The 72,089-nt window shown below is 44.8% G+C and overlaps 1 protein-coding gene and 1 long non-coding RNA gene across 2 annotated transcripts; one reads left to right on the top strand and one right to left on the bottom strand.

Annotated features, from left to right (window-relative positions):
* Nucleotides 1-38,446: 38,446 nt before the first annotated feature.
* On the bottom strand, nucleotides 38,447-43,365 carry GSC (goosecoid homeobox; the record flags this gene model as incomplete). The annotated part of the gene is made up of 3 exons (XM_081915333.1): nucleotides 38,447-38,838; nucleotides 40,741-41,000; nucleotides 42,978-43,365. The coding sequence occupies 3 exons, from the start codon at nucleotides 43,363-43,365 to the stop codon at nucleotides 38,686-38,688; spliced, it is 801 nt and encodes a 266-aa protein (XP_081771459.1). The 3' UTR covers nucleotides 38,447-38,685.
* LOC309373206 lies at nucleotides 42,308-48,776 on the top strand. Its single transcript, XR_014169835.1, has 3 exons — nucleotides 42,308-42,642; nucleotides 45,453-45,567; nucleotides 48,104-48,776. It is a non-coding gene; the product is annotated as an uncharacterized lncRNA (long non-coding RNA).
* The last annotated feature ends 23,313 nt before the right edge of the window (nucleotides 48,777-72,089 follow it).

Raw genomic sequence — 72,089 nt, 5'->3', positions numbered from 1 at the left:
AAGCACTTTTTCTTTGTCAATGTAGCTGAGTCCCGTCTCTGATACTACACACTGACACTAAAGTTATGTTATTTCAAGAACTGCTGTCTGAATTTGCTTGCTCTCCTCTTCCATCTCCATTACTTTGTCCTTTTACATCATCTGTTGAAGACTGCAGGCAAATGGGGCAGGCATTGCCTTTTGATCTCTGTGCAGAGTTTTTACAATGTTTGGCATTTTATATGATGGCAACAACTTGACTCACAAGGTAGTTGTGAAAATGTGAACATATATTGCACACCCAAATTATCATATAAATGAATTTCAGTAGAATGCAATTACTTTGACTCTCAGGTTTTTTGACATGTGTTTCTCAGAGAACGGACAACTATGTGGGTCTCATGATCACATCTGTAAAATTCCTTGATCACGAGAGTTTTGACTGGAAAACCATCCACACTTTATAAACTTCCAGACTTCTGTAGAGTTTCGTTATTCTGAGAATCAAGTCATTTTCTAGTTAACTGGTCACTGTTAATTTTAACTGAACATTAAAATATATTTTACAGCCATATTACTTTTTTAGAACTAACATTGCATCATTAAAAAAAAAACAACTAAAGTCTATATAGTTCCAGATTATAGTCTGGGGGGGCCTGGGAGTTAATATTATTTTAAGTACCAGTAAAAAATCGGCATTAACAGCATAGTTTCTGCTCATCAAAGCTCCATTTTCCATTGGATTCTTGGTTTTCAGCTCCATAAATCCTAAATGTGCCTTTCATTTAATTTTTCCATACTTTAAGTTACAGCTGTTCAACATTTACCTCACTGAATATTAGGAAGCATGTTTGAAGAAATATTCCTTTCACTTGTCAGCCTTAACAAAGGAAAGGAAACAAATTTAAGGTTTGGTAGCTTAGTGTTTACTAGATAAATCTCTCACTTACTAATAGTCCCTATATCCTCTCTTCCCCCACCCTGCCAAAAAGAGAGAATTATGAATGCAGTTCCTATTAGGAAGTGCTTTAAAGTCTATGGGAAACTGCTATTTTCTTAAATATCTCCCTCATGTGTTTCCAATTTATACTTCCTAGTCCTGTGAATGGGAATATGAAACAAGAGAGTGGTTCTAATCTCTTTTATGTCTACCGCAAGTACCTCAGATTATCACTTAAACTGAAGGAATCAGCACAGATAACACTTAAGGCCATCTCATTCAAATAATGTGACATGTTATATCTCCTCCATTGGGAGATATTTTTTGCATTCAGAAAAAGGCATACCGTTGCCAGATCCTATCCTGCTGTGAGTATAGCACTCTGAGCAAACAGGGAGGAGGTGTAGCTCCGTGGTATGGTATCTGCTCTGCATGTTCAATCCTCAGCTTTTCAAGACAGGTTTGGGGGAGAACCCTGCCCAAAATCCTCTCCATAGTTAAAAACATGCTCAAGGCGGCTTACAACATGGCAAGATTTACACATAATCACAAACATAATGAAAGCAGCCTTAAATTAATAAAACACATCAAAAATTGTGCAACCAAACTTAATCATAGTAAGATCTAAAAATAAAGATAATAATAAAGATGATGATAATAAAGATGATGATGATAATAATAACAACAACAACAACAACAACAACAACAGAAGCAGCAGAAGCAACAGCAGCAACAACAACAAAGAAACCCTCAACCCAAATGTCTATTCATCAACCTCAGCTTTTGTAGCTGGAGTCAGTCAGTTGGACTCAGCAAAGGAGGGAACAGGTGTTCCAGGACTTACAGCCAAGATGCCAGTCATCAACTGATAAGATGCAAAATGTGCATTGTAGAACATGTGGGATAATCAGCCTCATATAACCAACATGCTAAAGTCTAGTTAATGCATGAAGGGGTTAAAACCATAGAGTAAGCTGTCCTGCCTATATTTCCATGTTTTTCCTTGCTGAATATTTTGCAATTTTAAATCTCTGCTGGGGTTCTCTCACCAAAGAGTAATTGCCCCAAACTTGAATCTTGACATCCAGGAATTCTACTTTTATACCAATTCCCTTGCAACCAACAGAACATTATTGACTTCTCCACTGTACCATTCGTAGCAAAGGCAAACCACTGTTCTTTCAGATATTTACCCAGCCAATGTACTGAAGGAACAAGGGCCCATCTCACCCTTTTGTCATGCACAGAACAAAATGCATGATGCAGGAACTCTGCAAAAATAAACATGGGCACACAAAGCATGAAATTCTCAAAAAAGGGGAGAAATATTGCACAATTTAGGCTTTTCTTCAGGTGGACCTCCTTGTAGTACTTTACTCCAAATGTTTTTAGACTCCAGCTCCCATCAGCCTCAGCTAGCATGGCCACTGGCCAAGGATGATGGGAGTTGTAGTATAGCAATATCCAGAGGCTCACAGGTTCCCCATCCTGCCTTAGGTGCATTTCTCCATTTGTCACCGAAGTAAGTGACAATAAGGAAAGTGTCTTGATGTCTTTTTGCTATGAGCAGAGTGGTACTGGCGTCACAGCGTGACCCATTCATGGAGCACAACCTAACACTAGAAGATCTCTAAACTGGATTGCCATTTTTAAAAAACTACCAAATCTCATTTCAAACTGATTTTTTTAAAAAAAAAAATGTAGGAATGTAAGCTCACTTCCCATTTCATTTCAATTACATAATTTCAACATTGCAATGCACACAAACGTATTTCAGCTTCCCCCTGCCCTCCATGATGCGCCGGTGTGTGTTGGTGTGCACACATGCACACTACAGCACAGTCTGGTCTGCATGCACACTCCATGCCCTGTTATTTAGAACTGTCTGCTTCTGGTAGCACGTATGAAAAGCAGAAAGTACGAAAGTGAATTTGAATAATTCTTCCTCAGGGATCACTGAGGGTTCCCTTGGATTGTACTAGGTTCAGAGCTTCAAGATTTATTTCCTTCATTGGATTTGGCAACCCTGCACGCTCAGACTGATACTTTTCCTGATCTGCTGTCCCAACTTTTTATTTTCTGGCTTCCCTCGCTCCCTTATTAAAAGCGCTCAAGTTATTTTCTTTTTTTATTAACTTATAAAAACTGGAATTGTTCTTGGAATGAACTGGTAAAAAGGACTGGAAAGTTAGTAATCTGAACTTCCCAGCCGAAACAGCATTTGCAGACAAATACTGTGGCTGTGACAGACACGGCAAAGGGAATTTCAAATATGAGCTTCTGTTCATTAGTTTTTGCATTTGACTACTGGTTCCTATCCCATTTCTGTTTGCATTGCATTCACACGGAGGACCAAAATAGTCCACAAACCAGCTCAGAGTTAGGCATTTTGTTTTGTTTTATTCTGACGTGATTAAGCCCGTAAAAATCAATGAGGCTAATGCACCTATATCTGTCTTGGACTATAGTGCAGATCTCTCAAATGTTTGAATTACCCCCTCATCACACCCAAACCACCTATGTGATGCAACTACTAACTCGCTTTCCCTTCAAATCCTTCCTCAGAATCAATGGGTGGAATTCAACATGGTGCTATCAGGTGAAATGATTCCCTCCTCCTATACCAGGGGTCAGCAACCCGCGGCTCCGGAGCCGTATGTGGCTCTTTTACACTTTTGCCGCGGCTCCGGGACGGATACTAGCGAGGGGAGGAGGCACATTGTGCGCCCCGACACTCCCCACTGTGGCGGGCACTGTACTGGCTGTGACGTCGCATGGGGGCGGTGCGTGCATTGCGTGGACAGGCGGAGTCCCCAGATCCTGCGCGGTCCCCCCGTCATGTGGAATAACGACTCAAGACAACGTGCTATGGGATTAAATTGGCCACAACTTTATTAAATTTCAAATGTGGGTAGACCTTGGCTCAGGCATTGGGCGTTCTCCCTCCCCAGTCCCCAGCCGGGGACCTAGGGAGCATCAGGGTTATCCAGTGTGGGGGGGGGTGGGCCGGCTCTGGAGAACATATGTTCCAACAGAGATAGCCGCCCCCGTAACGCCACCGCCGCAGGGGAGAGCAATGACGACCTTCCGGCGTACGGTCAAAGCCTCCCTTCAGAAACCCCTTTAACAGGGAACCCTGGTATCGCCGCCGCAAAGAGGAAGATGGGCAAAAGGATTCCGCCCAAGGCCTGATACCGCCAAAGTTGTGACATTTTGCTACGGGAAAGGCGAAACCTGCCAATGCAGGGAAATTCCTTTCCGGCCCTTTAACAGCGACCTTAACGTAGCAGCGCCCGCATACCTGTGAAGAAAAATTAACCTGCAAAACCTGTGAGGAAAATTAACCTGCAACATAAGACATTGACTGAGGGTGGGTAGGGTGGGAGAAGCTCTGGAGCCAAGTGAGAATTCCCAGGTAAGATCCTCCCTCCTTTGTGTGGGCAGGTAATCCCTCCCCAACCTGGCCTGGTCTCCTTGGCAACTCTTCCCCCAGGTGGGATTGGACAACTGACTGAGGTAGACGGAGACCTCCAGGTATCCCACCTGAGGGAAGGCAAAGCCTAGCCTATGCTGTTGGAGCCGCTCCAGGTCTAGGGGCTGCACGCGTCCACGCAAAGGGCGCCCCCCGTTTTAAGCGGGGAGTGGTCATTAGTCACGCACCGTCCCAACGTCACCTTCCCGCCCGCCCGCCCACTACATTGTAAGGGGCATGTACGCTGGTCACTGCATTGAAAGGGGGCATGTACGCTGGTCACTGTTTTGAAGGGGAGTGAAGAACACACGCGCACACAAAAAGGTAACTTGTTAATTTAACGTTTATTTCTATGAGGAGGAGTAATTCTGAGGGGTCAAACAAAGAAATAATAAAAAGTGACAAAAAAGTTATTTTTATAATGACGAGTTTTGCGTTTTTTTTTCCTTCGGAAACGGGTCCAAGTGGCTCTTTTTGTCTTAAAGGTTGCAGACCCCTGTCCTATACCATGGTCTGTTCTGGGGGTATTCCAAGCACTCCCACAGAACCAATTTTTTTTGGGGGGGGCATAGGTGATGCACAAGGGATGCAGGTGGCACTGTGATCTAAACCACAGAGCCTAGGGCTAGCTGATCAGAAGGTCGGTGGTTCAAATCCCCACGACGGAGTGAGCTCCCGTTGCTCAGTCCCTGCTGCTGCCCACCTAGCAGTTTGAAAGCATTAAGTGCAAGTAGATAAATAGGTACTGCTCCAGCCGGAAGGTAAACAGTGTTTCCGTGCACTGCTCTTTTTCACCAGAACCGGCTTGGTCATGCTGGCCACATGATCCGGAAGCTGTCTGCGGACAAACACCAGCTGCCTTGGCCTATAGAGTGAGATGAGTGCCATAACCCCAGAGTCGTCCGTGACTGGACTTAACGGTCAGGGGTACCTTTACCTTTACCCCTTTAGGTGATGCACAGGAGGCGGCAGGGGTGCCAACCTGAAAAAATATATTTGGGGCAATAAAGCCTTGCCCAACATAACTGATCACATAACACAGCACACATGCACCATTTGAATGACAATGCCTATCCACTTGGGGGGGGCACCTCCCTCAAATATTTTATTGGGGGGCTGAAGGGACCCTGGTCCCTGGGAATCAGCTCCTATGGAAGGAGGAGAGTGGGGGTAGTTCTGCTGCACTAGTGGAAGCCTTTGCCCAGAGCCAGTCAAGAACATAACAACAGACCTGCTGGATGAAGCCAGTGTCCCATCTAGTCCAGCATCCTGTTCTCCCAGTGGTTGAACAGCTGCCTGTGGGAAGCCAGTGAGCAGGATTCAAGCACAAGAGCCCTCCCCCCTCCTGCGGTTTCCAGCAACTGATATTCAGAAGCATTGTGGCCTCCAGATGTGGAGGCAGAACATAGACATCATGTCTAGTATAGCCATGCTGATACTGATATCAGTTATACTGATAACCTTTTCCTCCATGAATTTGCCGAATTCTCTTTTAAAGCCATCCAGGTTGGTGGCCATCACTGCCTTCTGTGGGAGTGAGTTCCATAGTTTAACTCTGTGTTCATATAGATAATTGTATAATTGTGGATTTGGAAGAGACTCTGAATGTCATCTAGTCCAAATGCAGGACTCTCAAATAAAGCATCTAGGACAGATGTCCACCCAACCTCTGCTTAAAAACCTCTAGTGAAGGAGAGTCCACAACCTCCTGAGGGTGTCTGTTCCACTCTAACAGCTCTTGCTGTCAGAAAGTTCTTCCTGATGTTTAGTTAGAATCTCCTTTCTTGTAACTTGGTTCCATTGCTTCAAGTCCTACCCTCCTGAGCAGAAGAGAACAAGCTTGCTCCATCATCCATAAGACAGTCCCTTAGATATTTGAAGATGCCTATCATAGCTCTTCTCAGTCTTGTCTTTCCTAGGCTAAACATACCCAGCTCCTTCAAGCGCTCCTCATAAGGCTTGGTTTCCAGAAATTGGTTGCACTCATCTGCACATGTTCCAGCTTTTCAATATCCTTCTTAAATTGTGGTGCCCAGAACTGGACACTGTATTACCAAGGCAAAATAGAGTGGTACTATTACTTCCCTTGATCCGAACACTATACTTCTGTCGGTGCAGCCTAGAATAGATAGATCTGTGTCTGTTCATTACACACATCGGTAGCTGGCAAGATGGATTAAACCTGAGAGCAGGCATTCTTCTAGAACCTTTTGTCATCCTTCTGCCAGCTCATCACAGAGGAGGTTTTCACGTGGCATGGCAGTGAGTCTGAATGACACGAGCATTCCACTTTCTTAATCTGGATTTGGAACTGCAACTTGATGAGCAAGCAAAAGAAAAAAGAAAAACTTCATTCACGACCAAGTTGGCATTTCCACCAGCAGGCAATGCTGCAAGACATCTGGGATTGGTTTGGAATGTGAGATGCTTAGTTGGGATAAAACAGGCTGGGCAAGATGGTGCGGCTGTTGAAAAGAAGTGATAAGTGGAAAGGTTCAGCGCCCTCTTTCAGCACGCCACTTCTTTGTGGCCTTTGTACAGCTGGCAAGTTTCTACATACATACATTCCTCCCTGTCCCCTAGTCAGGCAGACCAGATGCATTGAGTTTGAGAACACATCCCAGCCAGGCAAAAGTATTTACGGCTTGAAGCAGGGCCAGTGAGCAGGACCTGGAAAGAGGGTCTATGGCCAGGGGGAAATTCCAAGGGCCAGATAGAGAAGGCTGGAAGACTGAATTTGACCCCAAGGCCTGATATTCCCCACCTCTGCTGCAGTATATTCCTGAAGCTTCCAACACTATTGAGCTTTCTTGAGTTCCCCACTTCCCATCAGAAAATCCATTCCAGTGGTCATGTATACCGGCCTTTCCTAATGGGGGTCCAATGGAGACGGCAAGCTGCAAGTCCATTGGATGGCTATCTGTCATAGATGCTTTAGCCAAGATTCCTGCATTCCAGTGGGTTGGACTAGATGACCTTTGGGTCCCTTCCAGCTCTAAGATTCTATGATTTTACTGAATTTCCAAGCCTCCTCCTCCTCCTCCTCCTCCTCCTCCTCCTCCTTCTTCTTCTTCTTCTTCTTCTTCACAAATTTCTGCCTGGGAAGCCATCCTTTCATAAAATTGTAATACCAGATCATTTTCCTTCCTGGAAAAAAATGGAATGCTGGCTGCATGTATTCATATTCATATATAGTTGTTGTTTTAGCTTCCTTTCCCCTCCCCCCCACCCCACCCTCCACTTCAGCTTCTAATACCAAAGATTTCTGGATTACAAATTGCATGAAAACCGCAAAAAAAAGTTAATGATATTAGGCCTAACGTACTGAGGCCTTTTATTTTGCAAAGCCAAATATAGTAAGAATTCCTTCAAAAACATTTTATTGCCTATTTTATGCTTTGAGAAGCATGGAGAGTGCATGGTTTTCAAGGGGCACACGTGACTCAGAGGAATAAAAACTGCAGCTAGGCTTGTAAAAAACGTATTATTTTTTAAAGCTTTAACCCAAACGAAGCGGAAAAGCCTTGTGTGCCTTTCCCTCTTTTTTATGTAGAGGATATTAAGTGTAATTTCAGCCCCTTGTAACAATGTATCATCTGTATGGCAGTGGGAGGAAATCAGCTTTTTTAATATGGCAAAGCGACATGCAAGTTAATTTTCTAATTGAAACCTGTGATCTAAGAGAGACTGCTGGCGTTTTAGATGGGGGATTAAATAATAGGGCTTCTACATTTGCTATTTCAAGCAAGGGGGGGAGGCGACTCAACACTCACCTACATACCCTTATATTATTGTTAAAGAAAAGGAACTCACAATAGCCAGGAAAGTCTAAATTCTACCATTCACATAAATTGCCATTCAGCAACACTCACTGGTAATAAAACTAGCCTTTAAAAAAACCTACCGTATCCACCTGCAGAGGATATACATGTGTGTGTGTAGACACACACACACACACACACACACACACACACACGGCTGCTGCCCCCTTCTAGCATTGCTCAGCCCCCCCCCCCAATATTCTCACAGCTCCTGTGTTTCTCGATCCCTGCTTTATTGAAACCTCTGCTGTTGCTTAAAACCACCATTTCAAAATCGGCCCCCTCTCTTGCTCCAAACCACAATCCTGGATTTGCATGAAGTCAAATGGGGCTGAACAATGAGAGTCTTGCATTTTTATGTATATAGAAATATAAATATCCAGGACTTTTCAAGTGTTTATAGCTGCAGGAACAGCTAACAACAGAGATTAAAGTTTGCACAAACTCTCTCTCTCTCTCTCTCTCTCTCTCTCTCTATTATAGAGACAAACATTAAAACAAGCAAACTTATATAAAGCAATCAAAACATTTTGAAGATCATTTTTTGGGGTACATAAGTGAACCATGCAGCCTCATTACACACTTTGGAAAGAATATATCTATAAATGCCAAACATATACAGTGGTACCTTGGGTTAAGTACTTAATTCGTTCCAGAGGTCCTTTCTTAACCTGAAACTATTCTTTACCTGAAGCACCACTTTAGCTAATGGGGCCTCCTGCTGCCGCCGCGCCGCCGGAGAGTGATTTCTGTTCTCATCCTGAAGCAAAGTTCTTAACCTGAAGCACTATTTCTGCGTTAGCGGAGTCTGTAACCTGAAGCGTATGTAACCTGAAGTGTATGTAACCCGAGGTACTACTGTATAGGACTGGTTGCAACAATAGACATGCAAAGTTAACAGCAGCCTTCTTTAAACCTGGGGGAGAATCAGTGATGTGATAGTTAAATAAAGAAAATGCAGGATATTGAGATAAATTTCAAGATAACATATCTCTTTAAAAGGTGGTCTAGATCCTTCTGGTGAGAAATTAATGAAATTAATTAATGAACATGAAATTAATGGAAAAAATGAAGGGAGACCAGTTACCATGAAATTTATCTCTGGTAATGTCACCTCTGACTACTCTGCAATGTTGTGTTAGTTTGCCTACAAACCACAAGTTTTATTTTAGACTGGGAAGGTTTCCAACCTTAGTCCAAACCAATTAAGTAGATAACCTGCTGTGTCATTTGCTTCATGATCTGTTGGTTTCGTGGCCCAGTCACATGCTGACTAGGTTGTCCATGTGGCAAGACATAGGAACTCACTCATACAACCTCTGCCACAGACCAGTGTTGTCTGCGATTCATGGGAACTGTAGTCTATTACTGAGCTCAAATTTTTTGGAGTGCAAATCTGCATGCGTTGAGTCAATATGACCGCGTGGTTTCCCACCACAGGGTTTCTCTGTTGTGAAGGAGAAAGAGTCACGTAGCTTCTCCACAAAACTATTGAAAGACTTTCTGGTCTTATAGGTATGAGAAACAGGGTAGACTCAAATATCTTTCCTGTGAGCTAATAAAAAGAGAGGCTCTGAGTGACTCGAGAATCCCAATATGCCCTGATAAGGCTCAAGAATATGCCCTGATAAGGCTCATCAATTAAAGATAATAAACCCCTTCTTAACAGGAGTCTACGCCTGATGTCATTTACTAATACATAACTGAACTTTAGTGAGAAACGGCAGGGTGAGAGAAAAGATTGACTGAGAAAACACGGAGATTTGGAGGAGCAGAGGGATCTAAAACAGATTACACTCATAGCTAGAGGTGTCTTCTTCTACTATTTTTAATTTTGTATTTTGCTTGGCTCCAAGTAATGTTTATTCTGAGATCTTTGGAGCCCAGTTTGCCCTCTTGCCTTCTGGTTGAGAGGAGAAGGGGTTCATTGCTTTGAGCATATCCGTCTTTCAGTTTTTTTATCTTGCTCGTGGCCATTTTCTCTAAACTAACCTTTTTGGGTCTGGATGTTTGGCTCATGGACTGCTTTGAATAGACACAGGTTTTTTGCTTTTTTACCCCTGAAATCTTTTTTACTTTCCATTTATTCTAGGGTTGCCATACGTCTGGATTTTCCAGGACATAGCTGGGATTCAGACATCTGTAACAGCACCCAGGCAGAAATCACTTAAATGTCCGGGGAAATTCGGACGTACGGCAACCCATGTCGGAAGTGTAGATTTTGGTGAATTTCCTTTAAAATAGCTTTTTGAAACAACCCTAGTTTGTTCCCTTGTGGGGCTAAAAGTTCACTAGTCCAAAGATTTCACCTCCATTTTATCTGAAATTATTTCCCACTTGGACCATTCAGGATCCAAACACTGGATCTTGAGTTCATCTTTTTCAACTTTGCCCCTGAGGCCACAGAAGCCAGATTCATGGAATCTTTCTTGGATTGGTAGCTACAATCGTCACCTCTTTAATATTTAGCTTAAATCGCTGTAAGGATGTTTCAGTAGAGTGCAATTTGATATCTGTTGTGTTAATTATTTTATTTGCCAGTATAATAGTTTTTTTCCCCTTTCATAAACTGATTCATACATCCTTTTTATTATTGTATTTGAGTTACTGCTGAGTTTGTATACATATATCTAATCATTTCTCTGCTTTAATTTAAATAAACTTTACTATTTTCTTTCTATATTTATTGTTCTGATTCTGATCCTTTCTTGATTATCATCACTAGCTCACTGGAGCAAATTTTGACCCAGGCACCATTGGCACCATACATTTATAGCACTATTGTACTACAGTGGTACCTTGGGTTACAGACGCTTCAGGTTACAGACGCTTCAGGTTACAGACTCCGCTAACCCAGAAATAGTACCTCAGGTTAAGAACTTTACTTCAGGATAAGAACAGAAATTGCGGCAGCAGGAGGCCCCATTAGCTAAAGTGGTGCTTCAGGTTAAGAACGGACCTCCGGAACAAATTATGTTCTTAACCCGAGGTACCACTGTATTCCAAACAATCATGGTTTCCCCCAAAGATTCCTGGGAGCTGTAGTTTGTTGAGGGTGCTGAGAATTGTTAGGAGGCCTCTGTCCCCCTTACAGAGCTACAATTCTCAGAGTTATCTGAAGAAGTGTGCATGCGCACAAAAGCTTATGCCAAGAACAAACTTAGTTGGTCAGTTTACCTTCCTGCCGGAATGGTACCTATTTATCTACTTGCACTTTGACGTGCTTTCGAACTGCTAGGTTGGCAGGAGCAGGGACCGAGCAACGGGAGCTCACCCCGTCGCAGGGATTCGAACCGCCGACCTTCTGATTGGCAAGTCCTAGGCTCTGTGGTTTAACCCACAGCACCACCCGTGTCCCTATGAGGGGAATAGGAGCTCCCAAAAGCACCCTTAACAAACTATAGCTCCCAGGAATCTTTGTGGGAAGCCATAACTGTTTAAAGTTGTACACTAGTTATTTAAATGCCTTGTTTTCTCCAGCAACATCTGGAGAAGAGCCACAGGTTCTCCACCCTTACTTTAATTTACTCTCTGTTTAACAGAGCTGGGGCAAGTTTTTGGCCCTTGGTACTGCTTCTCTTTTGTCCTCAGTGAATTAAAAGCAGGCGATGGGGTCTGGTGCCAGCTACACTTAAAATACCATTATTTGTGAATAATCATCTCACAAAGCAGTCCACCGCTCCAATGCTACTTGCTCTGGAGAACTGACCAAACATTTCTGAGAAGCCTTACTCACAGGGAGAAACTGTGTGGCCTGGGCTGAGCAGCGCAATTGAGAAAAAGAAAAGAAATCGAAGCCAGCAAGCATTTTTTCCAGATCAGGAAACATAGTTTATGGTGCGGGAGGAGGGGGGGAAATAACAGCCATTCTGGAAGAGGCACATTCCTCATTATTAACCAGTTCAGAATGAAAGATCTTTAAATGAGAAGAATGAGCTGTAAAGCTACTAGAGAAAGCCTTGTAGTCTGGAGACAAGACTTGCCATTTCTCTGCAACCCTGGCAGAGCCCAGCTAGTGCCCACCTCTGGGTGTGATTGTTTATCTGTGGCTGCAGGCTGTGGGGACATTCAAGTCTGTATTTAGCTTCCAGTGTGGTATGCCACAGAACTTCAGATTTGAGGCATCTGCCTGTGTGGTGAAGTTTTCTGAGGTTTTGAACTGGCCCCTCCCATCTACACTGACCACTGGGCCGTCCTAGACAGGAAGGGCTATAAAAGGTTTTGTGTCTGCAATGGAACCTTGCAGCAAAGTCTTCCTGGTTCTAGAGTGGTTCTATTTGTTCCTTCAGTTGTGACTCCCCAGCTTTCTCCCTGCCTTAGCCCTAACATAAGTGGTATGCTAGCCTCATCTTTCCTTTTTTAAATTTAAGCTCATTGATATACTGCTCCAAACAATTTGTAATTGGTCTAGAGCACCTGTTCAGAGAAGCTCCTCAGACTGTGGCCATCTAGGAATATAAGATTAAAGGTAAATGATCCCTGGACAGTTAAGTCCAGTCAAAGGCAACTATGGGGTGCGGTGCTCATCTCGCTTCAGGCTGAGGGAGACGGTGTTTGTCCACAGACAGCTTTCCGGGTCATGTGGCCAGCATGACTAAACAGCTTCTGGTGCAATGGGACACCATGATGGAAACCAGAGGGCATAGAAACGCTGTTTACCTTCCTGCTAGAGCGGTACCTATTTATCTACTTGCACTGGTGTGCTTTCGAACTGCTAGGTTGGCAGAAGTTGGGACAGAGTAATGGGAGCTCACCCCATTGCATGGATTTGAACTGCCAACCTTCCGATCAGCAAGCCTAAGAGGCTCAGTGCTTTAGACCACAGCGCCACTCGCATCCCTAGGAATATATGGATCCCCTTTGTCCTGGGAGATAAAGGGATGCCACTTACATTTTTCCTTTTTTCCAGAACAATTGCTTTCAGCTTCAACCATTTGATTTTTTTCTTCCAGTTTTAATATAATTAGTATTTTCTTTCAATGTCTTGGAGCATTTCATAGAATTGAAAAGTTGGAAGGGATTCCATCTGTGTTATTTAAGTGACTTTGCTGACAGTTCCTAAACTACCTTAAGTACAGATTTTCAACCAATTAAAAATCAAATTAAATTAACCTTAGAAAATAGTTCCGTTAGCAGCTGAATTGAGGTGACAGCACAACTGTAGAATATACCACCTGATTATCAAATACAAAACCAGAGAGGTTTCCTTACTCTAACAAATGATAAGGGCATTGTTCCAAAGTGCTGTCAACTGTAGCTACTCTTTCATAGGGCTTAGGTATGAACTAAAAGGACAACCAAATGATCAAGGGAGTGGAGTGACTCCCCAAGGTACACAGGTATCTGCCCAACATTGTGGGGTCCGTCAGAGCCCACCGCTAAAGTGGGAGGGCCCAATGGAGCTTGTCACAGCCTCAATATGCCCCTTCAGGACTGTCAGAGGGTTTGATGGGCCCCTCCAGAAAAAACCCCAGCAAAGCGGGTAATTAAAAGTGGTCAAGTATCACACTCACAAACTTGCATTGCACCAGAAAGATGGCAAACAGCACACCTGTATCTGGGTTGACGTAGCATACTGGAAACATCACTTCTGGGAAGTGTTGCTGGGCTCGTCCGACAAAGCCTCACAAACAATCGAGCTCTTTCTAAAATGTTCTCTTTGCATGAGTTGAAACAACTTTTCCAGAGGGAAAGATAATCCCTAAACATGTGAGGCAGGGCTCTTTGACATTTAATGAATCAGACAGGCCATGTTTTAGGTACGTACATCCAGGCCAAACTTATCAGATTGAGAAGGCAGCACACAGAGGAATGATTCCAGCGCTCAGATCCTGGGGGCATGAATGGGGAGGCTCAAATCTCCGTGGGCTCATCTCCCACAACCACATCCGTTGGCCACTGTAACCGACTGCCAAATAATGCTTGGGAAGAAGTTGCCATCCTGCTCCCCCTAGTGGTCCTTTCAGCATATTCTTCTGTGGGCTCCATTCACCCATGGCTAGAATACGACGTGTCACCCACATGGAAGCACTTCATATGTTCTCTGCCTATTTGTATTTCTGGAGAATTTTGGCTGTAAAGCTAAAATTTTACCAATCTATCCAAAGGAGATCCAAGGATTACCAGCCCTAGTTTTCACTGTCCATCAGTGGCAGTATCAGGTATTTCTAATATATGCTTAAGAACATAAGAACCTGTTGCTCCAGGCCAATGGCTCTTCTTGTCTAGAATCCTCTTCTTACAGTGACCAACCACACCCCTGTGGGAAGCATTCAAGAAGCACAACAGCATTCTCATGAATGACTTTCTTTTCTGGTCCAGTAGGGCTCTCCTTAAATTCTCCTATTCTTAAACTACAACTAAAAATGAAGGAAATAACTAGAGCAGGCACTTCCAAATTGAGGGATCTGAACATTTATCAGCACTAGGCTCAAAATTTGTAGGCGAATAAAATGCAGAAATAGTTTCTGCCAAGAATATGCCCATTTTTGACCTCCCAGGTCTCACGTTTCGATTAATTTCTGTGACCTTTCATGGCATAACCTCTTGAACCCCCATCATATAAGACCTGTTTGTTTATTCTGAATGGGCTTCAGTTTTGCTTCACTCCTAACAGACCACAGAAATGTTGCAGCTTCATGCAAGGCTGTGATCCCTGGAAAAGGTTTGTAACAAAGTATAAATATTTCTTGGGATCAACCAAAAGATTCTATCACGAATCTTCATCGTGCTGTTTCAGTTCAAAAAATAATCCCCTGACTGATCACTATGTTACTGTTACCTTTTCAGAAATAAAAAATTAATTATATATATATATATATTTTGGGGGGGGGGACATCTGAAGGCAGTCCTTTATCAGGAAGTTTTTAATGTTTGGTGTTTTAGTATGTTTCTATATGTGCTGTAAGCCACCCAGAGTGGCTGGGGAAACCCAGCCAGATGGGAGAGGTATAAATAATAAATTTATTATTTAAAAAATATTATTACTCTGTTACAAATTTATTTTATAAAGGAAATAAGCAACTATCTGACTTCTAGAAGACATCTGAAGGCGGCCCTGTATGGGGAAGTTTTTAATGTTTGATGTTTTACTGTGGTTTTATAATTTGTTGGAAGCTACCCAGGGTGGCTGGGACAACCAAGTCAGATGGGCAGCATAAAAATTTAGTGTTGTTGTTGCATTGGCAGATATCCTGAGGAGTACATTGCAGCTGCTAAAAAAAACCCCAGTGGGTTGGATCCAGTGGCTGAGCAAGCCGATTGGGCGCCTGGGGCGGCGCGCTTGTCCTGAGCCCAGGGGTGGGGCCAGCCAGGGCAGGACACTCCGCAGGCCCTCTGAGGAGCCTGCCTGCCTCCTCCCACTCAGCTGCCCTACAGCTGAGGATGAGGTGGCAGGCGGACCATTTGGGGCACGTGGAGCCTGCAGGCACCCAAGCCACTGTGTCACTCCCAGGAGAGACGCGTGGCTCGGGCGCACTGCAGGCCCCGCGGTGAATGCTGCCCACCATTTTGTCACCCTCCTTAGTGGTGACACCTGGGGCAGACCGCACCCCCTTCCTCCGCCCCAGTTGGTTGGATCCAAAGAACTATGAGGAGATGGAAGTAGCCCCTTAGTGCTGTTCAGTCAATGAAGGTGCATGAGTGCTATAATAAGCAGAATTTGCAAATGTTCATATGCTTTGGCTTGCACAAGAAGATTGCTTTGAGAGAAGGGTAAGGGCTCAATAACAGAGCATTGAATTGAATTTTATTATTTCAGTCACAGACCAGTTCCAGCCCACATACAATATCAAGGAAGTCGTAAAACACGATAGGGATACATTTGAATTTGCAATTAGGTGTAACAGGGACAATACTGATACATATAGCAACAGTTAAAAATATATATAAATTAAAACTTAGTCACTAACATATAACCTACAATTATCATTCAAAACCTTAATCATTATGATAGCACAGCTTCTTCCCAAGTTTTATGGCAATCGCACAGAATTTGGCTACCCTTAACGTGATCTCGGGATCCTTGTCCTCTACCAGGGATTTTAGACTCAATAACAGAGCACAAGCTTTGCATGCAGAACATCACAGGTTCTCGGAGGGCCAACTTGGCTCCATAGTCATGGGTGTCTGAGGCCGCGGGTGCCATGCAGTGTGCACCAAAATGTGTGGGTGCCTGGCCCCCTCCTGCTCAGCACCCAGGGCCCCAGGGAGCAGGCACCTATGACAGGCTCAATCCTCAGCATCTCCAGATAGGGCAGGGGAAAGACCCCCATGTGAAACCCTGGAGAGCTAGATGTACTAATGGTCTGACTCAGTACAAGGCAGCTCCATACAGTAAAATGCAGTAGACGCCGACTGCACCTCAGAGGGGAGAGCATTCCATAACTGGGGTGCCACCACAGAGAAGGCCCTGTCTCATAGTGTAACATGTCATTCCCTTCAGCAGCACATTGAAAAAGGCTCCAGGGAAACAACAGCGATAGTGAGAGCTTAAGGAAAGCATAGGGAGCTGCCTTACACCAAATCACACCATTGGTCCCTCTAGCTCAGTATTGTCTACACAGGCTGGCAGCAGCTCTCCAGCATTTCAGGCAGACTTCTCATCAGGTTAAGATGCCGGGGATTGAACCTGCAACCAGCACAGAATGCAGGTGGTCTGCCACAGAGCTGTGGCTGGTTCCCTCATGTCCTGTTTGTGGGCTTTCCAGATACATCTGGTTGGCCACTACAGGAAACAGAAGGCTAGGCTAGATAGGCCTCTATTCTGCTCCTGCAGGGTTCTTCTTAACTTCTAATGTATTTGTGCAATGTGACTGGCCCTTCTGGGTTGGATATGTAAGAGGAACACAGGGCCAAGCTACATAATAGCTTACCTATACAAATGGCATTGTTTGCCCTTAAGAGTGGGGGGTCCAGATCAGTGCATCACTGCTTACAATAGTGGAGGGAGGAAATTCTTATGCAGTTCCATGGAAGGTTGTTTCCTAGGGAAATTTCAGCAATTATTTGGATCAGGACCATAGTGAAGTACAAAGCGTTAAATCCCCGTAACCCCCCCCCCCCCGCCGCCGCCATGTTAGGGTCTCAATCTGGATCAGAACCTCACTGTGGCAATTTGTGTGTTGTTGTTGTTGTTGTTGCTTCCAGCCCTCCACTTTACAGATATGTGACAAATGTATCATCTTTCTGAGTCCAGAGCTGCATAACGCTCCTAAAACGAGAGGGGGTGGGGTGTCAGCGTGACAATTCTCTGTAGAAAAGGGGAATTCTAACAAATATTTGCTAATCAGGCCACAAATACGGTTTTTGAGAAAGCTAATCACAAGATTAATAGCCCTGCTTTGACATCCAAGAGGCTTTTGGGAACCCTTGGGGTTACAAACACTTTGTAAATCATTTTCAGGGCAGGGCGGGAAAAGCACTTACCAAGATTTACTTAAATAAATTACAATGGAATCTTGGCAATTTTTCATAAATACCAAAAGTATTTAGAATAACAGTCACTGCTGCACGGCTGCTCAGCTCTGCTTCATTCTTTGCAGCGTTAGAGGGAATGTTTTTACTGAGGCAAGAACCGGGAGGAGATCAAAACAGTCATGGCCTTCAGTTTTTCCTCTGCTAATTCTGACATGTGGCCTCCTGCCGCTGAAGTCAGTGACCAAGCTCTCTCTCAGGGCCAGCCCAAGACATTTTGGCACCTGAGACAGACCAGAAAATGCTCAGGGAAGAAGCGGCAAGTGAAGATCTACATTAGGAATAAGCGAGGAATGAAGATATACACTGGGAACAACAAGGGTGGGAAGAGACCAGCAGCGCCTTCTATGGGCCAAGAGGCCACTATAAAAGGAGCATTGGCAGGGGACTACCAAGGAGGCTTAAGATCCAGCCTCCAGGGACCATTCCACAGCTGCTACTGCTGTCATTGTGGTGGCAGCAGCAGCAGTGGGCAGTGCATTCCTTGGATCTGATGCCCCTGTGGATCCTGCCGCCTGAGGCAGCCACCTCATCTTGCCTCGTGGGTGGACTGGCCCTGCCAGTAGCAGCAGCAGCTGTAAAATGAATTTCTTCAGCCTTGTTCTTTGTCCCTAGCCACTTACTCTCGATATAATGGCAGTTATCTAAGTGGTAAAAAGGTAAAAGTAAAGGGACCCCTGACTGTTAGGTCCAGTCGCGGACGACTCTGGGATTGCGGCGCTCATCTCGCTTTACTGGCCAAGGGAGCCGGCGTACAGCTTCCAGGTCATGTGGCCAGCATGACTAAGCTGCTTCTGGCGAACCAGAGCAACGCACGGAGGTGCTGTTTACCTTCCCGCCAGAGTGGTACCTATTTATCTACTTGCACTTTGTGCTTTCGAACTGCTAGGTTAGCAGGAGCAAGGACTGAGCAATGGGAGCTTACCCTGTCACGGGGATTCGAACTGCTGACCTTCTGATCGGCAAGCCCTAGGCTCTGTGGTTTAACCCACAGCACCACCAGCATCCCATTATCTAAGTGGTAAATCACTTTATAGGTTATGATACTGGGGACAGAAGAAGAGGTTGCTGTGCCAATATATTTTCGATGCAGTGGCGCTGATGAGGAGAAAATGGGGAGGCCAACAGTAGGTGAGGCTAGAGCCAGTGATGGGCTCAACTCTCTGTTCAGTTCTACAAAGACAAGACTGAGCTAAAGAGGTGGAGGAAGGTAACAAGCAGTGCTGCTCCCTGGGCTGACAAGAAGATAAGCAGGGAAGAACTCCTTCATGACTGACAGCCTTACTCGTAATTGAGTTAGTCCTTTGTTACACGACCCAAAATTGTAATGTCTGCCCTTGCAGGAAAACTGGTGCAGCAATCCTCCTGAAATTTGGTGGAATTCATGCCCTCAAAAGGGATGACTTTGCCTGCACATTTCATCCACTTCTGCTCAAAAATAAAAAGTTATAGATGTGGGTTTATTGGTGTGGGTTTTTAATGAGACTTCAAAGGTGTCCAGCAATATACCCCCTGGATCTATTTTTTGCTGTGATTTGGTTGGCTTTTTGCTGTGATTTGGTTGGCCTAGTAAGCAAATTTCATTCGCCTTTGTCAAAAGATGGTTATAGCTGTTCTTTTCTCTCTTAATAGTGAATAAGTAGAAAAACAAAGTTGACTCGGGCAGACTTGCAAAGCACCTAGGACTGAGGTTGGCTGTTTCAGGAAGCACCAAATCAGGGTCTGAACTGAATCTTGTGCATAGCCCTACTTAATACTTCTACCTACTTAAGTGACCACTTCATGCACCAAACTGGGATTTAGCCTACAAAACCATGTCTCAATAAATATGATAGTCCTTAAGACACCACAAGGTTCCTAGTTTTGTTATGAACTAGTTCACACAGCTTCTCTTCTGGAATTTGCCTTTATGAATTTTTGAGCTATTGGCCATATCAGAGGGATTCACAAAGTCATGTGTGTGCATGTGCACTTACAAAGCTGCTGTTGTATGTCAGCTTCAAATACCAGGATTTGAGCCTGTAAATGGATTGGGCTCCCCTCTCCCAAGTTTCTAGGATATAATGTTCATAACTGGGGGAGAGGGGTGGGTTTGCCAATGGAAAAATTCTGGATAGAATTAAAATTCACATGACTTTTGGGTTGAATTCAGGAAGGCCATGCGAGTGAAAGAGTAGATGAAGAGAATAGCCATGTTTTCCTTTTCTACGCTTGTCACAACTGACCTTTTAATGTCCTGACACATTCTTTGCTTTTTTAATATGGAAACATTTTCAGCTCTGAAGTTGTTCTTCCTGAAGTTCAAGGGAGAAATTTCTCATTCGGTGCTGAGAAGATTTTGACATTCATGTCTTCCCACAGATTTAAATAGCTGTCACGAAGTAAATAGCAAACCTCTGTACAAATATTCTGGTTACTAGTGGTGTGCATTGTACCCCACATTTCAAGGTAAATTGACGTAATTTGGGGGAAGATTCTCAAGGATCTTGAACAAAAATGAAATCTGTCAAGGTTCTGGCCAGTCAATGGTCCAATAATCCAAGGAAGTTTTAAGTATAATTTTGCTCTCACTTTTTCACTTATGCTACTGATGTTCTGATCACAATGTTGTTCAGCAACATGCGTCATTTTAGGTTGCATTGCCAATCAAACAGTAATAGCAACTCCCCCTTCTTAGGAGCACATATGGGTTTAGGGCTCCATGTGTCATAGAGGTTTGGGTTTTCTTACTTTTATGGGATTGGACTCATTTTGGGATTACCCAAAAGCTGCAGGAGACTCATGGGCCCAGATGTTTACAGAGGGATCACTGCTGTAGCATATATTCCATTTAAACAAACCCAAGTTGGCAGCTGGCTTCCCCTGTACTCCACATCAGAGAAGGGTGACTTTCTCCACCGCAGGGATTGAATAACTTGTGGGAGTAAAATGAACCTCATTGAAGTGGTGCTTGGAGAGAGAAAATTAAATGATCCAGGCATTGTACCAAATATACCCTTCTTGGCCAAATTAATCCTCCCCTCTACTCCCTCTCCCCCTCTCCCCCTACTCTGTGGCTTTGCTATGTCAAATTGGAAAGATGTGGATTTGGGATAAAATGCATTTCTGAAGTTTTAAGTGTCTCGGAGAGCATCAGTTAAGTATATCAGCCCAAATCCTATCTAGGACTTGCAAGCTTTCTATAGATAGCTTATGGTGATATATGACTGCAGGGTGTTCCCCGAGGAAGTGGGTATGTGTAGCTTTGTCTTCAGTAAACCCTTGAAGTAATAAGTACAGATTCATAGACAGGTCAAATCACTCTTTATTTAGAAGCAGAAAGCTGGAAAGAACTGGGATGCCAGGGAGACTGATCCCAAAGACACAATCCCAGATTGTGGGAGGGGAGGGAACAGGAAAGATTAATTTCACAACGTAACAATGCAAGCCAGCCAACAAGTCCTTCCCTCTAGCAACGTGCTGATCTGCTGAGGGTATTGTGGAGGAACAGCAAAGGGCAACCCAGTGCCTCATGCCTCTCCAGTCAACCTTGACTGAACAGACAGCATGTGGAAGCATTTAACATTCTGTACAGTCAGAGCTGGGCAGCATGCCATGAGGGTAGCATAACTTGTACCCTATCTCTACGGGCTAAAATACACACTATGCATGAGAGCTGTGATCAGATCTCTCCATGTTTCAACTTTTATTTAAAAGCAGCTCCAGAAGGCTCCAGTTTTGATGGGAGCAGCAATGCTAGAGGTAGTGGTGTAGCATGGGGGGGCCACAGGGGCAGTTGCCCCATGCGCAAAATTGTTAGGGAGCAGAAAATTTCAACACCTGGTGCTGCGTCACTACTGCTGTGCGCTTCCGTCACTGGGCTCTGTTGAAAATGGCTTCTCCATGCGAACCAGGAAGTAACCTCTCCAGACAAAGGACCGATTCTTCTCTTCTTATCTCTGTGGCTGCAATCACTTGTTAGGCAAATGAATCTGTGCAGCCCCGGGCACTGGCAACCCATGCCAAGCCACTGGCTAGAGGAGGAGAGATTTTAACCTTTTCTCCCAGTGCCCCCTTTTTCCATTATCTAACCACCACCCCCACCCAAATCTTCTATTAGCTCCACTTGTAATGCATTTTTGTCCTGATTTGAACCTACCTAGATGCTTAGATCTTCATCTGCAGCCCTCCTCTGAGGCAGGCTCAGTGGGAGATGACAAAGGAGAGGGACTTTTCAGCTGTGGCTCCCCCTCCATGGAATGCTCTCTCCAGCCAAATCTCCCTGGCACCTTTATTTTCAGCACCAGATAAAGACTTAGGGTGGGAATTCAACTAATGAGTTTCGTAAGTGGAAGCCATGTGGAAGGACTTCCACTTATGCAGTAGGGATTTCCACCCTTTCCTCTATCTGTGTGCCTCCTTTGCCCCTGAAAATGGCTGTGGGGGAGCAGTATGGGGGGGGGAGGGCATTCATGCCTCCTGTCAAGCTGAAATGTTTGCCCTGAGAATTATCACCTTAGAGCAACATCAAATTCCTCCCTTTCCCTCCATGCCTTTGATGGACTGAGCCAATTCTATTTTATGGTTCATGTGCTGACCAATCTTCCTATGGCTGTTATGGGGGGACCCCTGTTTTTTGTATGTTGTATGTTTTATATTAATGTTCTCTTTCCCCCAATGTTATAATGCCTTTGCATTTATGTTTTTAAATGTAAGTTGCTTGGAGACCTTTTAGGTAACAAGCAGCTAAAAAGTTTCAATAATAATTTTCACCAGCCTGGCTAATAGCCATTTGAGGGTATGTGGTGAGGGATGAGAAAAAGAAAAATCGCAGAACTGTTCTCAGCAAAAAAAAAAAGTGACTTCAGATGAATTTTACATCAGCTCCAGTTTCAACAGAGTTTGCAGTGCAATCTTCTGCATGCTTACTCGAAGTGAGTCCTGCTGAATTTGACATGGCTTACTCCTAAGTAAGTGTATATAGGATTGCAGCCTTTGTCTAAACTAACTTTAGCAAGATCGAGGCCTATGACTGTGAGTGTGAGACTGCCAGATATCCCACTCCACACAAAATAAGCATTTTCAGAATGTTGACGTTGTGAAACCTAGTCCAAACTTGAATTAAGTTTTTCAGTCTTGTAGATGAATCAGAAACCACCAGCAAGGGCAAGACAGTGGCACTTGCCTGACGTGTTCCTGGCATCTCTGTGGCTTACCTGGAAGGTGAAGGGTGAGATAGCAGCAAGATTGACCCAGTGTGATCCAACACTCTGGCCGGTGATAGAAAGTCAGGTAAGCGCTACTGCCCTGCTGATGGCTACTGTAAAGGACAGAAGCGACTTGAGAGGGATTACTGGGTCTTAGGATAAATGTACACAACATAGGCTCTTAACAACCCTCTTTTCATACGATGGAGAGGAACAATAGTTTGGAGTGAGGGCACAATCTCTGGCATCTCAAGAAATGACGCCTCCACTTAAGCCCTTGGAGAGCCACTTCCACTCAGACTAGACCACAGTTCTTCAGCCTTGGGTCCCCATTGGCTGATGGTGGTGGGAGTTGTAATCCAATGACATTGGGGAACCCAAGGTTGAAGAACCCTGGACTTCACACTACTGGGCTACAGCAGCAGCCAGAGAAGTTCATGACATAAATTAGTACAATGTGGTTTTGTATGAACTTAAAATTACATTTACCTTTGGGGCTGCAGTGGCACATTGCTGGCTTATGTTTCATTTGTTTTCTGTTAAAACTTTTTATTTTAAAAAGTTTCAGATGTGCTGATACCTAGCTATTTATCTCTCATCTTGATTGATCTGGCTCTTGGCCCAATCTGCTCTTTTTCAAGTTCTTTTTGATCCTGTTGGTGGAGGGAATCTTTCCTTCTAGCCAACCAAAGAGACAGTGAAGAAGGTCATGGAAGGAATTGAAACCAATTCCTAAATTATTCCTAAATTAAACCCAAAGTTTGTTGTGAGTTGATTGATATTCCAATGTCTGTTTATTTCTTTCTTTTTAAGTTCTGTTGGATAAGGTATTGCAAAAAAAATTTTAAAAAATGATACCATAACTCTCTACTGGGTTATGCACTATTACTGAAGTGATACTTGACTGACTGAAGCCAAATATTGTATTTTGAATTATTTTTTCATCGTAGGAGATGAATATTTCCCCATATCCTGTGCATCTGTTTTGTACTCATATTAAATGCATGCATTTCTTCCATCTGGATATTGGACACAAAGATCCATGTCCTGGCAAAAGTTCTGGGAATTTCTAATATGGTTGTTGGAGTTTACTTATTTATGACTGCGCATTCCATTCCTCACAGCTTATATGAAACTTTGTCCAGTTCAAAAGAGGAACGTTAAGGTAGCAAAATAGGGTTGCCTTTACTGCAACTTTTTGGAAGAAGACATGTGTGAAAAATTATTTAATAATCAGTGCATGTTTGTATCGGGTTGGACAAAGGCACCATAAGCCAAGAGCTCAGAGACATAATAATTTTTGCACCCTTAGCAGAACTAACTTTAGAGCCTAATAATTTTTTTTAGGTAAGTAAGGCAGTAAGTGTTCCAGATCCATTTTACCAGGACTCTGAACATGGCTGAGCGCTGGGTAAAAGTCTGCACTAATCCACAGTTCTGCTGAATCTGTACATAAACAACATGCCTTGCTGATTCCTAGCTCTAAGCTAGCATGTTTTGCTGGTTTGATTAAAGTGAATGATGCTCAGCACATCTGCTTGATTCTGCAAAAGACTTAACCATCCTTTAATGGATATAAATCCCTCTCCAGTCTTTGGAATGTCACACCCTTCAGCTAGTGAACAGGACAGAGGAACAGTTTGTTGCAGTGTGAATCTGGGCAGTCAGGTGGAGAGCAGGGATTTTAGCCAAGGAGGATTACCATTTTACTGTTTTCTATCACACTATGCAAGTAGAAATTATTTTGGGCTCTTAACCGAGATCCAGATCTACAGTTGTAGTGCATTTCTAATATATGTCCCTGAAGAAAGGAGGATAGTAAGAAAAGCGTTCTACAGCAAAACTGTATTAAAACATTCCACAAATGATGCTATGAGGGCAACAGCCCCCAGTGATGTGTGTTGGAACCAAATGACTGAGGCCTGTACCATCTCTAACACTGGAGCCCTACTAAAGTGTTAAAGGAAGATTTGTATAAGCATCCATCTCTAATGTGTTCACACACTCATTTCAGAGAAACAGTGTGGTAGAGTTGTTAGAGTGTTGGGTTAGGACTGGGAAGACTAGGGTCCAAATTGTCACCCAGCAATGAAGTTCATCTTGAGGCACTCACAGTGTTGTTCTGGGAATTAAATAGAAGTGGAGGGGAGGACAAAGTATGCCTCCCAGAGCTCCTTGGACAAAAAGGTGGAATATAAATGCAATACTGTAAATAATATTAATAGTTTTCAAAACAAAACAAAAAAATAGAAGATAGATTTTAACATAATACAAAATGAACATCTAAGGCAAATAACTTTTCAAATGCTTGTTGAAACAAAAATGTCTTCAGTTGTTTCCAGGTAGTGCAAATAGTGGGTGCCTGTCATATATTCTCCTCCTCTACTTAGAATGGGTAAGTCTGACAACTTTGGTCTCCCGCAATTTCTCATTTTTCCAGTTTTAAGTTCCTCTCCCTATATTTACACATCAGTTTGCAATTTTCTTTAAGTCATCACAAAAATTCATCAGCATTCAGTAGACACATTTTTGGTATGCAGTTTTGCCTCATACACACATTTTTGCAAACCAGTTTCCCTAATGTAATGTGTTTTTCTGAGTAAAAACAAAATCAGAGAAAACTGGGTCATTTCAGCTCAACCCTACCCTAAAGTACTCTTGGGAATCAGTCCTCATAATTTGTTCCAATGAATGATACAGCTCAGGGATTGCCGGTGTGGCACCCATAGATGTACAGGAGCCTTTAGGGGTCTTCTCAAGTGCCCCCCTCCCCTCCTCCCCACCACCCCTTCCCCTGCTGAAAAAAAGACTTGAAAGAAGCCTTCCATTGCAGGTGAGATGTGTGCCTGATTGCAAGCATGTGCATTTATCCAAATGGGCCAAAGAAGAGAGCTAGAAATATGTAGGCAAGGGGCAGGCAAGTGATGGGTTCCTGGGTTCCCTTGGGTTCCTGAACTAATTCAACATCATGCTAAGGCAATTGTTCCCTCGGGGCAAGTGTTTTGGCTTGCCTGATGGAACAATGCCCTCTCTCCTCCCCTCACCTGGAAGAAGAAGAAGAAGAAGAAGAAGAAGAAGAAGAAGAAGAAGAAGAAGAAGAAGAAGAAGAAGAAGAAGAAGAAGAAGAATTTATACCCCACCCATCTGGCTGGGCTTCCCCAGCAACTCTGAGCAGCTTCCAACAAAATATTAAAATACAGATGTCTTCTAAAAGTCTGGTAGTTGTAGTTCTCTTTGAGATCTGGTGGGAGGGCATTCCACAGGGCGGGTGCCACCACTGAGAAGGCCCTCTGCCTGGTTCCCTGTAACTTGGCTTCTCACCGTGAGGGAACCGCCAGAAGGCCCTCGGTGCTGGACCTGTGTCCAGGTAGAATGATGGGGTCTTCTGACATACACACACACCCTAGATGCAGGGACAGGAGAGGAGGAAACCTTGTTCACATCCACTGATGTGGCCTATCAGTTGATTCCTGTCCCTTGTGTTTCATGGGGGCCATGTGGTCTTCATAAATGCTAAGGGGATTAAGTTGTGTGTGTGATGGCTATGGAAGGAATGGCTCTGGGTATCCCAAATCCCACTCTAGGGCTGACCCTCTTTCTATTTTTTATACAAACAAAAAAGCACTTAAACACCACAAGTTCCCCTTCCCATTGCAGTTGACCACCCTTCCTTCACTTTCAGCCTAGCAGCCTGGCTCACTTCAGACTGTCCGATCTGATCATGTCCCGCTGCCTACAAATCCTTCTCCTCCATTTGTTGCACCTCCTCCTCCTCCCGACTTTCTTTCTGTGTGGCTCAAAGGCTTTGACATATCCGAGCTCCAGCTTTATGGTTTATGGCAGTTGTAAATGACATCTTGAGCATATGTGGCTTTGATATATGGCGCATTGGCTAACATTACAAGTTTTCAGAAGCCAAATGGTATGTAAATATGATTGCTAATGACAGTTTGGCAGCCGCACCAGGAAGTATACAAATAGAGATTCCAAATCTGGCATAGACAAATGCCAGGAAATATTTGAGCAGCATGATGCTGATGGGTGGGGAGCGAGGAATTGGGTTCTGTCTCTCTCTCCAATGCGGTAAGAGGCTAACTTAGTGTTGGCCCAGTATCCCCCCTATGAGTACAGGCTCTAGCTGAAGTGAGCAGGTGTTTTTACAGCAAAGTTATCTGTGGGTCTAAACTACACTGTAATCTCCTGTCTCAAGCTTATTGAATAAACTGGCACATTTGGACATTTTAGTCTGGACTTCTCATAAACGTTAGATCTCAAGAGCCTCCACGATTTCTGGAACATCCTTTCCAGATCAGTTCATAAGCTGTAGTTGTGTTAGGGAATTCACAGGCTATATTGTGATCAGCCTAAGAGGAGACTGAAAAGAAAAGTGGGAGGAACAGAAAATTCTAGTGATTTTGTAGACCCTCCAAGTGTCCCTATTTTCTGGGGACAGTCCCGGATTTACAGACACCATCCTGGTTTCTAATTTGATCCTGTAATGTCCTACTTTTCCTTAGGATGTCCCCATTTTCATCAGAGAAATGGTGGAGGTTATGGAGTGATGCAACCCCTGAGTCAAGGAGGTACAACCTTTAGAAGACATCTGAAGGCAGCCGTATAGGGAAGCTTTTTAAATGTGTAATATTTATTATGTTTTTATACATGTTGGAAGCTGCCCTGAGTCGCCAGATGGGTGTTGGTGTTGGGGTTGTTGGGGTTGTTGAATAGGATGTCCCTATTTTCATTGGAGCAATGTTGGAGGCACTGATTTCGAGATCAACCAAAGAGGAGACTGAAAACAAAAGCAGGAGGAACAAAAAATACTAGCGAAGCCAGTAAACCAGCCTCCATCAACCTATTGCCCTTTCTCTGATGAGAGTTGTAGCCCAAAACCATAGAGCTTTTCTCTGCCTTCAAAATTCTGTCAGTTCTGCTAAAACTGGATGAAATGTTCATTTCTAGCCAAACAGACAATATATACACCAGTGAGAGCCTGGTCTCCACTCATCCATGAGGCTTCCTGCATTGGCAGGGAGTGGACTATATGTCCATTAAGGTCCCAGGCAATCCTCTGATTTGATTATACTTATTGATTACAGTGGTACCTCGGGTTACAGACGCTTCAGGTTACATACGCTTCAGGTTACAGACTCCGCTAACCCAGAAATAGTGTTTCAGGTTAAGAATTTTGCTTCAGGATAAGAACAGAAATTGGGCTCCGGCGGCGCGGCAACAGCAGGAGGCCCCATTAGCTAAAGTGGTGCTTCAGGTTAAGAACAGTTTCAGGTTAAGAACGAACCTCTGGAACGAATTAAGTACTTAACCCAAGGTACCACTGTAGTTCTGTATAACAAAAGGAAGCACCAAGTTTGATTTTTTCCCCCTCTCTCTCAACAATTGCTTTACACACAGATGCACTCACAATAAAACATTTAGCATCAAACTGCAGTATTTGCTTTAAGTAAATGTACATTGATAACAATAGCCGTAGTTTATTTGATATTGTTAATCAAAGCTCTAGCACTTACAAGCCCTTTGTGGAAACTATACATTAAGAACAGAAAGGGCTACATGTTCAAGCATAAACCCTCAATATATACATACTGTAAACTTCAGCTATGTGTTTCATTATAGTGGTGCCTTGTAGCTTTTAAGGGGTTTACAGCTTGGCCGTAATTATTCACCACGGGGTACCATTTGGCACCAGATTGATACTTTCCAATTCTCTGCTCTTCTTAATGAAGAGTTATTCACTCTGGGCCCTGTTCGGCTCTCCTTGCTATCAATATATTCACCGAGTTTATTTGAGGAGGTTTGCAAGCGATTATGTACAAGGTTTCATGAAATGATTTCCGTGATGTATTCTTGAATTTTAAAATCGCATTTCATTAAGCCAGGCTCCCTCCTGGACTAAGTGTCTGATGGGCAAATGGCTGTGATTTATGCATGGACCAAAATATTTTATGCCGCACCAGCGGCTCCGCATACAAAAAGGTTTGTGTGTTCGCTGCGCAGAAACCCAAAGCTCTCTTGCAGACATATAAAACATTTCCCGTTAAGAAAAGAAAAGACACTCCATGCAAATATTTAGGTACTGCTTAGCAGCCAATCCCATGAACATTTACTCAGAGGTAAGCCCCACTGATGGGACTTACTCTCCCTTAAGTGTTTGTGGGGCAGCACTAAGGTGTTCAGAAAGCAATCCTATGGTGGGGTATGTTAGGGGGAAACAGAAGTCCTCAACTGAAGCCCTGTTGTCTAGTTATGGCCAAGGCAGGTAGTGGAGCCCAGTCTGCTGTCTTTTCCCCCCTTCCATTTTTATTTTTCCTCTTCCTGCTGACTCCATTGCAAGGAAAATTACCATGCCAGCTCTCATGGATTGATACCCATCTGTGGAGCATGTCAAAGGAAAATGAGGTCCTGCAGATCCACAGCTTCCCTTTCCATACTACAACACTGACCTGAAATATGTCATTTCCTGCACACGGCTGCTTGACTCCCACTTTCAGGACATCAGTATCCACAGAGCTTTCTGTGGGCCAGTTGTAGCTAATGAGGAGTCTCCAGGCATTGTTGGACTACAACTGCCATCATCCCTGACCATTGGTCCTTCTGTCTGGGGCTGATGGGAGCTGGAATCTAACAGCTTCTGGAGGGCATTGGGAACAAGGACATCTAGTAGCATGAGCACTGTCTGTTCATTGGGTATTTACACATTTGGTAAACTATTTGGGACATTTTTCTTTAATGGAAAAGTCAGGTGGAAAAGCTCAGATATAAATACACAAAATCTGTGAAATGAATATATGTATGTACACACACAAAGAAAGAGAGCGATCTTTGCAATATGGTGGTTACTGTGATTGAGTCCGGTGATTTATAACATGGGTTATTTCATAAAGGAAATTAATTCTGAGCCAGCTTGCTTAAAGCGGGTCTCTTAGGCCAGCTCATGTACATATCAGCATATTGCATCATTATGAAATACATAATAACAAATATAATATCAGCAGCTGATATCTGTAAGTCACACTTTAAGCAAATTGGCCCCCAATTAATATTTGTTAAAGAAAGAAAGCTAACATCCTTTGCTTAAAGCTGACACTGCAACCCTGTGCATGTCTACTGAGAAATACGGTAATCACCATTGGGTGTAATGAGACCTACCTCCAGGAAGTGTGTGTAGAATTTCAGCCTATATTTCATAATTATGAAATCCAATTGCATGGTACAGTCATACACCTTATTTTGTAATTCACAAACACTTTTTTTCTGTGCACTCTTTATGTATTGGTTCATAACTTAGTCATACCCTGTAAGAATTAAATTAATTTCCAGCATCTGCCCTGCTTTCCCCGCCTTCCATGGATATTAGAAGTTTGGAAGTGACCATATTTTACATGATATTAAGTCCCGAAAATGTGCACTTCCAGCCCAACAAACTGCAGCTACAATTGTTGTCCTATTGCAGCCTTAACGTCAGGCCTGGGTAAGTGGGAACCCTGGAGACTGAAACTAAATTGATTAACACTCTTAGTTGCATTCATTCAAGACTTCCAGCGTCTGCAAAGTAAGAAAACACATGGCATAAATGGAATATAGACATTTGAAGTGTAATGCACTTCAAATCTCCTAGGGGTTTTGTTCACTTATACTATCTTGCAGATAAAACCCAGAAGACCTATAAAAATGCACATTGCGATGCAGAAATATTACAGACTCTCTTTGGCATGGGCGAGTTTTCCACCTTTTCCAGTGATTCCACTAATCCTAATACCATTTGCTTCTTTGTTTGGTGTATTTAAAAGATTGACATTCTCTTAACCAAAAGCTGATCCAGTGCTAGGTCCTTGCCTATTTTGTTCCTGCTGAAATTTATACAGTCGTACCTCGGGTTACAGATGCTTTAGGTTGCATTTTTTTGGGTTATGGAACCCGAAACAGGTTACTTCCAGGTTTCGGCAGTCGCGCATGCGCAGAAGTGCTAAATCGCGCAGAAGCGCCGAATCGCAACCCACGCATGCACACACTTGGTGCTGCAGGTTGCGAACGCTGTGGGTTGCGAACATGCTTCCAGCACAGATCACGTTTGCAACCCAAGCATCCACAGTATATACTTACCAAGCCCTATTGACCCCAGAGGACATTACATCTGAGTAGTAAGGTAAAAGGTAAAGGACCCCTGGTTAAGTCCTGTCAAAGGTGACTATGAGGTGCGGCACTCATCTTGCTTCAGGACGAGGGAGCCAGCGTTTGTCCACAGACAGCTTTCCAGATTATGTAGCCAACATGACTGAACCGCTTCTGGTGCACTGGAACATGGTGACGGAAGCCAGAGCGCACAGAAACACCTGAGTAGTAATAGAGAAGAGAGCACAACAAACAACTTTAGTCCTTTCTCTTCCTCTGCAGCCCCCTGTGCCCAAAAAAGTTTCTCCAGAGGTTTGTGGGTGGGGGGCTCCCAAACAGTGTGGGCGGTGGTGCTGGTAGCTCCAGGAACAGAGGGGCATCGGCAAGAATTGTGTCTCTCCCCCCCCCCACCAGCAGATCCAGAAATGTATCGTTCACAGCGCAGGAGATTCCACTGGATCTGACTCACTTCTGTGCATGGAAGGAGCCCTTCTGTTCGTGGAACAGCTGGTCTGGATCCAGCCCCTACTACTGTATGCAGTTGACTGGACTTAATCGTCCAGGGGTCGATTGACCTTTCTACCTTTACTTCCAAATGTTTAGAAACCAGTGTGTATGGATAGCTTCAACCCCTCATCATCCCGTTCCATACTAACACAAACTTATGTCTCAAGTTATCAGAGGGGAAATGCTGGCTGCATTTTTCTCCTTCCTCCAAGGTATCAACGATGGCTATAGGACAGGGGTCAGCAAACGTACCACGCCTTGGGCCAGTGTCTCCAGCACTGATTGTGCAGCGGGCTGGAGGTCGCATGCCCATACACGTGCACACACACTATTTCTGGGGCACTTCCAGGTTGGAGGAGCACCGGAAATAGCTTGTATGCATGTGCACGGGCCTCCTCTGACCCAGATGTGCACAAGAAATAGTGCATGTGCATGCACAAATAACGCTTGCGCATGCGCACAAGCTATTTCCAGTGCTCCTTCGACCCAGAAGTGGGCGGCCGTGCAGCGCAGCACCGGTAAGAGCAGGTGGCAGCAGCGGGCGGCGGGGGTCACTGCGGGCCGGATAAACGAGTCCCTCGGGCCTTATCCAGCTCATGGACCTTAGTTTGGGGACCCCTGCTATAGGATGACTCTGGTGCAGATATCACTTAATGGCAGTAGCTTTTTTTTGTTTTAAAAAAATGTTATTAAACAAGTCTGAGGAAATTTTTCATTATGGCTAGAAGAGAAATAAGGATTAAGAGACACTGGAGGGCTTACATTCTACCACTGTGTTCTCAAAAACCCTTAGTTTGCTATTTTTGTATTTAAAAAATCAAGCTTTTTCCAGTTGCGAAATCTACCTTCCTTGCCAATACTATGAAAGAAGTTAATGAGCTCAAAACCTTTGTCAAATTTTGAATTCTTGCCATCGTACATGTGCCAAACAGTGTTATTTCATGAAAATATTTCACTAAAATGAGGCAGGGCAGATAACAGAGTTTTATAATTTTGAAGAAAATATGGAAGTAATATAACTGACCCTGCCCTTTGCATTTCCAAGGCTATGGTACAGGCCACAATTCTTTATGGTATGGATCACTGGGGAGTTCACAAAAACAGAAAGAAAGAAATAGTTCCAAAGAATTCAGTTTGGATTGCCTTAAATCTTTTCGTGAGTAGTGCAGCTGCACCACTAAGAGTTAGATCTGGACAATATTCCTTACGGTCCAGGTTTATCAGTGTTTATACCTTAGCCTATGATATCTTATTCAGCATGACCCCCTTGCAAACAAATCCCTCCTTAAACTTTGATTGCAAGATATTTGAGAACCACTAACAGTATCTGGTGGTTGGCATGCAATAATATTTAATATTCAACACTATTTGGCAGTGGTATATAATGGTATGGGGTTGTTTGTTTGTTTTAATAATAAAAAAGCATTTGATAGATACAGTGGGAATTGCTTGAAGGCATGAAGTGACAAATTTGCTGGAGCTAAGTAGGTTTGATCTCATTCTGAATCTGATCAAAGTATGGAGGCCATCTAGTAAGGAACCTGATGTACACCACCTAGAGCTTTGTGAAGGAAAGGCAGGATATAAAGTAAGTGCATAAGAAGCAAAGAGCCCTGCTGGATCAGGCCAAAGGCCAGATGCTTCTGGGAATCCCATAAGCAGGCTATGATTGCAGTGAGATGCTCCCACTGTTGTTCGATTGTTCTAGTGCTCAGTTATTTAGAAAGTTTGCTTCTTAGCCATGACTGGAACATGCATCTATGCAGGGACAGCGTGTCTCATTTTACTCCACTCTGCCACCATTTCTGTGCCATGCAGTCCACCCTACTGCGACCTGCAGAAATGTAGGTCCTGCATCAGCACTGATTTCTGGAGAGATCTCATGAGATCTCACTAAAATCTTATGAGATCTGACACACTCCACAAGATCTTACTGGAAATTGGCACCAATGGCGGCACCAATTCTCTGCCAGTGGTGGAGGTGGTGTTTAGTGTTTTGGGGTTCTTTTTACTATTATTGCCATGATCTAAGACTGTGTGCAGCATAAATAAATTTGCATTTCCATGCGTCTTTGCACTGAGTAATTAATTGCCCTACACATACATATCGCAAGGCAATGTACAAAAACATAACAAAAATAACTTCTTGCCGATCGGAAGGTCGGTGGTTTGAATCCCTGCAATGGGGTAAGCTCCCGTCCCAGCTCCTGCCCACCTAGCAGTTTGAAAGCACATCAAAGTGCAAGTAGATAAATAGGTACCACTCTGGCGGGAAGGTAAATGGCATTTCCATGCACTGCTCTGGTTTTGCCAGAAGCGGCTTAGTCATATTGGCCACATGACCCAAAAAAACTGTCTGCGGACAAACGTCGGCTGCCTCGGCCAGTAAAACAAGATGAGTGCCACAACCCCAGAGTTGTTCACGACTGGACTTAACTGTCAGGGATCCTTTACCTTTATTTATTTATTTTTAAGCCAACAGAATACGAGTTTTAAAACAATGCAAAAATAAACACCTATCCTTCCAGCTGTGAAAGCTTGTCAGAAAAAAACTGACTTCACCTGTTTCTGAAAAGTAGTGATAGTAGTTTCCTGTCCTATCTCAGCAGGAATCCTCTTCACAGAAAAGGGACAGGCGCACAGAAAGTCCTGCTCAGCATTACTATGGAACAAGTAGATATGCAGAATTTGGGATTTCCAATTACACCATATTTCACAACAATTATTACTGCTACATGAGGGTGGTTTGTTTTCACGAACTTTGAGCTCCTGATATTGTTTGCATTTTAAGAATGGGAGTAGGTGGTGTATGCAAAATACTGAGCTAGAATAATATTTCCTATGCTTCCCCCCCCCCCCTTCCTTCAGGTGTTGCTGGATTCCATCACCCATCAGCTCCACCCAGCACAGCCAATAGTCATGGGTCAGGAGGTCCACATTCCCATCATAATTGTGCTAGAGAATAGTACAGAAAGGTATATAGGCCACTTCACATTGCCATTTCTCAATCCAGAGGCTTTCCAAGGTGCATTTTGCATCCCATTATTTACCTTATGATGCTCAATGGAGGCCAGAAGACTTATTTGGGATCAAGCTCCATTGGATGCCATTGGACTTACTTCTGAGTAAACATGTATAGGATGACGTCAGGTATAAGTCCAGATAATATGCTGGAAGGAGAACTGAGAATATTCCACAACCTGAATATGAGCATTATGGTCCAGGTATCACTGTGACTTCTTCCTGGGAGCCTGGCCTGAAGAAGAGATCAAATATCCTGCAATGGGGTCAAATATTTTAGGGTGCTAATTTAAAAGCTCTTTAAGGTGCAACATATACAGTGGTACCTCGGGTTAAGAACTTAATTCGTTCTGGAGGTCCGTTCTTAACCTGAAACTGTTCTTAACCTGAAGCACCACTTTAGCTAATAGGGCCTCCCGCTGCCGACGCACAATTTCTGTTCTCGTCCTGAAACAAAGTTCTTAACCCTAGGTACTATTTCTGGGTTAGCGGAGTCTGTAACCTGAAGCGTCTGTAACCTGAAGCGTCTGTAACCCATGTTACCACTGTAGTATGGAAGTGTTCTGGTCACTCCTTAATTTGGATTTATTTGGTTGATTAGTTGTTTCTCCCCAGGCCCTTATGAAACAGGAACACAAAAAAGTTGCACATTTTATTGTAGCCTTTCCCGTCTCTTTTAAAGCCCATCTCGCCATGGGTCAGGGAAGCTGCCTGACAAACTCTTGGCTCTAATGCACATCAAACTTGCTGAGGGAGAAGGCTCTGGGCTGCTGTTCTGGAGGTGTGAATCCTGAGGAGCCAGGTTTCAAGTAGAATAGTGTAAGAAAGTGTGGGGAGTAGACTTGCGTACAATAAAACCAATCAATAGAAACATAGATTTCATGTAATGACACTGAAGGGAAGAGCCATAGCTCAGTGAAAGAGAGCAAGCCTTGTGCGCACAAGACTGCAGGTTTGATTCCCCACATCTCCAGTTAGGGTGGGGAATATGATGAGAACATTTTATGCAATGTGTCTTTTGTTTAGACTTTTTATTGTAGCAGTTTTCTTTCTGCAGATATAAGGGTGGGAAAGTGTAGATATCTTATTGTAATGATCTGTTTGTTTTGTGTGTGTGCATATTTTATTAATGTTTAATTGTTTTTTAATGATTGCTTTTTCCTATGTTTTTAGCTGTTTCTGTTTTAGCTGTAAGCCTGTAGCTGTAAGCCCTTAGCTGTAAACCTTTACTTGAGTTCCTGTCAAGTAAAAAGGTGGAATAATAATAATAATAATAATAATAATATCCTCTGTCTGAATAATATCCCCTGAACCAACGATCTGAGTGGGTGTAACTTAAGGCAACAGCCTCTGTTCCTAACAGGGGGACTTTCACTCTCCTTCAATTTGATTTGTGGTGTGTTTGTTTGTTTGTTTGTTTGTTTGTTTGTTTAAAGGAGGAAGCTGTTCCAGAATTGTGGGTTGGGTAAGAAGCAAGATTTGGGAAGGTGATTAATGACACATCATGGCATTGGTCACATGACTTATTGGGCAAGTTCTTTCCAAGCAGTTTAAAGGAGAGGAGGGCTTACGGATTGCTCTCCACCATTGCCTATCAGTGTTGAGTCTTCATTGTGCACGCTAGCCAATGCTCAGAGCATGGAAATGTGCATTCCATGGCTGCTGTTTCCATGATTCTAACGCACATATTGACAACACTGGATCCGGTGGGGCTCTAGCTGAGCGGACCCATCGCCAGCTATCACCCCTCTTGCCCTGGGGCTAATGAAGAGGGACCAGAGGACTGACTCTGACGCTCTGATCGTTTGAATGGTAGGATCTTTTTCGGGGTGCAAAAAGAGAAAAGCACCTACACAAGCAACCACGCCCCCCGCAATCTTGCACGCTTTACAAGGCTCTTGTTAACTGGGAAGAAGGGGCCCAGGTAACATTACACACTTACCTGAGAGTAGGCTCCATTGAACCCAGTGGTGCTTATTTTTGTGGATAAATGGATACAATTGCAGTGTGCTTTTTGGAAGCATGTTTGTGGTCTTTGTCCCTTCAGGAAACAGGTAATCGACGATACTTAAAGCGCGATCCTATGTCTACTCAGAGGTATATCCCACTGAACGCAGTGGGGCTTACTCGCAGGTAAGTGGGTATAGGCTTGTAGCCGTTTCGGGTCAAGAGAAAAGTTAAGAGGGGACAAAATTATTGAGTCTTCACGTGGCCCTTCACAGATGACTTGCGTCACTCGTGGCAGGTGCTCAATAATTTGGTGGGTGGGGGGTTGAAAGGTATGTGCCTGGGCAGATTCAAGCTTGAATCTCTGAGTGGCAGTCAACTAAATTTTACTCAGAGTAGACCTATTGAAATTAACGGACCTCGCTCAGTCATGTTCATTCATTTCAATGGGTCTGTCTGACTATGCTCAGCAAGCTTAATAAACCTGAGAGGTGGCGTTCACAGCGCAAAATGTTGACGGAACATTAACACTGGCTATCAGCTAAGATCGCAATCGGGATTCCGGATTCAAGGAGGCAAATAATTCATCCCTTTTGTAAATAGGCTGATTTCGTCCGCTAAGGAACAGTGCAGACATGTGGGGGGAAATACAAAACCAAATGCGATAAGCAGCTGATTGCTATTGCTCGCGGTCGCACAACCCTCTCCAACGAGTCTTGGTTTGGCCTCAACAACGATACCTTTTCCGATATTATCATTCGTGAGGAAATAGGGAGAGAGATGCTGCGGTTTTCGGATTGCTCGGCAATTCCTTCGGGTGCTAAACTATGGAATAAGTGGCGTTCAGCAATCTCTGCGCTTCCCACCATCGTTTCCCTAGCAGCGTTAAATGAAGCTGGTTACTAGGAAAGGGGAAAAGTGCAGTAAAACGTTCAGCTGCTTTTGTGGGTTTCCCCCGCACCCCTCCAGATCAGATACTGCCAAAGGGAATAAACAAACGTTAAAGCCTTTGGGGAAACGACCGTGGTTCAGCGGCAGAGCGGACATCTGCCTTGCGCGCTGGAAGGCCCAGGTTAAATCCCTGGTAAAATCCCGGTCTCAATAAAAAGTCTTACCAGAAGCCCAGGAAAGTTCTGCGTCTCCCCACCATTTCAAGATCAGGTTTAAAGAAGCCAGCAGCTCCTTTATCCCTTCTGCTCTCCTCCTTTCCCGTTTTAATTGAAGGCAGAGATCCTAAGTAAACTTCCTTGGAAATACAGTAAGTCCCATTGCAATCGACGGGACGCACTCCCGCGGACAGAAAAAAGAGAGGTGCGGTTTCGGGGTTTTGCCACTTCCTATCGTTAATCGGAGGCGGAGCAAGCAAGCCCAGATCTCTTTTCAGTTTTACAGCCCGGTCAAGTTAAAGGCCACTATTGTGTTCCACTGAAAGGGTAAAATGTTTAAACTCGGACAACTTTCGCTGAACTTGACTGCCGTTTGCCTGGGATTAATGTCCTCTGCGAGCCTGGATTATTTTGAGAAAGCGGCCTTCCTAGGCACGTTTAAGGAAATAAATCCTAATGGACTGAGTGTGGTTTTCGTTTGGGGAGCCCTGCTGAAGATCCCAGCCCGCACCTTTGCTCGGGAGTTAAGTCCCAGAAGTTCGAGGGGGCTTACTGGCAAGGAAGTGTGTGCTGTTCTGTACGCGTTTGCAGCTTTGCAACCTCTCTCTTCTAAGCGCATAAAGCCAGCATCCCTTTCCCAGAGTTGGGAATCAATAACCAATAGCGCAGCTTATGCCTCCGGCTCTCCGTTCTCCCCACCCCGCCTTCTTCCTAACCCAGCCAGCCAAAACAATGGAAACCAAACCAAACAAAAAAAGAGCAGCAGACTAAACAAGGCTGTGGGCCCCACCCAGGCCTGTGATTCTTCGGAGCCGGGTCTGTCAGAGAAACCCAAACAAAGCAAGCGACCCCAAACACCCACCTGTGCAACACCTCCGCAACACGCTTTATTTAAAAGGGATCGCTCCCAGGGTCGTCATGTGTACATTATATACAGATAGATATATTTATATATTTATACGGCCCTCCTTTCCCTCCTCCTGCATAGGCAGAGTCTGTGCAAGAATTCTTAAGCATCTTCCTTCTCGGTGCAAGTTGTGCAGGCAAGCTATGTCCATTCCGCCGGCCCAGCAAATTTATCCTCCAGGTGGGGGGAAAGGTATCAGCTGTCGGAGTCCAAATCGCTTTTGCTTTCTTCTTGTCTCTTCTCTGGCGATGTTTTGGAAGCTTTATTCCATTTCTGGGCATTTTCTGACTCCTCGGAAGAAGACCTCTTTTGCCTTCTCCATTTAGCCCGGCGGTTCTTGAACCAAACCTGCCATTCGAGGAAGTGAAGGAGGGGAGGGGAAGGTGTCAATACTTGCAACAACACTGTTTGCACCGCGTCTTTCAGTTTTGCACGGCTGCTGCAGCAGCATAGAGCTCTGACGCTGCACGTGCGAACCAGCCGTTACGGATCTAACGCCACGAAAGCGGCAATGCTATACCTACTTCCCTGGGAACTCAATGGGACTTTTGAGTAGGCATGTATAGGATTGCACTGGGATCGAGTTCTCCTATCACTAGATGCCACGCCATCTCAAACGTAATGCTTCCTCTGGTGGAATCGGTTCACACACCCCGATGACGTAAACATGCATGTGTGAACAGATTACCGTCTGAACAAGATGCTATGCAGCCTAGAGCTTCAACACAGAGCCGCGAACTAAAAGACGGGTCTTGCATTTTGCTGCGCGTATGCGCAAAAGGTAGAATCTAACATCATTCCCCCGCGCAACCTCAACTCCCGGTTGAGCTACTTCGACAGCAGCTGCAGTTGCTTCCGCGCACCTGGGAAGTGTTATACCTTACAGGATCGCAGTGCAACCGGGGTTATTTTCAAGCCAACACTGCAGGACTGACAGCGGAAGGATGGGAAGTGTTACCATTAGTTTATCCAAATAGCGCTGCTGGTTATCCTACTGTTCCCAGGATTTTAGGGCCAAGGGTGTGTCAGAAGTTGTGCAAAATACAGGTTTGATATGTTCTGCCTAAAGTGCTTAGCTCCTGCAAAAAAATACATTTGACCAGCAGAGCGAGTTGCATCTTAAAACCTGGGAAGCGAACGCTTAAGAAGCGAGGCATTTTGCATCGCAGCTACAGAGGCAAGTTGGATGGCGTAGTCTAGCTCTGCACCCCACCCCCTTCTCTCTCCGTTACCTGGCACAGGATGTCCCGGGCCAAGATCGGACGCAGTTGCCCGTCTCCCCGCATTCAAAGGGACTTGCTTCCACCAAATGCGTGTAGGATCGGCGTGCCGACGCCTCCCAGGACCGCCTAGTACTGTTTTACTCTGGGCCTAGTACACTGCCGGGCTCTATAAATAAGTGCAGTTGTTGTGAGCAAGTGCTTCGGTTGTCTTTAGACAGGCAAGCCTAGTCTACAATCCAGTAAACACAGAAGTCACCGTCCAAACCGAAGTCCCAAAGTATTAAGAGGGGGACTCGGTGCCTCTTAAAACTAAATCTGAAGTGGAGGGAAGCTGCAAATCCTACCACAATCATCAAGGAATAAGTTCCATTAAACTTACTGCTTTAGGGTTAAGCTCTCAAAGTTGTGGGTCGCGCCACGCGAATAGGACTGAGCACGCTGAGTATGCAAAGTGCCCGTCCAAGTTGGGAATCTGCGGAAATGAAGCTGCGATCCAGGGACCCGCTGAATTGTTGATCCCATTGCCTAAAACGCGTCCTCAACACACATACTTAAAATTACGTTTCATTTAAATCGGTTGCGTTCACTTGAGGTTAAACAGTGCAGGATTGGGGCCGAATGACAATGGTAAGAATTACGGAGTAATCCTATGCATGTCTACTCAGAAGTAAGCATCACAGAGCTCAACGGAACTTACTCCCAGGTAAACTAGGTACAAAATTGCTGCACTACTCAGTCTTCTGAGTAACTGCTACTACTGAGTACTAAGTACTACTGCTACTACTGAGTAAGCCTTACATATTATTCCTCACCAAGGACGTGCCAGGCGCTGCATAAAATACAGAAGCGAGTTTGCAGTCGGTTTAAGACGCAAACTTTCCCCCTCCTTTGGAAATCTACGGCTTGCTTCTCTCCCTCCCACCCCCACCATCACTCGCCCTCCCCTTGGATGGCATAAGGAAGAAACGGGCTTTGGTCTCCCTCCGCCTGCATTTTGCAATGAAGCCCAGAAGCCCATTCCAATTACCTCCACTTTCTCCTCCCGCAAATGGACCCTCCTGGCCAGCTGTTCCCTAGTGCCCACATCTGGGTATTTGGTTTCCTGGAAGAGGTTTTCCAGAGCCTCCAGCTGTTCGTCCGTGAAGATGGTGCGGTGCCTCCTTTTCCGACGGCAATGCAGCTGGTTCAGCAGCTGCAACTCAGTCCGGGACAAGGTGCCCACGTTCATGTAGGGCAGCATCTGATGGGGCACCGGAGACATCAGGACGGACCCGGTCCCTTCGTAGCCTAGAGAGAAAGGGAGAGGGGCGAAAGGAGGTGATATGGTACCGTTTGAGCTGGATTCGGAGCCCACGAAAAAGCACGGCCTGCCAACTCCGAGAGTTACCAACCAGTTACAAGCCAGGGGCAAAAGGCCACGAAGAAGCTGATTAAACGCTATGGAGCAAATTTGGAAGTTTCAGTTTGGTGAAAACTCCCACTAACTTTTGCAGGAATGCTGCAGCGCACGCCCATCCCGCTTACTCTAGATTTGCCGTGGAAGACGGAAGCAGGTCTCATTCACACATGGAGAAAATGCTGACTTCCACTCCACACGTGACCCTCTCCAAAATGATAGACACAGATAGACGTGTGAATACGTCCCACTGAGTCCGATGGCGTTTCACTCTCCACTTTAGTTCAGTGGAGTTTACGCATTAGGGGGCATGCATTTAGCTCACCGGCTAGGGCCGCTTAAGCGGGTCAGAATCTAGGGTCCAAGCCTCTCAACGCCGAAGCAATAAATCCCCGCTGAATTCACCCAGGAGCCCCAAAAAACAGCCCACAACTGGGATGACGTTAAAGTGCGGAGATTTTTTACCAGCCCATCAATATATGCCCCCACCTAACTCATTGGAAGGAAGTTGGGGTACAACTGTAATCTCCATTGCCATCCAGACAAAATCAGTTCAAACTTAACAGGATTAATAACCGAACTTGAACTGTGCCCCTGACCCTCACATATTTTTTTGGGGGGGAGTTCAATTAATAAACTAACGTTTCCTTCTATGTATTTTAGAATAATCTCATTGCCTTCAACCAGGTTAGCAACCTAATCAGATGTCAGTGGAAGGAAGCCCCGCTAAATTCAGTGACATTTAACTTTGTCCTAAATAAATGTGTTGAGGATTGTATTTTGAATCAGGTTAACCCCCCCCCCTACATTTTAACTGAGTGTGGATCGGATTTGCCCATTGGTTGACTTCAAAAATCAGGTTTGCCAGATTTGTTTATTTTATTATGGACTGATTTACATCTCGATCTCAGATATATTTTCTTGGAAGCTTTATTTAATTCAGTGGGACTAAAAAAAATACTTATTTTAAAAATAGGACTGGAAAGTTGAAAGTAAATTAAGGAGAGCAGGTCGCCGCCTCTGAAGTTTACACTCCAATCCTAAAGACGTTGGCAGCATTTGTTTACTCAGAAGCAAGTCCCACTTACTTTAATTGTATTGACGGCCACATAAATATGCTTTAGGACAGCAGCTTTACTCAGAAGTCAATCTAAATACTCCCAGGAATGTTGGAAGTTGTAAGGATTCCAAACCTGCGTTTCTGAGCGGGTCGTCAGAGCGGGTATATGTCTTAAGGGTGGGAAGCGAAGGGACGGGGAAACGCCGCTTCAGAGAACTGCACCCAACCAGCTCAACTCTCAACACAAACCGACTTCGATCACAAGCCATCTTGGTTCGAATATGGAACGTCACTTTCAGCCAATGCGAAGGAATGTATCGCGGCTTCGCAGCATTCTGTCACGCCGCGGAGTGACCAGGCAACAGAATCCCGGACGGGACTAGCTGTGCCTTACAGAAGCAGCCTTAATGCACGGGGTTACCAGCAACAAACTGAGCTCCCCGCTTCCCATACCCTTGCAAATTCCCCTCATTGTAAGTGAATGGGCTATTCTTCATTCCCACGAACGAATGTCCACAGGGGACCGTTCTCCCCACCGCGGAGAGGAGAGGAGCGGCGGCGGCGGAGCCTCGTCCTGTAAATGACGGCCATTACTCAATCATTATCCAAGCGCAAAGGAAAGTCTGGAAGCGCTGGGAGGGGCGCGGGTAAACATAAGCGAAATAAGCGAAAAAAGTACGGGGAGTGGTGGTTAAATTTGATTCTCTCTTTTACATCCCCTCCTCATCCCTCTGGGTTGAAAGTGAATAGGGCAGTTAGTACTGGGAGGGTTAATATTATTATATTATTAGCGTTCTTATTGCCTTACCTGTTGCCGGGACGCAGGAGCACTGCTGCGCGCCCAGGGGCTGCATCGCGCCGCAGCAAGGCGGCCCCACGGCGGACGCCTGGACGTGCAGCTGCCCGTAGTAATAGTTGCCATAGCCTCCCAGTCGAGATCCGCCCAGCGCGGGCAAGTTGGAGGCCGGGGCCACCGCCCGCGAGTAATATCCGCCGTAGTCTCCGCCAGCGGCGGCAGCCGAGGCGTACAGCGAGTCCCCGCCGTGCAGGCTGGTCGAGAAAACCACCGACGGCGCGCTCGGCTGAGGCGCCCCTTGCTGCTGCTGCTGCTGCTGCTGCTGCTGGAGCAGCCCCGACTCCTTGCAGCGGGGTCTGGCCGCCAGGATGTTGTCGATGCTGAACATGCCCGCAGGCATAGCCCCCAAAGCGCGCGGCTCGGAGGGAGGGCGGGCGGGCGGGCGGGGGCCGACGGAGCCAAGGAGAAGCTCCGCTCAGCAAGGCGGCGGCGGAGGGGGAGCGGAGCGGAGCGTGCGCGGCGGCGGAGCCGAGGAAAAACGCGGACTGAGGTTTCCCCAGGCTCGGGGCGCCAGGCTTATTTGGGGGAGGGGGAGGGAGAGGGGGGTCTGTCCGCCAGCGCTTTCTTTTTTGAAAGCAAGCGAGCCAGGAGAGGCCCTTCCTGGTCACTTTGCGCGCTTCTCCCCCTCCTCTTTTTCCTCCTCCTCCTCCTCCTCTCCACTCCCCTTTTCCTCCCCTCTGGTCCGTTTCCTCCTCAGATCTCAACTGCATGGGAGTCTCTACTCCACCCCGACCCTCTTTCCTTTTTTATACCCCGGCGACGTCATCCTGGATTTAGTTCCTGGTTATAGATCAGATCACAAATAAAACCAGATTTCTCTCTCTCTTCGCCCCCCCTTTCCATCTTTACCAAAGTAAAGTCAGCAGAGATGGTGGCGGTGGGGAGGAGGGAAAGTGGAGGGGTGGGGCTGGTGGGCGCGTCTGGGGGAGGAGGGAAAGGGAGAGAGACGGGTCTCTGTGCATTAAGAATTAACGAAATTAACGTAATCCTTTCCATTAGCGGATCTCTCTTTCCCCCCCCCCCCCCCCCCGCCTCTCGCCTCTTCCCAGCTCTCGGCGAGCTCCCTCCTCGCACCCCGCACCCCCCCCCTCGCGATCAAGGGTTGATCTCTCGCTGTTTGCTGCCCTCCATCGCTAATTGTTGCCCGGGTTAATCTGGTTAATGTTATTGCGGAGAATCGCCTAACACCAGCTCCCGGCCGGCTCCGAAAGTGCCCCGCTTATTTTTCTGCTGAAGAGGCTGTTTGCTAATTCATCAGCTTCTGTCGCGATCCGAAAGGGCGACTTCCCTGCCGTCCATAAATAAGCTTAGGATCGGGGTTAGACGTTCCCGAGTTCTTGCAAGAAATGCGTGCGGGGGCGGGGGGGGAGGGGAGGAAGAGTGAAAGTGGGGAAACAAGGTTTAGAATATTCATCTTTAGTCCATTACAGCCTCTCCCCGATCGGCTTTGTCTTTACTCGACGGTAAACCCCTTGCTTCAAAGAGCGTAGCGTTTCCTTCCCTTTAGCCATTCCGGTCACTGATACATATGTTGCATAGAGTGTGTTCCTTTATCCCATTTTTCCTGCCCCACCCCCAGCTGAACTCCCCATCCCTCCCCTGAACCCGAACATATATATTCGAAATAATGTTTCGCTGAACTTCCTACCTAGCAAAACTCTTATTTCGTGAACGATTTGGTGCTCAGTCTGTTGCCGTCTATGGCGACATGGTTATAGGCGTGAAGGATGCCGCGGACGGAACGAAAGGCCCATAAGGCCATCCCCTGCAGGTTTACTCAGAAGTAAGCCCCGATGAGTCCGGTGATCCTTAGCCCCGAGCCGGCCAGTGTCCATAGGACTGCGGTCGGAAATGGACCTCTCCGAAGCACATTTCGCTTGGAAATAGAAGCCCGCTGCGATCAGGTTAAGTCAAGACCCGGCCACTGCGCATTAGTCGCTCGGGTTTCCGCGGGGCGCGTTTGAGTAAGCATGTATAAGAGCCGCAAGACAACACCCATTGATACCGACAGGATTTAATGGTTCTTAGCTTCGTCTGGGATTTTGGATTGCGGATCTGTGCCATTACGACTGTCTTTAGGTTGGTATACACACACACATCCCACACAAAGTAATGGCTACTTAAAAAAAAAAGTAGTTGCAGGAGAGGTGTAGAAATTAATATGGTGCTTTTGCACCTTCAAAATGTTGGGGAATATTTTCAAATGTGGTTTTCGACAAACATGTGAAAAAGGAGGGTCTATTGGGGTACCATCTCAAAAAATAATCTCTTTTCCAGTCCTCCAACTATTGTATGTATGTATGTATGTATGTATTGGGGCTGATGTGGTTCTTTACATTTCGCATGTACCTCTTCTGGTGAAGGGGTGGGTCGGCTAAGTCCTTTAAAAACTCTTGTTGATTAAGACGCGACCGTCTCTCCTGGTAGCCGGGTCCTTGTGATTTGCAAAACCCTTGGTCTGTCACGATTGTCTCCAGCGATCTGCAGGAGGTGAACTGAATCAGATTAGAATATTTACCCCATCAGCCCTGCATCAATGAAGGTAGGAAATTGTCCGCGCGAAACAAAACTAAGCCATTAGGGGCTGTTTACGAGGAACAAATGATTATTATTTTTCTTCTTAAAAAAAAACTGAAAAAAAGAATTCCTTTCTCTCAAGGCTTGCATAGGAAATGTGACATCTAAGCCTTCTTTTATCCTCTCTTAGTCTAAGCAAACCTCACGTCGCAGGAGACACACACACAATCATATATGTATTTCTCCTTATTTCTATTTCATCTTCCTTCGTTTTCACCGCTTCCCCAGCTCAGGTGACCGACAAGTAGTCTAAGAAAGCAGTTTTATTTCAGTCTATTTAGCGGCGCACTGGATCTGTTCAAGTAAATCTAGGTAGAGGCGAAAGGGGCCCTGAATGAATGGAGCTGCTTAACTGTAAGCTCCTTGAGGGCAGAGATTTTTCTCTTCAGTAAAAGTACATACCGTAGATAATATAGTTTCTAAATACAATTAATCAAAATGAGTAGAGTACAAACGTATGGCATTAATGCCTGTGGCCAACACGATATATTTGAAGAAATTAGAATATGTGTATGTTTCTGCGTATTTTTTCTTCAAACGTCTTCAAAATTTTCTGAGTAGTTCTACGGTAGTTTAGAAAATTTTAAAAAATCACAACTACATTTTTATTGACACTTTCCCCAGAGTTTTTAATCTTTAGATTTCCGCAGGAGGTCGGTTTTACCAACTACTCCCCTGCCGCAACCCCCACCCCACCCCCAACAAGCACCTGAGTATTAAGTTTTAATGTGGAAATCACTAAATTAATGTATATACATCTATCTATCAAAACTGAACGCAGCTTCATCGATGCCGCAAAGTGATTGCATCGCTTTGATTGGCACCTCCAGACTAGTTAGCAAAAAATAAACACAGCCCGGTTTTATTTATTTTTTAAAGTAGGGGACTAGCCTGGCAATTTCTGCGACCCAAGTCCCCCCCCCCCCCGCGCATCATTCCCGGTCCGATGCAGTCGAGACGTCGACTCTAAGGCTCCAACGACTATAGCCCAGGCGTGCAACATGAAACTGCTGTTTAGCTGCAGTGGCGCGCGCTTTTGCTCTGTGCTTCAACTTGGGTCAGCGTTTCACTTTATTAACTATCCATGCAGGACAGAAAGGTCCAGAGTCGAGATCCTTTCACCAAAAATATGCCACAGTTTTGGAGTCTGAAAGGGGCAGGGTTCTCTCTTTTCCCCCCTCCCCGTGTGCATATATACCTACATTGTGCGCAATTTGTGGCGCATCAAAAGTGGAATAAATAGAGGCACGCCGCCTGTGAAAATTAGGGAGAAGTCACTGGAAGACAGAAGATCTGATCGGATGCTCTGTTATGACTGTTTTGCGACGAATCGGTCACATCTCTAGCCTTTTTAACACGCAAACGGGGGACTGAGGCAGCGCTGGTCAGTTTCGCTGCGTGCCTATGGAAGGCTTTGGAGAGAGAAAGGAATATATTCACTAATCCAATGGGACGGGAGAGTTGGCTATTACAAAAGCAGAGCTCTGCGGAGGTTCACGTGTAGGCTGGTCGTGTTTATATAATTAGCAATACCTCCCCCCGCCCTTTAATTTATTCCTCTCCCCATTGGAAAATTGCTCCTCGGGACACAAGAGCTCTTTAATGAGAAAATCTGTGGCGAGTCAACAGCACAGATATTTGGATGCAAAGCAGTCCTTCGTGAAACGAGCAGCCAGGTGAGGAGAAGGTGTACAGTACTTGATTCATGCAGAAACCTACAAGCAGCTGACGAGATATAGGTCGGAAGCACCAGATAGCGGATCGGAGTACATATAAAAAGGGAGTCCAATTCGGTTTAAAATTCTGTGGTTACCTGAGCTCAAAAGAGCTATCGCCTCCATCCATAGGAAATCCAACGGTTTTCCACGGCTCTGCTTACTTTCAAGTAAACGACTTTAGGCGCCAAATAAATATGCCTAATACAGTGGTACCTCGGGTTAAGTACTTAATTCGTTCCGGAGGTCCGCTCTTAACCTGAATCTGTTCTTAACCTGAAGCACCACTTTAGCTAATGGGGCCTCCCGCTGCTGCTGTGCCGCAGCTGCACGATTCCTGTTCTCATCCTGAAGCAAAGTTCTTAACCCGAGGTACTATTTCTGGGTTAGCGGAGTCTGTAACCTGAAGCATATGTAACCTGAAGCGTATGTAACCCGAGGAACCACTGTACTGTAAGCATTCTTGGGTGTAAGTTTCACGGAACTCAGTTCTGTGGGACTTACATTCCGATAAATTGGGGAGTGGTGCTGGAGCACATAATTTTTTTCTTTTTGTTTCTGAATTGGAAACTTTATTGGTTTAAAATATTATGGCCCCATCTGAGTTTAGGGGTCGGGCTGTGTGTTAACACCTCAATCGTAGCGACACTTCCTGAGAAATAAATCCCATTGAAATCAGAAATTGAGTTTTAGAATTATTATTATTTTTAAATTCCCCTGCTAAATTGGTTAGCTGCAATTTAAGCCTTTTGAAATCAGTGAGACTTACATCTTATTTCTGTTTAGGTTTTGATTTTCGACTATTACGAATCAGAATCATCATCATTAACAACAACTTTATTTTGAATCCCCGCTCCAATGACTGTGCGCGCTCAACGTTTTTCATATTGTTCGAGAATCAGAACCCAATTCGCCTCGCGCACATCATGCAGACAGACATGTTGGGACAGGCATATTCGCTTTTGCCGGTAATTCCTGCAAGCTTACTCCGGATCGTGGTCCATCCAGTTGAAGCACTACCTGTCTGGCTCCACCGCCCCACTTGTATGGACTTTGGTGAATTTCTGGTTTCCCTTTCTGTTCTCCCTCTTCTTCACTTTCGCCTCCCATCCCAGTTCTACATTCCGTATTAAATAAACAATCACTTGTCACTCATTGGAAGAGGATGACATTGGAATAACAAATGAAAGTGCAGCAAATTTCACGCGACTGGCGAGCGGGTGTGGGGTTTGTTAGTTCCCGGAGCCAGAGTCACAGCGTGGGCTGGAGGATGCGTGGAAAGAGGGAGCTCGGCAAGGGCAGGAGGAGCTGTTAGAGGAGGAATCAAGTAAACACGGCGGTGATTTTCAATATTATTACCCAAACACGATTTCCCACGAAGCAATCACGACGCACGAGTCTATGGAAATGTGGTTTGCTGAAAAGATGGCCACTCTGAACCAACATTTCAATTGGAAAGAACGGGAATACTTCTAGTTCAATGTAAGCAGCGTCCTTCTACAGGGTGATTGCTTACTGTGCTTTTATTTCCATGGGGTTTGCAAAATAAAGAGAAAAAGGACTCTCTCCCTTTCTCCAGATTTCCTTGCTACTCAATCTCCCACCCCCTCGCGAGATCCCCTATTTGTCCAGCGCTCTAGACAATGAACCCAAATACTAGACAAGGGAACAGCGCGTTCCCGGTGCCTTCGGCTCCGCAGGATGATCAATAAGGGACTGTGCAGATTTTTCCCCGCAAGGAATTTTCCATCGCTTGGAAGGCGCTTTTCTTTTTTAAAAAGAAAAGGGTAGTAGTATGTTCATAGGTATGCGCTGCGACGCCGGGGTAAGATAGCCCACAATTTCTCTAAGCAGCCAAACAATTTCATTCTGGAATGAATGCCGAGCGTATTCGGTGTCCAGGTTTTGCGCATTCCTCAAACCTAAATCCCCGCGTCCGCCCCGGATTTTTATCCTTGACTGTGCCATCATCCGCACAATTCCAAACACCGAGAGGACGACATTGCCAGCGCAATCCGAGGGGGGTCTACTCAGAAGTAAGCCCCGTGGAGAGTTCAATGGAACTTGGGTCGTATCCGCGCTAGACCTTATAGGAATCAGGGCTATCGCGCGTAATAGCAGCGCACGCAGACGAGAAATGGTGAGTTTTACAACGTTGTGACAAATGAGTCTGAGGGACAATGGCTAAAGGGGAGCAAAGAGTTTAGATGCTTAATGCATGTCATGACTTTGGGCATGTTCCCTTCCGAAAGATTATACTAAAACCAGAAACTCTGCGACCTTTACTTCGAAGTCACCCGCTGAAGGAACCTCTTATGTAAATAGAAGGATGACTGAAGGTTTTAAAATCCCCCAGCAAAGCGGATTACTGGGAGGAATCAGAGTCCTACCTGGTGCGGATCGGTATCCACAAGCAGGTAAGGGCCCCAGATTTGGTGTAAACCCATCAGATCGATTTACATCCTGCTTAAAGGCCGGACTTTGACAACGGGCTCATGGACGCGTCTGTCTTGACACGGTGGATTCAGTTCGACGTCAGAGTCGTTCTGAATTCACACCCGTGCGCGCCCGCGAAGTCTACCCCAAGCACACTGGCTAGCTAAATCCACACAAAATGCTAAAAAAAACAACAACACCCAGCGTGTCGAATGAGTTTTGGGGGAAAAAATTGATAAAAATAATTGGCACACGAATCATTTTAACTGAGTCGTGGATCCACGTCGGAGGCAGTATGCTTTTGAATAACACTTGCGGGAATCACAAGAGGGGAGCGTGCTCTTGCGCTCAGATCCTGCTTTTGGGCTTCCCATAGCAGGCAGAGAATTATAGAATCATAGCCTCATGGAGTTGGAAGGGACCACGAGGGTCATCTAGTCCAACCCCCTGCAATGCAGGAATATTTCCCCCGAAGTGGGGCTCGAACTCACAATCCTGGGGTTAAGCGGCTCATGCTCTACTGACTGAGCTATCCCAGCATCATCTGGTTGGTTACTAGAGCACAGGGTGTTGGACATGGGCCTTTGGCCTGGTCCAGCTCTTGTTACCTACTTATAGTAACCCAGACACTGATGCTTAGAAAAGACCCCAATTGATTTCACTAGAACTGGTTTCCAATAAATTGTCCCTAAAGACAGCATTTAAAACTGGCTGAGGTTCAAATACTCTGGATTAACTGGTATTCTCCTGTGGTGCACAGTTTGGGGTCAGGAGGCTGTGCAAGATGGTGCCATTGACTAGTTTCGATTCTCAGATTAAATTATTATTATTATTTATTGAGTTTAAAAACCGCCATATACCTGAGGGCCTCACAGAATAAAATCAAGAAATAAAAATAAAAACAACAACCCAATAGCTCCCCCCCCAAAAAAAAAACGTTTTAAAAGGGCATAGGATGTAAATCAGATCAACCAAAGACCAGGGTAAAAAGGAACATTTTTTCCTGGTGCCTAAAGGTGCACAGTGGTACCTCGGGTTAAAAACTTAATTCGTTCTGGAGGCCTGTTCTTAACCTGAAACTGTTCTTAACCTGAAGCACCACTTTAGCTAATAGGGCCTTCCACTGCTGCTGCGCTGCCAGAGCACAATTTCTGTTCTCATCCTGAAGCAAAGTTCTTAACCCGAGGTACTATTTCTGGGTTAGCAGAGTCTGTAACCTGAAGCGTATGTAACCTGAAGCCTATGCAACCTGAGGTACCACTGTATAATGAAGGTGCCAGGAAAACTTCCCTGGGGAGAGCATTCCACAAACAGGGAGCCACTGCAGAGAAGGCCCATTCTTGTGTTGCCACACTCTGCACCTCTCAAGGAGGAGGCACACGAAGAAGGGCTTCAGAAGATGATCTCAGGGTCCAGGCAGGTTCATATGGAAAGAGGCGGTCCTTGAGGTATTGCGGTCCTGAGCCGTTTAAGGCTTGCTTATGGAGTAAACACAAATTTCACTGGGAGATCCATGTTTTTTAAAAAAGGAGAGGAAGGGAATGCTACACTACAAGGTACCAGAGGTACCAGAAAGAGAATCTGAAGTGATCCAGAGGTCCAACACCTTTCTTGATAAAACATTTGGGAGGTGGGGGAAAGCTTGTGGGGAGGGACAAATAACATTCTCAAGCGTGTAGAGCAGGGGTCAGCAAACTTTTTCAGCAGAGGGCCAGTCCACTGTCCCTCAGACCTTGTGGGGGGCCGGACTATTTTTTTTTTGGGGGGGGGGGATGAACGAATTCCTATGCCCCACAAATAACCCAGAGATGCATTTTAAATAAAAGGACGCATTCTACTCATGTAAAAACACGCTGATTCCCAGACCATCTGCGGGCTGGATTTATAAGACGATTGGGCCTGATCCAGCCCCCGGGTCTTCATTTGCCCCATAATACTGGAACATGAGTCCACCAGCTGAAAACGGTGCAGAAAAACCAAAGTCCAAACTGTAGTTAACTGTTAATGCAAGGATTCGCTGTCCCAATATGTCCCGATGGCTACTAGATTGGCCTTGTGAAAGCACTAAAATAAATTTATAGAGGATAGGTCTAACAAGACCTTCTTTTCAAAGGAGCCCAGGGCAGCAACAACAAAGTGATGGAACAATACAATTAAAATATGAAATAAAAATAATTTAAAAACAGTTGACAGCATCTAAAAACATTTTATAATACAATCACAGCATCAAATGTCATAGTTGCCAGACTATGGTATATTTCAGACATCAAATGCCTAGGCAAACAGGAATGTTGATAATGAGGGAGACAGTCGCATCTCACCAAGGAGGGCATTTCACAAATGGGGGGGGGCCCATCACCAAGAAGGCCCTGCCATAGGTCAGCACCAACCTGGCAGCACCTAGTGGCAGCACCACCACCAACAGGGTTTTCCCTGCCAATCATACATGCTGAAATGGTTGGTATTAGGGAAGGTGTGGTTTAGGTACTTGGGTCCCGAGACATTTAGGGCTTTGTGTGCTAGGGCAATTGGGCCTGGTAGTTCACAGGCAGTGGATGCGGCACTCTTGGGACTGGTGGAACATGATCTCACCAGGCTGCCTCCCGTCAATGTAGCAGATGCATTTTGCACTAGCTGCAGCTTCTGGACCATCTGCCAGGGCAGCCCCATGTAGAGCAAAGTGAAGTAGTCCAGCTTGGAAATCACAATTTGTTATTATTTGTTCAAATTACACCCAGCCTTTCCTCCCAAAGGAACCCAGGGAGGCACTAGGGCATCTGAGGCCAGACTGGTGCAGACATGGCCATATAGACTTCTAGATACCGAATGCTGCTGCTTTCAGGCTCTGTTTGTAGGGTTTCCAAAGACCTGGTCCCTAGTGTGAACAAGACGCTGCACCAGATGGACCTTTGGTCCAATCCAGCAGGGCTTTTCTTGTGTTCCTTAAGTGCCAACACCCGTGTGGCACTTAATGTATGAGTAAAGATATGATAACTAATTATTATTACTGCTGTTGTTATGAGCTATCTTATACACTATATCAGGGGTCAGCAAACTTTTTCAGCAGGAGGCCAGTCCACTGTGCCTCAGACCTTATGGGTGGGCAGATTATATTTTGGAAAAAAATATGAACGAATTCCTATGCCCCACAAATAACCCAGAGACACATTTTAAATAAAAGCACACATTCTACTCATGTAAAAACACCAGGCAGGCCCCACAAATAACTCAGAGGTGCATTTTCAATAAAAGGACACATTCTACTCATGTAAAAACACGCTGATTCCTGGACCGTCGGATTTAGAAGGCGATTGGGCCAGATCCGGCCCCCAAGCCTTAGTTTGCCTACCCATGCACTATATCAATACTTAATGAAGGGCTCATTGAAAGTTCAACACGCTTAGTATAGAGAACATCTCAGCCTCCCCGTAATTATTATTATTGCTCCCTTTGTCTGCAGATGTTCCAGTGCAATTAACAATGCCCTCTTCCTTGATTTCTCAAAGTTCAGGAAGTCTTTACCTGTGTCCTTTCAAAAGACGCCTAGTGCTGGATCCAGTCCTCCATGGGCACAGTGCCCGCATGCAGAAGGACCCCTGTGAGGCTCAAGAAAACAATGTTTTCCCCATCCCACTGGCACTCACTGCCATGATTGGGAAAGGGAAGCCCATGTGCACCTACCCAGCCTTTCCCCTCCATAGCTCAGTTGGTAGAGCATGAGTCTCATAATCTCAGGTTCGTGGGTTCGAAACCCATATTGGACAAAAAGATTCCTGCATTGCAGAGGTTGGACTAGAGGACGCTTGTGATGCCTTTACAATTCTATGAATGTAGGAAGATGGAGCAAGCTTGTTCTCTTCTGCTCTGGAGCGTAGGACTCGAACCAATGGCTTCAAGTTACAAGAAAGGAGATCCTGACTAAACATCAGGGAAAACTTTCTGACAGTAAGAGCTTGGGAGGTTATGGACTCTCCTTGCTTGGAGGTTTTTAAGCAGAGGTTAGGAGGCCATCTGTCATGGATGCTGTAGCTGAGATTCCTGCATTGCAGGGGGTTGGACTAGATGACCCTTAGGGTCCCTTCCAACTCTACAATTCTATGATTCTCAGTGCCTACAATCCTCCTCGTAAAGACCTGACATACAGAGTGTCTGTTGGTGTGGGTGGAGAGCAAGAAAATACAGCTCTGAAATGCCCTGTAGGGATCCCTCCACGTATGGGCACTGTGCCCACAGAGAACTGCTTCAAGTCCCCTATAGTATGGTCGGATTTATTTCCTGAATAAACTTCTCTTGAACTGATCAGGAAAGTCAAGTCCATTTTGAAAACACACAGCAAAAGAAAAGAACAGAAAAGCCCATTCCTCAACCCTTCTCTCGAACAATATCGGCTTCTAAAGTTTTCATTCATATAAACCTTATTAATGAAGATCTTTGCCTGAAATGTCAAGGGGGATTTGAAATTTCAAGTAAATTACGAAGCTTGCATGTCTCTGCCAAGTCATGGGTCAAATGCATTTGTGGGGGGGAAACTGCTAAAAAAGAGCATATGGTTTGGAATTTTTCTACAATGACTAGTGTTTAAATAAATTGCTTGTACTGCTTAACTTCATGTATAATTTTGACAGAAATTGGCCTATAGCCTTTTGATATGTAAACATTTCAGCCCTTTTATGCGGTAGAAAAAGACACTTGCTTTTTAGGATCAGCTAAAGCAGTCACCCAGTAATTCAAAAAACTGGCACCTACCATTACAGTCTTTGCTGCATTTCAGCAAGAGAAAGAAAGAGGGAGGGAGGGAGACAAGGGGGGCATTTCAAAAAGTAATGTCCATTTGGATACAGAGATATATATGAAGGCAAATGAGGTGAGAATGTGTATTTATTCTCTGGCGGAAATGGATGAATCATGGCACTAAAGTGCAGCCACTGTCATTTGCCCGCCTTGTGATAAAGGAAAATTAGAGTGCAGAAACACTTAACATAACATAACACGCGTGCTATTGAATATATGTCTTCCAACAGATCAATCATTGGCAAAGCGTTACAAGGTGTTGGGAGGGGGGGGTTAGGGCCGGAAGTTATCATTTCAGCACAGATATCTATTAAAATGTCCTGCTGGGTATATTAATTCAAATTAAAAACTGGCCACCGATAACCTTGCTGTACTGGTTTTACCTGTAAACACAGAGATTGCAAATAACTTTCTCACTGTATTTGTTTTCCAAAACTCCATTTCAAAACAGAGTTCGTTCCTCACCCTGTTAATGGAACGAACATTGAGCATATATGAATGAGGAAGAAGAAGACAGGAAGGTGTCTTATATCTTCATCAGTTCCTTGGTCTATCCAGTTCAGTGCCCTGACTGGTAGAGACCCTCCAAAATTTCAGATGAGATTCTAGGGATTGAACCTGGAACTGTTCGCACTCAGAACATGTGCTTTCCCTCTGAGTTATGGCAATTCACAAAGATTCCTGCATGCGAAGGCATTCATTTTCAGTTGATGGGACACCTGCAACTGGGTTATGCCTTGACCTCAGGTGGCTCCTTTAGGGCAGGTACAGGTAACCTTTGGCCCTCCAGTTGTTGCTTGACTTCAACTCCCATTAATCCCAGCCAGCATGGCCATTAGTCAGGGATGATGGGAGTTGTAGTCCAGCACGACGTGGAGGACCACAGGTTTTCAGTCTAGGTATTTGGGGCATCACTTAAATTTTTTTTTTTACAAGCATTTTCTTTAAGGTGGGGAAGAGATCACTAGCACAAAGAGATAGAAACATGCATTCCTTTATTTAACGCACATCGGTTTTATATCCTGCTCTGTCCCAGCATTTCTGAACACCTTGCAAAAATATTTTAAATGCTGTATTTAAAAAAATAAATCCATAGAAATTAGATTTTAATATATTTTGTTCCATGAACTACATTGGAGAACATATGAACAGCCCTGCCGGACAAAAAGTTGATCTGCTACAGCAGCCCTGGGCAGTGATTCTGAGAACTTTTGCAGTTATTCTTGTTTGTAGTAACCACACTGAGACCTGCGGTTGTAGGGCGGTATATAAATTTAATTAATTAATCAAAAACAACAATAACTTGGACTAGATCTGCCTCTGCAGTCACAGGGCAATAGATAATTGTAACAGATAATTGTAGATGGAATCTTTGCTAGGAATCCTTCTAGCTCATGACTCTAGCCAAAATGAAATTCCACATTGATTGGGGGCAGCTATCCTGTTGTCTTCCTGATGTTGTTGGACTGTCACTGATGCTTTAGCTGAGATTCCTGCATTGCAGGGGGTTGGACTAGATGACCCCTGCAGTCCCTTCCAACTCGAATTGTAGAATCTATGACTCCCAGACAGCATGGAGCTGTAGCTCAGAAACATCTGGAGGCCCAAAGGTTGCCCATCCATTACATAATATAAACAATTTACATCAGATCCTATGTTGCTAATATAGTCCAGGGCTGATAAGACTGAAGTTCCCTGCTTGAAGTGATCTCTTTCCATTGGCTTGATCCACAGTACAATTCTATGCATGTCTACTCAGAACCAATCCAACTTGAGTTCAATGGGATTTACTCCCAAGTAAGCATGTATAGGTCCTGCCAACCTAGCAGTTTGAAAGCACATAAAAGTGCAAGTAGATAAATAGGTACCACTCAGGCGGGAAGGTAAACGGTGTTTCCGTGCTCTGCTCTGGTTCGCCAGAAGCGGCTTAGTCATGCTGGCCACATGACCCGTAAGCTGTACGCCGGCTCCCTTGGCCAATAAAGCGAGATGAGCGCCGCAACCCCAGAGTCGGCCACGACTGGACCTAATGGTCAGGGGTCCCTTTACCTTTACCTTAAGCATGTATAGGAGTGTGTTTAAGCACAAAGATGCCAGACTTAGAGAAACCTCTTCACCATTCAGATCATATCCATGTTTATCAAGAATCTGCCTTTCATGTCCATGGAACTTCCTTCCATATTTTTAGGGCTTTACCCTACAAGATCCTCCATTATTTCAGCAGCCTTCATGCCTGTGTAAAGACTGACGAAAGTCAGAGGAAAGATCTCTGTCGTGTTGCATACAGAAAATTATTTGCGTACAGAGAAACATTTGCTTCCTGCTCAATAGGAAAAGGACTGACTTTAAAATAAGGGGTTTACAATCTGGTGCAACTCCTATTCCCATCACCACCACCACCTCTGACCACCTGTAGAAGAACACAGAAGTCTAAGGAAGATTAGCCATCGTAATAAAATGTGTTCACCTCACTTGCTCATTGTTTTCAGGGGAAGGGCCGACTCCTTTCCTAGGTTACCAAATGCAATGAATTTCAAAAGTGCATAAATCCAGTGGGCTACTGAATAAATCCACTTACTGCGCACACACACACACACACACACACACACACACACACACAATCTCCTAATGTTGATTGGAGGGAGAAGTCTCACCCTCGTGCTAGACAGAACAGGACTTGGGAGGGTTGCCTGGTGCCAGACGGCTCAATATGTTTATTTCCTGGGGCTAAGATGAATCTAGGAAGGGGATTGGAAGGAGTGATATAATTGCAATCTGTTACTGTAGTAAAAGAAATGCATATTTATTGTATATGTCAGTTTGTCATGCACAGATTTCTTGAGACACACTGCACCTTTTGTTAGCTCCTTAGGGCAACCCCCTCCCCACAAACACACACACACACACACACGTCAAGATTATAGCAAGAGATGGATGCAAAGCACTTCTATACAGTTCAGATGCAATAGTAATTCCGAATGCATTAATAACAAGGACATATTTCTCAGGGGGTGAAAACTAATTTAGAAGACAGAATCCCACAAAGGTGTCTGTGAAGGTGGACACCCAGAGGCAAAATGGGTTTAATGCAGGTTCCATGTGTGCTTCAAGTTCAGCATGCTGTGTTTTAGGAGGAAAATTCATATACTGTATTGCCTCTCCCCTTTATTCCAAATGTCAACAGTTCCAAGTTGTTATTCTTCTTAAGCTTCACATTATTTTATTTTTTGTTGTTGTTAAAGGTAAAGGTACCCCTGCCCGTACGGGCCAGTCGTGTCCGACTCTGGGGTTGCGCGCTCATCTCGCTCAAGAGGCCAGGAGCCGGCGCCATCCGAAGACACTTCCGGGTCACGTGGCCAGCGTGACGAAGCTGCAACTGGTGAGCCAGCACCAGTGCCGCACACGGAAACGCCGTTTACCTTCCCGCTATAAAGCGGTACCTATTTATCTACTTGCACTTAGGGGTGCTTTCGAACTGCTAGGTGGGCAGGAGCTGGGACCGAAAGACAGGAGCTCAGTGGCGTAGCGTGGGGGGTGCAGGGGGGGCCAGCCGCACCGGGCACAACATCTGGGGGTTAGGGTTAGGGGGCGCAAATCCACGGGTTAGGGGGTGCAAATTCACGGGTTAGGGGGTGCAAATTACTTGCCTTGCCCCGGGTGCTGACAACCCACACTACGCCACTGCAGGAGCTCACCCCACCACGGGGATTCGAACCGCCAACCTTACGATCAGCAAGTCCTAGGCACTGAGGTTTTACCCACAGCGCCACCCGCGTCCCACCCGCTGTTGTTATTTACCCACTATTCACCCCCAAGGTCCTAGGGCATGTGACAACAAATTAAATTATAATATTAAATACCGTTTAAAACAAATTGCAATCACAAGAATAGGCTGGTTGCAACTTTTCTAAAGTTTGGCATCCGTTAATTGAATACATTAAAGTAAAGGAACATAATTGGTAGCTACCCTTTTCTCGTGGATTCCTTTGGAAAAACATTATTGGATACACTTATGAGGAACAATTGTCTGGAATTATAATACTGTTTTTGGAATACTACCACTCCTTTTCTCTAGTCTGATCCTTCCTTCCTTTTCTTTTTCTATCCTGCTTTGATATCTTCACTTCCTTCTTTATTGCTGTTGTTATTGCTTTTTTGTATTAGGAAATGAAAATAAAAACTTATGTAAAAAAGTGTAGACTCACCAGAAGCCTTACCTCATTCTTCGTCCACAGGTCTGGGCTTGTGTTTTGCCACTATCATTTTATTTGTAAAAAATAAATAAATATCAATACCACCCTCAGGGCCTCAGAGCTATCTATAACAATAAAATATCACACACACATGAGCATTCACAACTTGATACAATGAAAACACATTAAAAATCTAGCACAACAAAAATGCCTTAACTGCCTACCTAAAGAACAATGAGGAAAAAGTCCACTCTAACCTTCCTTTTTTGGGGACGCAGGTGGTGCTGTGGGTTAAACCACAGAGCCTAGGACTTGCCGATCAGAAGGTCAGCGGTTCGAATCGACGGGGTGAGCTTCCATTGCTCTGTCCCTGCTCCTGCCAACCTACCAGTTCGAAAGCATGTCAAAGTGCAAGTAGATAAATAGGTACTGCTCCAGCAGGAAGGTAAATAGCATTTCCATGCGCTGCTCTGGTTCGCGAGAAGCGGCTTAGTCATGCTGGCCACATGACCCGGAAGCTGTACGCCAGCTCCCTCGGCCAATAAAGCGAGATGAGCGCCACAACCCCAGATTCATCCGCAACTGGACCTAACGGTCAGGGGTCCCTTTACCTTTACCTTTAACCTTCCTTTTGACGAAGTTCCATAACTGGGGTGCTGCCATTGAAAAGGACCAGCCTTAGTGAAGGAACATAGACCAGGGCTCCAGAAGATGACTGCAATTGATGGACAGGTTCATCCAAGAAAGGGCAGTCTTTCAAATAGCCTTGACCCCAAATCACATGCAGTATAATGCAAATCAGTTTCCAGTTGTATGAGGTTTCTTCCTAATCTACAACTTTTCCCTTCCAGAATTTCTTTTTCGGTCACATTCAGGCCTAGTATACAACAGAGGAAGCTGCCTTATAGTGAGTCAGACTACATCTAGCTCTGTATTGTCTACACTGGCTGGCAACAGCTCTCCAGAGTTTCAGATACCTCTGCCAGGGGCTCCTTTCATGTTTGATATGTTCAGTGCAATCCTATAGAGGTCTACCCACAAGCCAGGTAAGTGGATATAAGATTGCAGCCTAAATCAGCTTCCCTGGATCAGCCTGAAAACCCACACGTGACATTTGTTTTTACTAAAACACATTCTATTCTCTGGGACAAAAAAACCAGCCCAATGCAAAAACAACAGCTTTATGAATGCTTTATGTCCCAATGTCATTTTTGCTTACAGTATTATCTATGTGATCACTTTTGATGACAAGGATTGGGTAGAAAGTTACTGACTGGCTCAAGGTGAGCTTCGGTGCTGATTGGGGATTTGACTCCAGCCCCTAGTCCAACACTCTAACCACTACACCATGCTGCCTCTCTAAATAGGTGAGTCATAAAATAAATATTTGGAACAGTGACATAAATAGCTAGTTTCAGTAACCAGCGACTGGGCCGGATGCACAGTAAAATAATAAAACAGAAATATCTAGCCAAAAGTAACTGTGTTTCATGGAACCAGGAAATCTCTCATCCTTCGACCAGGTCTCATTTAAATTGCAGGACCGAATCGCCTTCATCCCTGTTTTAGTTCTAATTTATGTATTCAGGAGGGGAGGTGTAGTCTGTTCTTTGTAATGATAGTTTGGGGAATTCAATGCAATTTCCAAATGCTAAGGAGCTAAACTAAAACCCCGTATCCACATGATACTGCAGAATTAACTACTCCCCGTGGGTCCTTTTTTTCCATTTGCCATGCTTCTAGGCTTTCTAACTTTCTTGCCTGATCTCTCAGGCAACTCTGACCACAAAAAAGGTAACAAATGGGGACTTTTTGAAAGGTATGACCAAATACAATCCAGCCATAGCATATTTTGAACAACTCTGGAATAGAGTCATAGCAAAGTCATTATTATTTATATTACAAGAGATATTGAGGACCAGTGAGCTGCAGGAGCTAGCTGGGTACAGATTTAGTTCATGTGCAAATTGTACACTGGATAGCCTGTATTCACATTAAAGTGTATCACAGTTTTTCAGTCTCCCCTGCTGCTAGTAGGGCCTACTAACATCAGGCCTGGACACCTGGTTTTTGTATACATGAAAACCCCATAAAAAAATATTTAGGGGATCTATGCAATGAGCCTCCTGTCTGTGCATAGAGTTGAACAGAACGCAGAGATTTAAGAGATTTAAGATTCTCCTACAACTCAGAGTCATCCAAGCACCCTGCCAAATTTACCGAGTCCTGGCCGCAGTCTGCCACAAAGAGCCTGCGCATCACGGAAAGAGGACCATTCAACAACTTGATTCACATGCTCTATTTTTGCTTAAAGTTGCATGGGCATCCTAAGAAGAGAAGAAGAAGAAGAAGAAGAAGAAGAAGAAGAAGAAGAAGAAGAAGAAGAAGAAGAAGAAGAAGAAGAAGAAGAAGAAGAAGAAGAAGAGTAGTAGTAGTAGTAGTAGTAGTAGTAGTTTGGATTTGATATCCCGCTTTATCACTACCCTAAGGAGTCTCAAAGTGGCTAACATTCTCCTTTCCCTTCCTCCCCCACAACAAGCACTCTGGCTGAGAGACTTCGAAGAAGTGTGCCTAGCCCAAGGTCACCCAGCAGCTGCATGTGGAGGAGTGGGGACACGAACCCGGTTCACCAGATTACGAGTCTACCGCTCTTAACCACTACACCACACTGGCTCCCTAAAGAACAGCAGCCTGGTTTTCAGCAGTGAACAAGAGGCAACACTGAGGACTTGAGAAAATATACAGTAATTTCGAAACCACTCATCAGCTGCTCAAGGAGTTCCCTCCATTTTGACCCAGGCACTCCTCACTCAAAGGCCCTCATCCAGGAAACACGGGTCCCACTTCTAACACCAGTGTTGCACGCCATGCCAATCTCCAAGTGGTGTGAAATGACAGGTGTTCCAGGATTCATGTTTCCTTCAGAATGGGGTACAGCAGAACCTGTGGTGTCTTTATGATATATGGTTTATTTGCACATATATACAACCTGAGCCTATGATGGAGGATTTCATAGCATAAGCAACCGAAAAAGGTCCTGCTTCTCTCATAGCCATAGCCTTGGATGCCAGGAGAAATGAGCCATGGCTCTCTGCCTCCAGCTTTTGTATCCAGCTTCTAGCTCACATAGAATTAAAAAATGTGGAGTTGGGAGGGGTCCTGGGGGTCATCTAGTTCAACCCCTTGCAACGAAGGAATCCTAGCTAAAGCATTCATGAGAGATGGCCATCCAACCTCTGCTTAAAGATCTCCAAGGAAGGAGGTTTCATCACTCAGTTCTCAACTCTGACCTTTTCTCTTTCTAACCAATAGACAGTTGAGTTAGGGATGCCCACCAATTTGCTGTGTAGCACAGAGCCCCTCCCTTTGTTCCCTTAAGGACCCATAATTAGCGGGCTACTGCCAGGCTGGCCTGGTTCTTCCAGCAATTGAATCCATGCTGGATCCAAGAATTAGAAGGGCCTCGGCATACAGCCTACCTCCTCCCCACCAAACTAGCAACAATACCGATCAGGTTAGTCTAAACTGATGTTTATCAGAAGTTAGCTGATTTTTCTCATGTGCTAACAGCTGGAGAGTTTGACTAATAAACAGATCATTAACTGCAGGTTGTCAATGATAGTTTGTTATTTCAGGAAAAAAACATTGTATTTTAGAAGATGTCCCTCATAATTGAACACGATCACACCTTTCTGCTTATCTCTTTAGGGTGTGTAAGTGTGAAAACATTTCTAAATAAAAAAATGTTGGATGGATGAACTTTATATTTTAAGGAGATGTTCAGAGTACTAATTAACACAATTGCTAATATGAAAATGTAAAAATAGGAGGTGGATGGGACAGAATCCTTAGGGTTAGTCTGCCTACGTATTAATTTCATTGTGGGTATTAATTTCATTAATGACTTCTGAAATGTGTGCAACTCAAGGCTGCTCCAACATGCAGTTTTATGTCAAAAAAATTCATTGCTGGGAAACAAAGAGAGAAATGATATTCATATACTGCATCTTTATTTCAATACTGTTTTACTGTATTTTAATGGTTTTTGCAAACTACCCTGGTGATTTATTTTGAGAGTTAAATATTAAGTAGTAATAGTATTTAGCAAAGGTAGCTGTGTTTGTAAGTAAGTCAGGATGCAGCTTAGGTCAATGTGTCCCCTTTCAGTACAGGTGTTAAATTAGCATTGCAAAGCTTGAAGCACTGTGTCATTATCACCAGTTACTGCTCTTGTGGAAGGTCACAGAGCTTATCTTTTCTACATTTGCTTTATTGGTCAAAAACAGCACTTTGTATTGGACCCAGTAGCTAATTAACGTTAATGGAAGCTTTCCTCTTTTAGTGCCAATGGAAGTTTCTTATCATTGCAAATAGCAGATGCAGGAGGGGTGATTCAAATCAAGACTGCTGCAAGGGCAAAGGCTTAAATCTATGGTTATTTTTAAAGCAAATATGCCAAAGCTGAAGACATGACTGAAGCCAAGTCTTGTTTGGCCCACAATTGTACACATTGGCAGAACCCGTCACAGACAAATCTTGCTTCTGCTAAAATAACTTGGCAAGTTTTTTTAAATGACCTACCTAGGCTGCATACACTAGCATTTATTATATATCCGCAGTAATTATGGCACTGTCTCCCAAATACTGGGAGAAGTATCTGTAATCTATTTTTCAGATCAGGTTCTTGAGGGGTTTCCAGTGGCGGGAAAATAAAGCTCATAAATTCTCTCTCAATTCCCATTTAATAGTTTCCTGTTCCAGAGGCAAGAGAGACAGTTGTCTCCTAAAGTGCCTGTTGTGCGTTCATAAATTGCAGCAGTGCCATTTCCTTGAAAATCCATTTCTAATCCAATAAAAAGAGGAAAAAATGTAATGGAATTAACTGCTTGGAAATTTTGTTGGGTAGCACATACCTTAATAGACTGAAAGGAATGTATGAAGACTACACAGTCGTGGAAGGGTACTGGAAAGCAAAAGTAACAATAAGATGTAATCAAGAATGAAGAATGCCAAATCCAAGAGCAGATGATGGAGGAGATGATGACAACCACTGTATTTTTAGGCAGGATGCCAGGTTTGGGGGGAGGAGCGATGCAATGGCACACATCTAGGCACTAGCTTCATTGTAACATACTGGAAAGGAGAGGTGGCAGCACTGTGCGGACACGCCAGCAGGAACAGCAGACCGGCTCTGCTGGTGTGTCTGCACAGCACCAAACTCCCCATTGCTTCATCTCACCCCTTCCCAGGAAGCTGCAGGGATATCAGTGCTGGGAAGCCATGTCTGCACCACCCCCCAGTTACAAAACCAGATCTCCCTACAGCGCTTCATAGTGTATTGATTTACACTTTAAAGCAGCTGTGTGGAGCTCCAAATTCGAGTGGAACAGCCGTGCTAGGTGGGGAGGGGTTAATTCTTTCCACCTGTCACTGGATGCCGACACTCCTGTGCAGATTCTGTTTTTGCTAATAAAGAGTTAACTCCAACTTGCTTGGTGTGATTTACTGCTGTCACCACCCATATATTTTTCCTAACCTAACCTCCACCCTCAGCTTCCATTATTATACAGTAGGGGGGGAAATACAGCTACAATATACCAATATTTCTAAAAACACTGCCTACCAGCCTGCCTGCCTACCTATTTCTTTTCCCTCTTGGTGAGAATGTGTGGGTTTTCAGGTGACACAGAGCTGTTCTTCAGTTTGCTCCAGACACATCTGAGGTGAAATCAACTGAAAAACACACTAGGTTTGTCTAGTTGTTTTGAATGAGGCCTGGGTGACTGTTGGTCTGGATTTGGCCTGTTCTTCTGATCAGCTGTCCAGCGAGTGAGTGAACAAATAGCTATTTCCCCGAGAGAATAAGTCAGAGCAAATTCTCAGATGCTCACTTTAGAAATTACTATGATCACTGTGTGTGTATATATAAATGCTTTCCCCTGTTAACAGCAGCTTCTCTTAAGGGCATAATTCTCATCTTTGGCGATGATTAAACTTTAAGATTCTGGCACCTTAACAACTGACCTTGATGAAGGTTTTGAATTGCCTGTCATAAAAAAGAAAGAGCTCTGGACACCAAGCAATTATTTAGTGATGGCCTTCAAGATAAATATTCGCCAAAGAGATAGCAGGGGCCAAAAAAATAAAAATAAAATGTAATCATAAAGTCAAATTTTGATTTACATGTGTCCACTGTTTTGCACTCTAAGTTTCCCTTTTCAATTTCCATCTGCTGGAAATGTACCAAAGGTAAAATTTAAGACTTCACAATAAAATTGCATCTTGGCAAGGGTCATCATATAAAAGATGAAGGCTCAGAGTTTGATGTCAAATCAAATTAGAGCACATTAACATTGAATTTGTTACAAATTGCATTCGCATGTTGCCATTTTTACTGCTAAGCTTGTTCAGTAGCTTGCAGGTCCAACATTTCTTACGGTGCTTTCAGACGGCCCTTATTTCCTAAGGTGGTTTTGTATGAAGGAAATAATCCAGCCTTTTAAAGTTCCATTGGTTTCAACAGCAGACTAAAGCACATGCTTAACCATTTCTCAATGAAGTCCATGAGATTTAGAAAGTACTTGACTCTGACTGGACCTTGCTTGGTCTTTAAAACTACCTGTCAGCATAACAGTACACTGTGGATGCCACAGCAAGAGAGCCATAAGGGAGCCTGACACAATGCCGGGCAGTTTGCATTAGGTTCAGAACAATAACCACACACAATGTTTCCATTCCACATTGCTCCCCCTCAATGAAAGATAATGGTGAGACTCTTCAATCAATATTTGTACTTATCTTTATGTAGTTGCCAGGATTTAGGAACATGCATAAGTGGTTTTAGGGACGCAGGTGGCGCTGTGGGTTAAAGCCTCAGCGCCTAGGACTTGCCGATTGAAAGGTCGGCAGTTCGAATCCCTGCGGCGGGGTGCGCTCCCGCTGCTCGGTCCCAGCGCCTGCCAACCTAGCAGTTCGAAAGCACCTCCTGGTGCAAGTAGATAAATAGGGACCGCTTACCAGCGGGAAGGTAAACAGCGTTTCCGTGTGCGGCTCTGGCTCGCCAGAGCAGCTTTGTCACGCTGGCCACGTGACCTGGAAGTGTCTCCGGACAGCGCTGGCCCCTGGCCTCTTAAGTGAGATGGGCGCACAACCCCAGAGTCTGTCAAGACTGGCCCGTACGGGCAGGGGTACCTTTACCTTTATAAGTGGTTTTATGCTTTCTGTGTGGATGGGAGCATATTGACGTAGGTTGACACACCACAACATTAGTCCTTTTCTCCAAAAAAGAGGAGTGAGTCCCATTGTTGGTCCATCTAGATGAGTAATGGCTAGTCTGATCTGGAGCAGCTCAGCCAGGCACCGGGGTGGGGGTGGGGAGGGGCTTCAAGGACCGCAGCTCTGTAAGAGAGTTCATGCTTTGCATGTTCAGTCCCCAGCAAGTCCAGAACAAACTGGGAATAGTTCCTTCTGAAACTCTGAAGAGCCGCTTCCAAGACTGTGGCAACAATACTGGGATAGAGAGACCAATTCATCTGACTTCCTGTATTCCTATGCCTTTCCCAGCTGAGCTACCTAAGATCCTTTTAACTGAATGTGACAGGGAATAATCCTGAGGCCTTCCGCTGCAAAACCAGAGAGCCATGGCCCCTCGTCCAGTTCTTAAAGAAAATCTAGTCTTAGACTATTAAGTCTCTTGTCAGATGAATATCTAACCAGAAAACTTCATGCATATATATATATATATGATGAAGAGCTCAGCACATTTTGAAAAGTTTCCATAACAGTGGACCGTGCAATAAATTCAATGCCAATTCCCTGTATTCCACTGAGTTCTCTTCTTGGACAATGCCTTTCTGCCTGCTATCACGGAATAGTCCTTTGCAGCAGACCATCTCATTTATCAATCCCAGGCAATCAGGAAGGATTTAACACACTCCCGCTGTTGGGCAGCCAAATGCCATGCAAGAATCCGACTCTTATTTATATTTCACAGAACATTAAAATGGTATGATAGATCAAGCCTTCTATGCACAAATAGACCCTCACTGCTCCCATTCCTCTTTTTCATGCATGCAACCAGTTGAGACGTAGGCTGCCTTCAGATGGCTCTAATTGGGAGGTTGAGAAATGTTGCTTCAGTGCCTCCGATCCCTATACTTGGACATCTCCTTGGGTGTTTTGGTTGGTCCCCGCGGCTTCCCCAGTTGTGCATCCCATTGCGGGGCCAAGTCCTAGCATTAGGCAGAGTGAGTTGGCTGCCTCTGGCAGGAACTGGTGCTAAGGGGCATGGAGTGTCAGCAATGCTTGTGGGGTGTGCCATTCAGCCAGACTTGCACCCCCTAAGTTAGCCTGCTGCTCTCAGGTGAGGTTGTGGGGCACTGTCCCATCACCAGTGTGGAAGCAAGAGTCAGATGCCAGCCTGGTAGGCTTCTGCATGTGCAGAATTCAGCAGCCAGGTTGCTCACCAGAGCAAGACGATTTGAGCATGTTACACCAATCCTGGTCCGACTGCACTGGCTACCAATTAGCCAGTGCTGGTTTTGACCTATAAAGCCTTAAATGTCTCAGGACCACAATACCTCAAGGACCGCCTCTTTCCATATGTACCTACCCAGACCCTGAGATCATCTTCTGAGGTCCTCTTTTGTGTGCTTCCTCCTTGAAAGATCCAGAGGGTGGCAACATGAGAACGGGCCTTCTCTGCAGTGGCTCCCCATCTGTGGAATGCTCTCCCCAGGGAAGTTCACCTGATGCCTTCATTATACACCTTTAGGTCATAGATGTCAACTTATAGATTTGAAAATAAGGGACCAGCAGCCTTGAAAATAAGGGACCAGCAGCCAAAATAAGGGACCTGCAGCCTCACCTGTTCCAGGCACTCCAGTCTTCCTGTCCTCCTGCAGTCTAGTCAAACTCATGCTGGTAGCTTCGAGAACACTGTCCAACCAACTTTGTAACCAGAGGTTCAACTGAATAGAATCTGAATCACTTGCACCACAAGGCCTATGCAGCCTCAACTTAAGATGGCTCCCTGGCCTGGCTTTGCACTGCAAAGTTTGCAGCAGCACGTGCAACAAAATGGCATTCAAAAAACCCCTCAGCTTGCATTAACTAGCCACACACAAGGCATTCAAGCTCCACCCCCCAGTCGTTCTTAGACTTCTTATTGGGTGAGCAACACAGCCAAGCAACACAGTTGGAGCCTCCCTCCTCCCTGGCCGGCAGGGAGGGAGGGAGAGGAGCTGCTTCCTTTGAAATTTAAGGGACATCATTTAAGGGACATTTAAGGGACATCCAATAAGGGGCAGCAGCGGGACATGGCGCTGGAATAAGGGACTGTCCCTTCAAATAAGGGACACTTGACAGCTATTCTTTAGGTGCCAGGCAAAAATGTTCCTTTTTAACCAGGTCTTTGGTTGATCTGATTTACATCCTATTTCCTTTAAAAATATGTTGTTTTTATTTTTATTATGTATTTTGTGGTTTTATATCTTGATTTTATTCTGTGAACCACCTGAGACCCCTGGGTATAGGGTGGTATATTAATTCAATAAATAATAATAATAAGGTGTGTGTTCCATTTCCCCCTCTCATCTCTGGCATCAAAATGACTTGGGCAGGCCATTTCGCATTGACCTCAGTGAGAGAAATGGCACACGCACACAGTAGGAACACTTGGACCATGGGTCCACCCAGCTTAGCATTGTGTACACTGATTGGTTCACCAGGGTTTCAGGCAGAGGTCTCTTGCATGGAGATGCCCTACGCAGAGATGGATGGAACCCAAGATCTTCTGCACGCAAAGCAGATGTGCTATCACTGAGCTACAACCCTTAACCTCGCTGCTGAAATCTGTGGAGCTGAAATGTCCCAGTTTGGCTAGATGGATCTTAGATCAAAGTTATAAACATAGCCTTAATTTCCCCCCATCCCAAATATTCTGAATTTTTCTTTCTACATTGCTGGAGGAGACTTTCTTTTCTTTTCTTTTCCACAAGGGAGGCTATGGACTCATTTCCATACATGTTCACATAAATGTTTCGAAACACTTAACAATGTGTGCTAACCAGCGCTTAATTGAAAACACTCCTGAAGAGAAGGTGTTACCAGCAAACAGCTGTTCCGCGGGGACCAGTGTGACACAGTGACTTACTCTGGCTAATTAATTAGAACACCTGGAGTATCTTTCAGAGCAAAACTGGAAACAAAATACTGGAGATTAAGTTTTCAAGCTACTGGTGGTCCCCAACTAATCTCTTTCAGGTGTAAACCCATGTGTATGTGGAGAGCAAAATCCGACCCATTCCTTCGAGACAGGAGGTCTTTGGGCTAATAACTGCAGCATGTAGTTTCCATAAAATTTACAAGGCTGCCTTTAAATTTTAGTAGTGGCGGGCCTGCAATAAATGCCAATGAGTTCCATCAAAATGAGCATTTTTTTTCTGTGTTTCCCCATAAAAACAGATCAACCTTTTTCACAGACTCCATGCAGAGGAATTTGTATAATTATGCCATGTCTCTTTGGCTTGCAAGTCCTTCTTCCACTGAAAAATCAACATGGTAAGTCATAAAGACAGGGAAAAATAAACACTGGGACATAATAAAAGTCGACTAGAGCTGGATTAAGTGGTTCTGTCTTTACCTCAAATGCCAATATTGGAGCAACGAAATTTCTAGCAGGAGAGGTTTTCACTGGTCTGGGGGAGGAGGGCTGGACTTCTCCCCAGTTCCACAAATTCACTTCTATGCACGTCATCCTTTGCTTTTCCAACATCAGAGGACTAGTAGAGCTGCAATACTACTGGCTGATTATCCATTGTTAAGAAATTGAGACAGACCATATATTCTCCCATTCCACCTCTTCTCTTCTGGAGCACAAATCTCCCCACTGGATTTTTAAAAGATAGTTGGGGTGGTTAACTTCTACATAGGCAGCCTCATTCATTGTGGTTAAGGCTAACCACAGTTTCCATTTCACCCAGTGTTGCAGGGATGGGGAACCTCTGGCTCACAGGTCAAAGCTGGCCCACTGGGGATTCAAATTTGGCCCATGAGGCCATTTCCCCAAACCATGTCCACCCATATGTGATATCAGGTGTGGGGCAGACATGGCTGCCTTTTGCACAACCAGAAATCTTCAAGTGTGCTGGGCAAGGGCTTCAGCTCTACCATACATCTGCCATATTTCTGGTGGCTGTAGCAACCAACATCTATTCTTTATGGTGTCAGGAAGTCTCTCCCACATGGGAGGAAATATCTTAGGAACTTCATGCTGTGTGAGAATGACACTAATCATTTTATCACTTGCTATCCCTTGGGGGGCGGGAGGGAATGTTGGCCAGCTTGAGGAATCTTTGGATATCGGGTGTGTTTTCATAAACAGCTGCTATATATCATCCTATCTCAGCATACCACACCAAAATATTCTGTTATAAGTTTTGTTCTTGTCCACAATGAATTTTGGGATCCTGAGAATATTAACAGTTCACAGCTAATTCAAGAGAGAGGACTTCCTTGCCATTTTTGGTCTGGAATCTTCAGCTCACCTTCTCTTGTCTGGGAAAACCAGGATGGTCATGACCTCAAGAAGCATCTGTTTATAAACTCTGGAGAATGATACTGAAATATCACCAGTGTACTTTGGAAGTGAAACGTGCCATGTTGTTTTATTTTTCTTTGCAGCATGCAACACCTGACTCTTCAATTGTGGTTTTCGTTTCCCACAGATCTCTGAGGAGTCAAGAAAATGTAAGGGTTGATTCTTCCCTTGAAAATGTGAATGAGGGCAGTGCTTGGTTTTCATAATCAATTTTGGGGCATAACAAGATTGATGCTATTGACTCTGGCTAGTGAATATTATGTACATACTTTTATTAGGCAGATAAGTTTGGGTCAAGCCATGAAATGCTGTATACAGCATGATATTGCCTGATCATTGAAAGCATTATCCAGTGCCTCTAAATCAGGGGTGGGGAACTGGGTCCAGCCAACAGGCCAGATCTATATTTCCATGGGTTACATTTGACTGGGGTGGGGTGGGGGACTGCCCTTCTGTCAAACACCTGACATCACAATGGCTTCAGATGATACATTTTTGCCCACAAGGTTTCAAATCAAACCAGGTGAGCAGCACTTCCTAAACCAGGGGTCAGCAAACTTTTTCAGCAGGGGGCCAGTCCACTGTCCCTCAGACCTTGTGGGGGGCTGGACTATATTTTTTGGGGGGCGGATGAACAAATTCCTATGCCCCACAAATAACCTAGAGATGCATTTTAAATAAAAGCACACATTCTACTCATGTAAAAACACCAGGCAGCCCCCACAAATAACCCTTAAATAAAAGGGCACATTCTACTCATTTAAAAACATGCTGATTCCCAGATTGTCCGCGGGCTGGACTGAGAAGGTGATTGGGCCGGATCCGGCCCCCGGGCCTTGGTTTGCCTGCCCATGTCCTAAACACTGACTACCACCTGACTGTCAGTGCTTTGGAAATCCTGCCTGCAAAGCTCAGTTTGTCCAAGCCCTTCCCTCACTTGCTCATCAACCTGACATCATATAGAATGTCAGGTGTTAGAGCAGGTGGGTGTGTCTTGGCTGAAATGGCCTGAAGGACCTGCAGTCATCACTGGAGGCCCTTCTCCCTGTGCCTCCTCCACCAGGTCTTATCTGAAGGGTGGCAACATGAGAATGAACCTTTTCTGAGGTGGTTCCCCACTTATGGAATACTCTCTCCAGGGAGACTCACCTGGTGCCTTCATTACATATATTTAGGTACCAGGCCAAAACATTCCTCTTCTCCCAGGCCTTTGGCTAATTAAGCAATTGATGACCTTTTCAGGTGTGCCAAGTTCTGCCCAACACTGTGGGGGACCCGTGTGTGTGTGATGTCACACAGTGGGAGGTGGCCTGACGGAGCCCGTCGCAGCTGCAGGAGGGCTGACAAGACCCACCCAACTGCAGAATACAGAGAGAACTGGGCCCCCTCAGTGGAAATTGGGAGGGGCATGGCCCTCATGTTCCTGCATAGATGCCCCACCTGGACCTTTTAAACTGGGGTGTGTGTGTGTGTGGATTTCTGTTTTTGTTTGTTATTATGGTATGAATTCTTGTGTTTTTTATATTGTAAACTTCCCTGTGTTCCTCGGATGGAGTGTGATATAGAAATTTAATCTGATCGCAGTGGGCAAGAATCAGTTACAGCAGATCATACCAAGCCTGTATTCTGAATCCTACCTGCCTCTGTAAAATCAAATCAAATTTTAACAGTGCCGCTATTGTGATTTACACATAACTGAGTGTGCCAGCTCATAATCTTTAATATCCACTGCTGACAGGATGGAATTAGCTGC

The sequence above is a fragment of the Podarcis melisellensis genome, assembly GCF_964234715.1.
Source record: "Podarcis melisellensis genome assembly, chromosome: 1".
Lineage (NCBI taxonomy): Eukaryota > Metazoa > Chordata > Lepidosauria > Squamata > Lacertidae > Podarcis > Podarcis melisellensis.
This window is presented reverse-complemented; position numbering and strand designations above follow the sequence as displayed.